Source organism: Emys orbicularis, chromosome 7 (assembly GCF_028017835.1).
Source record: "Emys orbicularis isolate rEmyOrb1 chromosome 7, rEmyOrb1.hap1, whole genome shotgun sequence".
Classification (NCBI taxonomy): Eukaryota; Metazoa; Chordata; order Testudines; family Emydidae; genus Emys; species Emys orbicularis.
Genome location: NC_088689.1, coordinates 68,527,942 through 68,590,789, shown reverse-complemented (window position 1 = coordinate 68,590,789; position 62,848 = coordinate 68,527,942). Strand labels below are relative to the sequence as shown.

The 62,848-nt window shown below is 52.7% G+C and overlaps 1 protein-coding gene across 1 annotated transcript; it reads left to right on the top strand.

Moving 5' to 3' along the window:
• The first annotated feature begins 7,821 nt into the window (after window positions 1–7,821).
• On the top strand, window positions 7,822–24,435 carry ECHS1 (enoyl-CoA hydratase, short chain 1). The gene is made up of 8 exons (XM_065407738.1): window positions 7,822–7,948; window positions 15,649–15,846; window positions 17,500–17,627; window positions 18,290–18,389; window positions 19,562–19,666; window positions 21,637–21,756; window positions 23,883–23,950; window positions 24,038–24,435. The coding sequence occupies exons 1-8, from the start codon at window positions 7,861–7,863 to the stop codon at window positions 24,101–24,103; spliced, it is 873 nt and encodes a 290-aa protein (XP_065263810.1). The 5' UTR covers window positions 7,822–7,860; the 3' UTR covers window positions 24,104–24,435.
• The last annotated feature ends 38,413 nt before the right edge of the window (window positions 24,436–62,848 follow it).

The window sequence follows — 62,848 nt, the reverse complement described above, 5'->3', positions numbered from 1 at the left end:
TGGATTATACTGCACTATGCGATGGCGGGACTCACTGTATTTTCAGGAGAATGTATGTGAAGCAGTTGGGATTAGAGGGGGCAGTGAGCTGGGGAGCCCTCTGCGGGGAGGAGTGGATGGGGAGAGGTGCGGGGGCGAGTGGGGATAGGGCCGGGGAGGGGACATGCGGGCAGGTTGGCAGGGGTTTGGAGGGGAGACAGGCCATGCTTCCTTGTCTTCCTCCTGCTACTGCTGGGAGCCCCCCTCTCACTATGGTGATGGAGGGCTGGAGGGGGGCTCAGGAATGGTTCAAAGGGGGTTGCAGCTGGGACCTGGCATGTCCTGTGTGCCCAGGCTGGGCTCTTGTGCCTGCTCTGAGATTGGGGCTTGCAGCAGCACAGCTATCTTAAAGGGACAGCCAGCACACCATACTGGGCACAGAGAGACCCAGAGCATGATCACTTGGGCCTACGGGGAGGAATTTGCTCTTTATTCTTGTGTGCATGGGTGCTTGTGTGTGCGGGTGCACGCATGTGTGTGCGCAAATGTGTGTGGGTGCTTGCATGCAGGTGTGGGTGGGTACACCTGTGTGTGTGTGCAGATTGGGTTGGGTACACATGTGTGTGTCTGCAGGTGTGGGAGGGTACATGTATGTAGGTGTGTGGGGGGTGCATGCATGCACATATATGTATGCTTGTGTTTGGGGTCGTGTGTGCTGGGCTGTGCATGTGTCTGCACGTAGGGGGTGGAGTCGTTATTTATAGAATCACAGAAGAGATGGAACATTCCTCCACCCTGCCGCAGGGGTTAGCACAGATTGTTCCAGTGACAGATGCATTCTCCAGTGCTTTGTCCACCCCCGAGCAATGGGCTTCCACCACTCCTGTTGTTTCTCATCAGCTCACTCCTAGGAATCGTCTCCGGCTGTTTGTGGAGGGCTTGGTTATGTGACTGCCTTGCCTTTGTTTTCTAGGTACCGCACGGTTACACCTGTAAAGACTCTGCTGCCTGTAAAGCTGCCGGCAGTGGCTCATGAGCGTGAGTACCAACCTCATGGCAGACGGTTAGGAAGCAGGGCACACTCCCAAACTGGTTGTGAGTTCTATACTTAGATTTCACCAACCAGCTATCAAATGTAAACTGCTCAGATGCTATAACAGCCTAACCATGGAGTCACAGACAGTCCCCTCACTGCTCCGATTTGTCTTGCATTCCAGGTGAATCTGCCTTTGATAGATGGTCCCTTACACCAAGAATCAGAGCAATATTCAGGTTCCTTCCAGAACCAAAGGACCAATCACTTACCCCAGGTCAATTGCACCTTAGATCTCACACCAAAGGCAATGCTTGTAGCCAATCCCATGATCACGCCTGTGCTAGGTTCCAGCCAATCCACAAGCCCGGAACTGGCCATGTGATTCCCGGAGCAGGTATATAAGCCCCACAGGCGAAACAGCAGCTCAGTCTGCTCAGTGTGACTTCAGGGCTTGGAACTCTCTCCTGCCTGATGGTGGCAAAACTCCCCAGGCCTTAGCCTATCCCAGCCTTGCTGCTGCCTTGCTCCCAGTCCCCCAGCCTCGCTTTGGCCACCCTGGACTCCTAATTCTGGCTCTGACCACTAGGCCTGGTGTGACGTTATTGATATAATCTGGGACCATATAGATCATTGTTGCAACCAAGGTCCTGTAGTGGCATCCAAATCTTGTATAAAGGGGGTCAAATGGGGTGTCTAAGACAAGGTTATGGTTTACTGGTTATGATTATGCTGTCTATATGTGTGTGTCAGTTTTGTAGTTGAAGTTATGAATATTGGCTCTATACTGTCTGTATTTCAAACTTATGCTATGCTGCTGGGTGTCATCCCAGACAAACTGGTGTTAGCTCTGCCTAGCCTGCTTGATGGCCCATTAAGGACCATCAGCTATACAATGGACCCATTGAGAGAAGGCAAATATGCCTTGAGACTCAGCAAAGTATGCAGGAACTTGCCCATGTGACTCCAGACTCCATTTTGCTGTAATTTTCCACAGTAAGAACAAAGAGGTGTTCTTACACCTGGAAAAGACTATAAAAGGCTGATGCCTCATCTCCATCTTGTCTTCAATCCTGCTTCATACCTCTGGAGGAACTTTACTACAAGCTGAAGCTTTGAACAAAGGACTGAGGACCCATCCCAGCGGGGGATGTATTCCAGAGACTTGATTTGAACCTGCAGTTTATTCTATCGCTGCTGCAAGCCTGAACCAAGAACTTTGCCATTACTGTATGTAATTGATTCCATTTAACCAATTCTAGCTCTCATCTCTATCTTTTTCCTTTTATGAATAAACCTTTAGATTTTAGATTCTAAAGGATTGGCAACAGCGAGATTTGTGGGTAAGATCTGATTTGTATATTGACCTGGGTCTGGGGCTTGGTCCTTTGGGATCAGGAGAACCTTTTTCTTTTACTGGGGTCTTGGTTTTCATAACCATTTGTCCCCATAACGAGTGGCACTGGTGGTAATACTGGGAAACTGGAATGTCTAAGGAGATTGCTTGTGAGACTTGCGGTTAGCCAGTGGGGTGAGACCGAAGTCCTCTTACCTGGCTGGTTTGGTTTGCTTTAGAGGTGGAAAAAAACCCAGCCTTGGGCTGTAACTGCCCTGTTTGAGCAATTTGTCCTGAGTTGGCACTCTCAGTTGGGTTCCGCCAGAACCGCATTGTCACACCTGGCCATCTCCATCCTAGTTTCCGACACACATCTCTGTACAAGGCAGGCTGCCGGCCCAACGTTTGCAGGCTCGTGGGTATCTGATCTTTGTGCATGAGCATTTGATTAGCTGAAGGATTGATTCAGAAGCGCATGGTATTTCACACACGTAACTCTAGTGCACTCGTGGCCAAAATGGAGTCTGCTCTGCCAGCAGTTCTGGACAAGAAAAGGCGCCCACGGGAATACAGCAGGGAAACTCCCTTCCACCCCGCCCGGGGCACCAGTTCCAAGCCCCCTGGAGTAAACACACACCCTGAAATAGTACAATGAATATAGGAAAGGGAAATATTTACAGAGGAATGAATGGATAAAAATGGGGGGAAAGATGGGGGAGCGGTAAAACAGGGTTACATCCAACATGAGGACCCTCTGATCCAGTGGTACCACAATATGGAGTGGCAGTCACTGAGCATCTACACTCAGAGTCCAGGAATCCTGGGCAGAGTTCCAGTTTGGCAGAGTCTTGGGTTCTCGTGGTTGTCTTTGGTGCCAGTAAACTTTCCCCAGCAAACCCCTCTAGTGCCCTCTTCTGCTGCTCTCTGCAAACCCACACACAGCGACAACCTCTATGTTTAACTAGCTGCAGCCTCCTTCCTTATTGCAACACAAAGTCACAAGCCCCAGTACTCACGTCCCCATGCATCTCTGGCAACAGTGATACTGGGTCCGGCTCTGGAGCTGTGCTGCTGTAGTGCTTCAGTGTAGACTCCACCTATGCCAATGGGAGGGGTTCTCCAATGTCTGTAGTTAATCCACCTCACCAAAAACCCGCAGCTAGGTTGACGGAAGAATTATTCCATGGACCTAACACTGTCTGCACCTGGATGTTAGGGAGATTCCCAAACCTGAGCTGGCTTTTGTAGGTGACAAATCTGAGGAACTGTCACGGATTGAAGTGTCACGAGAGGAGGTTTTGGAATTAATTGATAAACTTAACATTAACAAGTCACCGGGACCACATGGCATTCACCCAAGAGTTCTGAAAGAACTCAAATGTGAAGTTGCGGAACTGTTAACTAAGGTTTGTAACCTGTCCTTTAAATCAGCTTCTGTACCCAATGACTGGAAGTTAGCTAATGTAACGCCAATATTTAAAAAGGGCTCTAGAGGTGATCCTGGCAATTACAGACCGGTAAGTCTAATGTCAGTACCGGGCAAATTAGTCGAAACAATAGTTAAGAATAAAATTGTCCGACACATAGAAAAACATAAACTGTTGAGCAATAGTCAACATGGTTTCTGTAAAGGGAAATCGTGTCTTACTAATCTATTAGAATTCTTTGAAGGGGTCAACAAACATGTGGACAAGGGGGATCCAGTGGACATAGTGTACTTAGATTTCTAGAAAGCCTTTGACAAGGTCCCTCACCAAAGGCTCTTATGTAAATTAAGCTGCCATGGGATAAAAGGGAAGGTCCTTTCATGGACTGAGAACTGGTTAAAAGACAGGGAACAAAGGGTAGGAATTAATGGTAAATTCTCAGAATGGAGAGGGGTAACTAGTGGTGTTCCCCAAGGGTCAGTCCTTGGACTGATCCTATTCAACTTATTCATAAATGATCTGGAGAAAGGGGTAAACAGTGAGGTGGCAAAGTTTGCAGATGATACTAAACTGCTCAAGTTAGTTAAGACCAAAGCAGACTGTGAAGAACTTCCAAAAGATCTCACAAAACTAAGTGATTGGGCAACAAAATGGCAAATGAAATTTAATGTGGATAAATGTAAAGTAATGCACATTGGAAAAAATAACCCCAACTATACATACAATATGATGGAGGCTAATTTAGCTACAACGAGTCAGGAAAAAGATCTTGGAGTCATCGTGGATAGTTCTCTGAAAATGTCCACGCAGTGTGCAGAGGCGGTCAAAAAAGCAAACAGGATGTTAGGAATCATTAAAAAGGGGATAGAGAATAAGACTGAGAATATATTATTGCCCTTATATAAATCGATGGTACGCCCTCATCTCGAATACTGCGTACAGATGTGGTCTCCTCATCTCAAAAAAGATATACTGGCAGTAGAAAAGGTTCAGAAAAGGGCAACTAAAATGATTAAGGGTTTGGAACGGGTCCCATATGAGGAGAGATTAAAGAGGCTAGGACTCTTCAGCTTGGAAAAGAGGAGACTAAGGGGGGATATGATAGAGGTATATAAAATCATGAGTGATGTGGAGAAAGTGGATAAGGAAAAGTTATTTACTTATTCCCATAATACAAGAACTAGGGGTCATCAAATGAAATTAATAGGCAGCAGGTTTAAAACAAATAAAAGGAAGTTCTTCTTCACGCAGCGCACAGTCAACTTGTGGAACTCCTTACCTGAGGAGGTTGTGAAGGCTAGGACTATAACAGAGTTTAAAAGAGAACTGGATAAATTCATGGTGGTGAAGTCCATTAATGGCTATTAGCCAGGACGGGTAAGGAATGGTGTCCCTAGACTCTGTCTGTCAGGGGGTGGAGATGGATGGCAGGAGAGAGATCACTTGATCATTGCCTGTTAGGTTCACTCCCTCTGGGGCACCTGGCATTGGCCACTGTCGGTAGACAGGATACTGGGCTAGATGGACCTTTGGTCTGACCAGGTACGGCCTTTCTTATGTTCTTATGTTCTTATGGGTTAGGCAGACTTAATTACACCCCTCAGGGGGTGTAGCTGGGTTAACCTATCTTTGTAGTATCAGAGGGGTAGCCATGTTAGTCTGTATCCACAAAAACAATGAGGAGCCCGGTGGTACCTTAAAGACTAACAGATTTATGTGGACATAAGCTTTCGTGGGTAAAAAAACCTCACTTCTTCACTTTTACCCATGAAAGCTTATGCCCAAATAAATCTGTTAGTCTTTAAGGTGCCACCGGACTCCTCATTATCTTTTTAGTGTAGATCTAAGAAATGGCCAAACACCAGGAATAAGATATGGGATGTTCATCAAATTCTTCAGGTGCTTGTTCCACAGACAAGATCTGCATGTGGAAGAGCTTCCCCATGTTTCTGGTTGGCTCCAGGGAACCCCAGAGGTTGACAAACAAAGAGTAGCACCTTGCTTTCTGCTGTAGAGTGGACTATTGACCAATTGTGGTGAACTCTAAGTCAAATAAACCGGTTAAGGAATGGGAGGTAATGTTTAAGGAATAGCTTGCTGTGACACCCAGAAATCTTCCAGAGGTCACACTTCCTAATACCCCAGCAAATCCAAAACCAACTAGCTTTTACTCCAAATCCATATCTGTACATTGGTCCGCTGTAGGGATCAGCTAGATCCCCCTCTCTATATGTGATTAACCTGTCTTGTTCCTTCAGCAGAATGTCTCTTGTTCTGCTGCAAGCACTGAAAGATGGGCAATTAATGGTACTATATAATCAAAGAATGTACAGGCTTGTCCATTTAACTTAGAGGCAATATGAAGGAGGTCTCCTTTTCAAATGACTGTTGTATTATAGAAGTGATAAGAATTGCTATGGCACCAGAAGGAGAAAGAATATTGAAAGAGATAAGCACTTAATCAGTGTGTAACCCTGGAATATTAAAATAAACGAGTAAGTAGAGAGAAATTCCATTTAATAGTAGGGGTTAATAGAGAAATATAATCCTTAAAATGAAGAAAACAAAAAACCTTAAGAAAAGGTGAGAGATATGCTATCCAACAGTGCCATCTACTGGGTACTGATGGAAGCAGCAGAGAAACAGCTGAAATCTAAAAGAGCTCTGATGGCAAGGATCCAATAGAAATAAGAGGGTCACTACTCAACCCTGTAAACAGGGTATAAAAACTGAAGTCATGGGGTGGGAGCTCCTAGGTGACCCAACCCACAAATAAGCTGCAGAATCTAAAAGTGGAACTGGACACTTGGCTCAGTAGGGAGGGACCACCAGTGCTACAATTGGGTTAAGACAAGTGCATCTGATCCTTCTCTCCCTGGAAATATGAGAACCTTTTAAGATACTACATTCCTGGTGAGCTAATAAACAACCAAGTGTTGTGATGGGTGCATCAAGACTTCTCTGGCCCCTGCTGGAGTCGTAGAGAGCTGACACACCAACCCGAAGGAAGAGCATTGCCTGGGATAGAGGGGGAGGGAGCCTAGACCTCCCAGCACTGCCTAGGCCCAGGGACATCACATGGTCCTCCAGCAGTTAGAAGGGCCGGGAGGGGACAGTACCCAGATAAGAAGGCCTGCCTCCTCCTCTCAAAGGGAATGCTGGGTGGTGCTGTGCTGGGAGAGGAGCTGCCTGGTGCTTTCCCAGAGGGGCCAAGGCCTCACAGCCTGGCTGTCCCCACCCCAGAGGGTTCCGGGGGAGCAGCTGTTTATTGACTGGGCAGTTCTGGGACCAGACAGCTGAGCTTCAATGCTCTGTTCCCAGCCTGGGCTGAGAAATGCTGCCCAAGGGCACAACAGATCCGGGAAGGGCCCAGCGTCGCATCATGTAACTAGTGCTCCAGCTCAGCTAGTACAGGTGTGAGGGATCACACCCGGCCAGGCTAGCAGGAAGTCTGCAGCATCTACCGGCACCTCAGCAACACCATGAAATTGGTCACATTCATAGAATCATAGATTATTAGGGTTGGAAGGGACTTCAGCAGATCATCTAGTCCAACCCCCTGCTCAAAGCAGGGCCAATCCCCAACTAAATCCCTAAATGGCCCCCTCAAGGATTAAACTCACAACCCTAGGTTTAGCAGGCTAATACTCAAACCACTGAGCTATTGCCCCCAATTGACCATGGCTCTCCAATCTTCCCCTCCTCTGAACCCACCCACTGCCTCCCAATATTCCCCTGAACCAATCCACGGCCCCCCGATCCACCCCACTCCCCTGAACCTGCCCAATCCTCCCCTGAATCTACCCACGGACCCCCGAGCCTCCCCACTCTCCCCAACCCACCCACTGCCGCCCAATTCTCCCCCAAACCCACCCATGGCCCCCTGATTCTCCCCCTCTCCTGAGCCTACCTACACGCTCGATCCTCCCCTGAACGTACCCACAGCCCATCATCCCTGCTCCCCTGAACCCACCCACAGCCCCCTGACTCTCCCCCTCCCCTGAACCCACCCGCAAGCAGAGGGCGGGGCTATGCCGACGAAGATCTTGGGGGCGGGGCTCCGGGTCCCGTGGCTCAGCTCCGCCATGGCTGTTGCGCTCCGTGCGCTGCTCTGCCCGGCCCGGGCCCCAGTCCGCCTGCTGCTGCGAGCCCCGGCTCGGCTCAGCTCGGCGGGTGAGCGGCGGCTGCTGAGTATACTGGGGGGCGGGTGTGCAGGTGCTGGGGGACAGTGCGGGGGCTGGTTGTGGGACCGGGGTGGGGGCTGGGGGACAGTGGGGTGATTTAGTTCCCTGCAGGGTGCTCGGCACACTAGCTCCACGCTCTGGAGCCTGCTGCCCCTGCCCGGCTGGCTCATCGGGCGATCGCTCCCCTCTCTGGCTAGCATTGCCAGTTGTGTGCCGGGTGGTGTGGGGAGCCCCCCTGGGCCTTGGTGTGCTCTGCCTGTGTGTGCTCCCCCACCTCCCGGGAGAGGGTCCTGCCCCACAGAACTGGCTCCCTGCACTGCCCCATCCCTCTCTGACCCTGCGGCCTGGGGATTCCTGTAGGTCAGTGTGGGGGGCAGTGCTATGCTTTGAGATTGCTGTCTGGAAGTTCATGCAGGGGCCTCAGGCCCAGCTAGTGTGGCCGGCTCTGGAGGAGTTGTTGTCCAAAAGCAGAGGGTAAAGTTCTCCTGACTTGAGCTCTGCTCTATCCAAATGAATCTGGTTCCCCCAGCAGCTCCTGTCTCACTCCCTCACTGCTTGCTGCCCACCCCTGGAGGTGCTGCCCAGGAGCTCAGGGCTGCGTTGCACTGTGGGTGGAAGTAATGCCAGAGCTGTGCCCGCTGCCCTGTCTCCCCTCCGAGCTGGCGGGGGAGCTGTCAGTCCTGTTGACTTCTGAGGCACTGTTTGCACCCACCGTGCTTTGTGGGCATGGGGCCTTGTGCACTCATGACAGCACCTCACGGCTGTCAGTGCCTCAGTCTGGTTCCAGGGGCTTGCCTGAGGACTGGCCAGGGGCCACCTGGTCATACCCTCTTCCCTCGCCCTGTGCAGACAGCTCCTGCGGCTGATGTGGATGTGTCAAAGGGCATGCCAGCAGGGCTCAGGGTGACAGGAGCCCATATGCGAGGCCTCCACATTCACTTCTTTCTCAATTAATTCAGGGCTTGTGGAAGGGACCGGATGTGTTGCCCTGGAGAAGGAAAACCTGGATCTAAGGTCAGGTTTAGAATGGGCAGCAGGGCAAGCCTTCCCCATGATGCCCTACAGTGTGCCTCAGGCCAGCTGAGAGGCAAGGTCAGTCTCCAGGTGTGCTGGTAAGGGGACATTGTGATGCTGCTGGTGCTAGGAGCTGGGCTGCCACTCGTGTGGATAACTGAATGGCTGTTGGGAGCTACCCCCAGGTGGGTTCCTACTGGCCATTATTTTGTACCGGGTTCTTTTCTGACACCAGCCTCATAAAATTTACCAGTAGCCTAGGCCCAAATCTCCTCACCCACCATTGCTATGGTGAGGATGATGGAAAAATAAGGGTCTGTTTTAATTGCCGACCAAAAGACTGACCTCTTACAGGCTGGCTTCTGCCAGGCTGCTCTGGCGTAGTCGCGGGAATGTTAATTTCAGTTTTGCAGCACTAACTCTAGCTCAGTGTGTTCAGAGCCTTTTACAGATTCCTCCTGCTTCGTACTGTTGGTTCTCTGGGCATTTGTTGAATGCTCTGGAGAATAGTTTGTGTTGCTCTGTGAAGCGCAGACAACGTACCCGTCATAGTACAAGGTACACGTGACAACAGCCCCAAATAAAATACAGCGTAAACAAGACAGACACAGAGTAGGCTGAACATAACTTGGGCTATGTCTACACTACGCAGCTTTTAGCGACATGGCTGTGTTATGCCGCTAAAAGGCACGCAGTGTAGCCACTGTTTGTTGGCAGGCGAGAGCTCTCCTGCCGACAAAAAACTTCCACCCCAACGAGTGGCGTTAGCATTGTCGGCAGGAGAACGCTCCTGCCAACTAAGCGCTGTTCACACCCGCACTTGTCCTCGACAAAACTTTTGTCTTTCGGGGGTGTATGTTTTTGTTAACACCTCTGACCGACACAAGTTTTGTCTTTCACTTGCCAGTTGCCAGTGTAGACAAAGCCTTAGTGTCATGTGAAATTATTCACTCTTCAGGAGGAGAAGTGAGGCTTCAGGAGAGATTTACGCGCAGCGCAGATAGTGGTTTGGCAGATTGAAATAAGGGGAGGGGATGAGAAATGGAACTAAAATAGTCGTGGGAGGAACAGACTGTGCATCCAAGTTGGCATTACTGACCGGGGGAGAGGGCTGATGCAATAGGAGCTGATACGCAGGGCCTTGCATAAAAATATTGCTCACATCTTCTCAACAAACTTTTTTTTTTTTTTAATGTTGAGAAAAGAAATTACAGCCAAATTCATTTGATTGCAGGTCTGCTGAGGAGTGTTAGTGAGTGGGTTAGAGTGAAGAGACTTGCTATATTTAGTTTGTGTATATGTATCTGGCAATTCTAGATATTGTAGCTGCTGGATAATTTATTTACACAGCCTATGTAATATGCCTGGATTGCTTTTCCTCACGTGTGTGTGGAAAGTCCTATGGATTGGTTGTTACAAGGAGGAGGGAGAAAAATTGTTGTTCTTAACCTCTGAAGATAGGACAAGAAGCAATGGGCTTAAATTGCAGCAAAGGAGGTTTAGGCTGGACATTAGGAAAAGCTTCCTAATTGTCAGGGTGGTTAAGCACTGGAATAAATTGCCTAGAGAGGTTGTGGAATCTCCATCATTGAGGATTTTTAAGAGCAGGTTGGACAAACACCTGTCAGGAATGGTCTAGATAATACTTAGCCCTGCCATGAGTGCAGGTGACTGGACTGGAAGACCTCTCAAGGTCCCTTCCAGTTCTATGATTCTATGGATGGGTGTCTGAAGTGTGGGGGCATGTATGATTGGCTCCCATACCTTTCGTACAGGAAATTATTAACGTGATTTTTTTTTTTAGGGCAACATTCTTTCAAATCCGACTAATGAAGCAGGATTCAGGCATTGTGCTCTCTCAGTGGAAGGTTCATGCTGAGCAGCATATTGGAGTTGATGCTCCTGGCGTATTTGAGGGGAGCTGTAGTCTGAGCTGGGTTGGAAACTGGATCTGGTTATGCTTTCTTTTAAACCTGGGGATGCAACCCTTGTGATTTCTCCATGTATTCTTCTCCCCTTTTTTGGTTACTCAAGGTAGATGCTAGCCATCATAATGCTTATTAGGCTAAATAAGTTTTATTGCCCAATAAACATTCTGCAGGACCTGGTGTGTAAACAGGATGTTTGTTCCTTTAAGTGTCTTCCTGCAAATGTCCTCACTTAAGGTCCTACTGGCTGCTGTGGAGGTGACTGTGACCTCACCGGTAGAGGATTATGATGTCAGTTGTGGAGTAAGCGACCAGAACAATTGCAGCCCCTGTGCAGGATAGCACATGGGCAATCATTTCCCCTCCTGTTTGCCATCTGTAAAGTGGCGTGATGATCCTGACCTTCCTTTGAAAAATGCTTTGAGAGCTATGAAAGCTGTGTATGAATTACACTTCGCACCGGTTAGGTGCAGTACAGAAATATTGAGAGACGTGTATGTGAAATGCTTTGATTCTGTTTACACAAGACGAGATCTGCTGCTCTTTTATGAGACTTTCATACTAATGGTGCATATATAGATCAGTTTACTCGATCAGTCCACTTCCATGCAGTTAATTCAGGAATTTGACTTCAAAGGGCACCAACTTCAAGGTCAACTTGAAAATCCACCTTGCTGTTGTGCCATCTGTTGTTAAAGTTGTACGTAAGGCCCCTGTCCTCCAATATGATGTAGGACTCCTGAACAGAGCCCCTTGTGCGGCGCAACATTCCCATAACTGAAGGATTGATCGGGAAAAAATATTTTCCTCTCTTTTCAGTTGTGCATTATGCATTTGAGAGCACCTTGCAGAGTCAGTTTCACTGGTCTCCTGGCTAGTCAGAGAGGGGAGACAGCTAATTGGAAAAAGATCCTTATAAAACTCAGCGGAGGAGCGGGAAATCTTTTAGACACTTTTAAATTGGAATTTAAGAATAAAATCCGGATTTATGGTGCCCCTGCACAGAGCATCAGAAAATGATTTTGTTTTTTTTAATTCCAATCGACAGTGCCCCTTTAATCAGTGCCTGCAGCCAGGCTCACTGGTGGGTCTGTCATTGGTGGTGCTGCCAAAGGGGTCACAGCTGCTGATGTGATGTAAAGCAGGGTCTGGATAGAAAAATGGGTCCTGTCAAGGCCAGCTACAGTGAGGACAGAGCTTGAACCCCATCATTGTCCAGGTTCTCACAAGCCTGGGGAGGCAACTTTCATGAGTTAAAAACCTATGATATGGGCCTTGATTTTCATGCCTGGCTTCCTGACGGCAGGCACCGGCATCTGTATTTAGGCTCCTATGTAAAGGCAGCCTGACTTGCAACATTACTGAGCACTTGTAGCTCGCACTGACTCCAGTGGGACTTGTAAGTGCTCAGTAGTTCTGAGATCCAAGCCACTTCATTAGGAGCCTACGTATGGATTTTCAGGTACCTCAATTTGAAAATTTTGCTCTTGATGGTTCTGTGACGGGTTGGATCACAGAAACCCCCTTGGGAGCTGCCACCCGATGTGCAAAGACTACCCCTGCTTCTGTTTTCCCTGCCAGCTCAGGACTCCAGCACCCTGTCTTGCTGAGTTAGACACTCCCGTCTGCTCCAACACAGACCCAAGGTCTGAATCACTTGTCCCAAAGCTGCAAGTTTACCCGAAAATCAGCTTACAGGAGTGTGCTTGTCTTTAGCACTCAGATGCCCAACTCCCAATGGGGTCTAAACCCAGATAAATCCGTTTTACCCTGCATAAAGTTTATGCAGGGCAAACTCATAAATTGTTCGCCCCCTATAACACTGATAGAGAGAGATGCACAGTTGTTTGCTCCCCCAGGTATTAATACATACTCTGAGTAAATTATTAAATAAAAAGTGATTTTATTAAATACAGACAGTAGGATTTAAGTGGTTCCAAGTAGTAACAGACAGAACAAAGTAAGTCACAAGCAAAATAAAATAAAATGCGCACATCTATGTCTAATCAAACTGAATACAGATAATCTCACCCTCAGAGATGCTTCAGTAAGTTTTTCTCAGACTGGACACCTTCCAGGCCTGGGCACAATTCTTTCCCCTGGTACAGCTCTTGTTGCAGCTCAGGTGATAGCTAGGGGATTCTTCATGATGGCTTCTCTCCTCTCTCTTCTGTTCCACGCCTTTATATATCTTTTGCATAAGGCGGGAACCCTTTGTCCCTCTGGGTTTCCACCCCCCCTCACTGGAAAAGCACCAGGTTAAAGATGGATTCCAGTTCAGGTGACATGATCACATGTCACTGCAAGACTTCATTACTCACTTGCCAGCACACACATATACAGGGAGACTCACAGGTAAACAGCCATCTGCAGACAATGGGAGTCATCAAGATTCCAAACCATCATTAATGGCCCACACTTTACATAATTACAATAGGCCCTCAGAGTTACATTTTATAGTTCTAGTTTTAGATACAAGAGTGGTACATTTATACAAATCAGATGATCATACTCAGTAGATTATAAGCTTTGTAATGATACCTTACAAGAGACTTTTTGCATGAAGCATATCCCAGTTACGTTACATTCACTTATTACCGTATTTTCTCTAAAACTATCCCAGTTACATTATATTGACTTATTATCAAGTTTTTATAAAACCATATAGACTGCACAACGTCACAGGTTCCCCCCAATAATCCAAGGAGGCCAAAGAATTGGGCAGCATTTCCCAGGCGGATCTGTCTCCTGCTAGATTCTGCATCAAAGCCCTAAACCAGTGCTTGGGACAGGGTTGCTATGGCAAAAAGCGTCACAAAATCCCCATTCTGAGGACGTGGCAGGTTCAGGTTAAGAGGAGCAGATAGTCTGGGAGATGCCAATCGTACCTGCACACGCACACAGGAATAAATGTAACCAGAACAATTGAAGGGATTTTTATTCAAGTGCAATGCATTTTATTGGAGGTTCCTGGTTGTGGAGGCTGCACCTTTTAACCCAGAAGTGTCTTGGATTATTGCTGCTTTTCTGCAGGTTGTCCTCTGTAGTGTACTTCTACCTTTGAGGTACATGGTGGAGGGCTCGGTTATGCCCCCCACCAATGGCATGGGAAGGGGACTGAGTTTACACCATCAGCAATTAACTCATCTTTGACTACTAGTGGTAAATATGCCCAATGGCTTTTGATGGGATGTTAGATGGGGTGGGATCTGAGTTACTACAGAGAATTCTTTCCTGGGTGTCTGGCTGGTGAGTCTTGCCCACATGCTCAGGGTTTAGCTGAGCGCCATATTTGGGGTTGGGAAGGAATTTTCCTCCAGGGCAGATTGGCAGAAGCCCTGGGGGGGTTTCGCCTTCCTCTGCAGCGTGGGGCACGAGTCACTTGCTGGAAGATGCTCTGCACCTTGAAATCTTTAAACCATGATTTGAGGACTTCAATGGCTCAGACACAGGTTTGATACAGGAGTGGGTGGGTGAGATTCTGTGGCCTGCATTGTGCAGGAGATCAGACTAGATGATCATAATGGTCCCTTCTGACCTTAAAGTCTATGATTCTGCAGAATTTACAATTTCATTTGTCACTTTTTGCTGGACTAGGATCCAGGATTCCTGGGTTCAGTGCCAAGTTCTGCCATTGACTTTTGGTGTGATCTTAGGCTAGTCCTTACCCAGCAAGGCCCATCTATAAAATGGGATAATGGTACAACCTACCTTTGCAAAGTGCCTCTATCCTCTGCTGACAATTGCTAAATAAGAGCTAGGTGTGAATTATTTTAAAGTAGGTTGCTGGCCTTAATGATTATGAACAAAACCTTCCAAATGGGATATCAGATGCAGCCCTATCTGCCTGAGACTGCAGACTCCCCAGTGCCTCTGCTGCTGCCCAGAGCTTTCCAGAGCAGCAGTATAGTGAAATTATCAAGGCTCTGGTTGTTTTGAACCAGCCCCAGCTGTGAAATAGACAAGACTTTGTCAGTGTCACTGCTCCCTGGGGAAACTCTGAACCAAGCACTAGATAATCCGTGGGGAGGGGGCCAACGCTGAAGGCTGAGAGAAGGGACAGAATAATAGAGGTCATCTCTCCCAACCCTCCCCACAACACATGGCTAAGAGGCTTTAGGAGAGGGTACAGTAAGGGAGAGAGTCCTGCAGCAGTCTGGTGGAGAGACACAGAATGCTTCTCCATTCTAGCAGGTAGGAAGGGTTTTAAAGAGCTGTCAGCTAGAGGCTGAAATGAAATGTGGAGCCACCTAAGGTACAGGGTAGGAGTTTTAGCAGTCTGGGTGTGGGATAGTTGAGCTGCGCACCGGCCATTGCCCTGGAGGGCAGGCCCCTACAGCCTGCCCAGCTCCCACAGCCTCTGGCTAGGCTGTGCAGTCCCCAGCTAGCAGGGGCAAGCCCTGTGCATTGTAGAAATGCCAGGGAAAGTAGCAGGTGGGTGCTGACTGTGCTCGTAACCACAGGAAGCCAGCCCTATCCTGAGTCGCTCTCAGTGCAGGACACTAGCCAGCAGAGCAGACTTGTGAAGCCCAGAGTCAGCAAGCAACAGAACTGCTCCACACTGATGCAGGGGCGTGGTCACCGGGGGCCCTAGCAGAAGAGCATTGTGGGGTGGCTTTGGCAGAGGAGGAGCAGGTGCTTGCCCTTGCAGGATAGGAGGGGGATCCCAGCCCGCCGGAAAGCAGGTCCATCCCATGCAGTGCCGCTAACTGCTGTAACAATGTGCTGGTGTCCCTTCCCCCGGCAGGCACTCAGTTCCAGTATCTCGTGGTGGAGAAGAAGGGGGCGAAGCAGAATGTAGGAGTGATCCAGCTGAACCGCCCCAAGGCCTTGAATGCCCTCTGCGATGGCCTGATGAACGAGATGAATCAGGCCTTGGACTTCTTTGAGAAGGACCCACATGTGGGAGCCATCGTCATCACTGGCAGCGAGAAAGCCTTCGCAGGTAGGCAGAGAGGGCACCCCGGGGCTCTCTGAGGAGGCTCGCTCAGCACGTCCCATAGCGAGGTGGGTGGGCTGGAAGTTGCTTTGCCTTAGTCACCCACTTGCCATTGGTAGGTGGTGGGCTTGCAGGGGCTGCAAAGGCCTCGGGGTGACTGCTGCTGCTTTTAAATGCTATGTCTCCTGGTGAAGAGGATGTGTGAGAACTACGGGAAAACTCTGTGCCCAACTGGCAGCTGCCCTCTGGATGCCCTCCCTTGTGGATGGCAGTGCTAGGGAGCTCTGCTGTTCCTAGCGGGAGCACTTGCAGAGGAAAACGGGGCTTGAGTTTGGGAAGGGGAATCAGTGACTTCTGTCGTGGGTCCAGTTTTGGATGGAGGAGCCTCATCCCCACTCCTCTTGGAAAGGGGAGAACCCAGCTGTGTGTGAGAGATGCAAGACATGAAGCCGCTGATAATTCTGGGGATCCCAAGTGGTTGGCTGCTCCCCCAGAATGTTCAGAGACTTGTGAGCTTTAGAGATGGGAAAGGCCCCTCTTGTACCAGGGACTAGTGAAGGATGCTTCTCAGGGCTGGCCTGGAATACAGAGCTAGGTGGGCTTAACTACGTTACTCAGGGCTGTGAAAAATATCATGTCCTGTGCGATGTAATGAAGCTGACCTTCATCCCAGTGTTGACACTGCCAGGTCGATGGGAGTATTCTTTAGTTGACCCAGCTGCTGCTTCACAGAGGTGGATTTACTACAGCGATGGAAGAACCCCTTCAGTCACTGCAGGCAGTGTCTACACCTCAGCGCTGCAGAGGTGCAGTCACAGCGTTTCTAGTGTAGACGTACCCTCCGTGTGTGACCACTTGGATTTTAAATGTCCAAACACTAGAGCTTCCAGCCCTTCCCCTGGGCAAAAAAACAAATCATACCTGAATCATGGCTAGGGTCTGGCTTTGCCACTGAGAACCCAGTGTGAAGCTCCAAGGATGGGGGATTATTTTTAAGGCCAGATGCTATAACCATGTCTTTCAGGCATGCAATGTGACAGGTGCTCTTGTTAAAGAGAAGCTCAACTTAAGCATCACACCTTTGTCTGAGCATATGTTACCTACTGCTCTTCCTACAAGTTACCCCTAAGATCACTGTGTGGAAAGAGTAGAGAAAATATTTCTCTTTTTCAGTTAGGGAGCTCTGAGTGTAGAGTCAGTTTCCTGGGTTCCCCAGTACAGTCTAAGAGTCCTTTCCCCCATCTATCAGTTTTTCACATAGTAACAGGAGGAAAGAAAACTTTTACAAAATAGGACAATTTCTGTGTGGTTTTTTTTTTTTTTTTTTTTTGCAAATCACAAATCTTATGAGGGCAACTTGGAGGCAGGGGTTGGACCTGAAACTATTTCAAGAGGCCCCTGTAAGTTTTAGACAAACCAATCTAGTGCGGACCACTTACTGATCAAAGGATGTTAGCGAGACAAGGTGGGGGAGGTAATATCGTGTATTGGATCAGCCTCTGTTGGTGGGAGAGACAAGCTTTCGAGCTTACACAGAGCTCTTTTTCCTTTCTGCTGAATAACATCTAATATCCTGGGACCAACAGGGCTACAACAATACGTGGCCCAAGGATGGTCATTTCCCAGTTCATCTTGTCTACACAATATTCTCTCTTTCAGCTGGAGCAGATATAAAGGAGATGCAGAACAGAACCTTCCAGGAATGTTACGGGGGCAATTTCCTTGCACACTGGAACAAAGTCGCTCTGGTCCGGAAGCCGGTCATAGCAGCTGTGAATGGATATGCTGTGAGTTTGGGTTTTCCCTTCCTTAATCTACCCCTGCAGCCTAGAATGTGTCTTGGTAAATATTGTACTGTGGTTAACTTCGATGTCATTGTTTCAGCCAGCTCCGGGCAGATCCAAATGTCAGTCTTAACTGGGAATTGTGATAGTCTTAATATACTTTTTATGTAGAGGGCTAATGGAAATTTTTTCTGAGTCAAAGCAGCAGGATAAGCAGCATCCAAACTCCTGCTCCTTACTTGCAGCTCTGGCTGTGGAGTTTTTTACTCCTGCTTAGCCCAGGAAGCAGCTCTGCCTTCCTCCCTTGACCACTTGGGGAATGTCCCATCCCTCACCCCCTAGTCCCTCCTGGAAGAGAGGAATGGGCCTTGGAATGCTTTGTACTAAGCTGTTTCTCTTTGGGCTCCTTGAGTGAGTTCTATAGCTCTGTGCTGGTTAGCGCATCAGATGGGAACTTGGAAGAAGGGGGTTCAAGTCCTGGCTCAGCCATATGCTCCTTGGATGATTGTGGGCAAGTGACTTTAGTTCCCCCTCCCCTGCTGTGGATGAATACAGCACAGACTGTGAGGCCTCTGATCCCATGAGAGCTAGCTCGACTGCAAGAAACCCTTGTGTGCCGGGTGGCGCTGTGCCAGTTCTAACCCATGCCCCTCTCTCCCCTGAAGCTGGGCGGTGGCTGTGAGCTGGCCATGATGTGCGATATCATCTATGCTGGCGAGAAGGCGCAGTTTGGGCAACCCGAAATCTTGCTGGGAACCATTCCAGGTAACCCCTGTTGAGTACACTCCTGCCTGTGAGTGTCTAGGGTGGCCAAGCTCCTTCCCAGCCTTGGCACTGGCTAGTGGCGTTAGGGATATGAACGCTTTTAAAAAGACACATTGAAAGTTACTGTGAGAGGCCCAGTGACACGTGGTAGACGGAGCATGGAAACTGACCCATTCTGGTCACTCAGATAAAGACATGAGTGCGATCAGTTCAGACCAAGGCATCCCTTATGGGCTTGGTTAGTTCGGAATCCTACCAGGCTTTCAAATGTTGACAGCCCTCTTGAGGTGTGCAGAGACAAATATCACTGTCTGACAACTTCCTGCTTCACAGTGAAAGCCCGCTCCGATCTCTGGCGTGCGTCTTCCTCCCTTCTTTAAAATGACCACACCAATCTCTGGTCCCATTCCTCCTTCGCTGTTCCTGCTGCTTTTCAATGCTCTGGGCTTGGCAGGTGATCGGTTTTTTTCATGTATGTATCTAACACCAGGAATCTGTAGGTCTTGCACCTGCTAGATGTGTTGTCAGGTTACTTTCTTGTCCATTAGACACCCCTCCCATCTCCTCCAAGGTCAGGTGGTGCTATTGTTGGGTCATCTGGAGCCTTGCGTTCAGTAATTAGCCTGATTTACCCTCTGATTTTTGACTGGTAGCTATTGATAGACCTGCATGCCTGTGGCCGAGCACAGGGCAGCTGTCAATCACGTGGTCACTTTAAAGACCCATAAAAAGAAAGGGATTCCTGAGCTTTCCCCGATCTCAGATCCCAGATGCTGAAGAAATGTACTTGTAGCAGGGTCCCGTTGCCTACATCTGTGCGGAGAATAGTTCAAGTGGTTACATACAGAGAGAATGGCAGGCAAGTGTGCCCCATAATTCCATGGGGTGGGGGTATGGGGTATGGTGACATCCTTAAGCCCCAGGGCAAAGCTAGAGCCCTGTGATAAAATAGCAGCAGCAGGTAGAAATGCGCCTGTATCTTACATTGTGTTACATAAGGATCCAACAGCTTGTCTCCCTGCCCACCCCTTCCTCTTCTCCTTGCCGTGCTGCCTCCCCTGTGTGCACAGACCTGACCTGTTGCACATGTGTGTGATCAGGGTGTGTTTATTTAGGAAATTCCTCCTGACTGACCCTTGCAAGCTAATTGCGGCCTTCCTAATTAACCACAGGAGCTGGCGGGACTCAGAGACTCACAAGAGCAGTCGGCAAGTCCCTGGCAATGGAAATGGTCCTAACCGGAGACAGGATCTCTGCTCAGGAAGCTAAAGAAGCAGGTATGGGCACAAGTGTGTACGCCTTCCTGCCAGGCTCCTCCTGTGGCACTGGGTGGGAAGGGAGGGGAGGTTTCCTGTACCCGTGCTGTGGGTGAGAGGGCAATCCATGAGAGCTGCTCAGGCATCATTTCTGGTCTGGATGAGGGTGGGTCTTGGGACTTGCCAGCTGACTGAAGTTGTCACTTCATGCCCTTCTCCGGAACGCATGGCTCCTGGGGAGGGCTCCCCATCTGTAGATGACTGAGACCCTCCTGGCTCTGTGCCTTGGGCATGTGTCAGTTAACTAAACAAGTCAGGGGAGAGAGTGCATCCTCTGCTGCCAGGCACAACGGGGCCTCTCAGCCCTGCGGCGTGCAAATCCATCACTGTTCCTTAAAGCCGGCTGTTCCCTGCTGCATGTGTGGCCCAGCCATCCCTGTAACGCGGAGCAGGAGGTGGCTTCCCCAGGCTGCAGACTGGCCAGCACACGAAGGTGTCCCCTAGGAACATACCTGGATGGAGGCTGCTAGGGGCACATGGCTCTTCCCTCTTACAACTGACTCTTCCACGCTGATCCCGTCTCTGTTGAGCGTTTGCCCAGCCGCTCTCCCTGCGCTCCTAGTGCAGAGGGTCCACTGCCTGGCGTCGTTTCTCTTTGCCGTGTCCTGGGATAAACCATTCAGAGAGAAGGGGACATTACTGGGAAGGATTTCCTTCCCCAGGCATTCTCCCTTCACTATTACTCCCCAGATCCTGTGGGGAAGCTGATAGTGATAAATCAGCTCAGGAGCTCTTCAGCCCAACCCAGCAGGCAAGGGGTCCAGACAGGAAGGCAGCTCTTTGCACACCATGGTCCTATGAGGGGTGGCCAGATCCCCATCGGGAAGGGATGCAGTCAGCAGCTGATGCTGGGTGGAGGGGACCGCATTGCTCTCGACTGGAACATGGCATTGCGTAGACAGCAGCCCTCTGCCCCGTACCTAGACTAGAAACGGTAACGACCCTCCCCCCATTCCATCTCCTGGGTGGAGTTTGGCCTTTGTCCACGTAGCTGGGCACATGCTTATTGTCCGCTCCGGATCCGGTGGTTTCATTTGGACTCACTACCGGGAGGTAAAGGGGGGATTGGGAGCAAGGTGCCTGCTGCTGCTCAGTCTGAAGCACAGAGGGAGCTCAGCATGGGGTGGCCTTTGGATGGTGGTATCCCATGGCCTCCGCAGGCTTCACTTGGGCATTTCTCTGCTGCAGGGGGAAGCTCCAAAGTGGGGTGACAGTGGGAGCTTTCTGTGGGCGCTGCAATGGCATCCCGCAGCTCCATGCCAGTGTCTCCCTCAGCTGTGCTCGGTTTAGAAGGAAGAGGAGTTTGCTAACAGGAAACGTAGCCTGGGCTCCGACTCCAGCTGGACCCTTTCTGGCTCAGGCCCCGTCAGCAATAAAGATCCCACAGCTGGAGCTGACTTGGGGCCAAGACTCCAGCTGCCTTTTGCACAGCCCTGCAAAGCCCACACCTGAGGGCGAGAGGGCTGCGTGGCCAGGCCGAAGCTGCTGGGTTCGAATGCTGCTCCCTGCTCTGCTTCCAGCCCCTTCGCACTGTGGTGCTGGGCACTAGGAAGTGTCCAGCTCAAGTGATGGCAGCCGTGGCTCTGAATACACGTGGGAGTGAGTTGCGGGGATGGAAGGGGGGGCTCATGCACAGTCATGTCTTAGGCCATGCCCATGCTTTACTCCAGTGAGGCTTTGCGCCATGTACAGAGCCTGCTAACTGACCCGAGGTTCATGCGCTGAGTCTGCTGGATGGCAGCTGCTCTGCGTTACCGGTGTCGGACATTGGACCTTGGGCAAGGCTGTCCGATGAGCACCGCTGCTCTGCTCTGTGGCTGGTCAGAGGCTGGGAGTTGTGAACGTGTTCTCGGATGGTGGTGTCTGGGGAGGACACAGGAATGCTGAGTGCCAAGTGCTGACGGTCCAGTAACTTGCCCCCTCCTCTCTAGGCCTGGTCAGCAAAATCTACCCTGTGGAGAAGCTGCTGGAAGAAGCCATCAGCTGTGGGGAGAAGATTGCAGGGAATTCTAAGCTTGTAACAGTAATGGCCAAGGAAGCTGTCAATGCAGGTACAGGCAGTGCTGAGTGATGGCTGAATGTGGGGGTGGGTGCACTGGGCTGATGTGGCCCCACCAGGGCTCAGTGGGAGGCTGAGGTACTTTGGGTCCGTGGCCGTAGAGGGCAGCCTTGCTGAGGAATGGTGTCCCGGAATAGGCACTTGCATGAAAAAAGTAGTACAGTAACTCCTCGCTTAACGTTGTAGTTATGTTCCTGAAAAATGCTACTTTAAGTGAAATGATGTTAAGCGAATCCAATTTCCCCATAAGAATTAATGTAAATGGGGGGGTTAGGTTCCAGGGAATCTTTTTTCACCAGACAAAAGACTATATTTTATATATATAATATATATATACACACACATATACACAGTATACGTTTTAAACAAACAATTTAATACTGTACACAGCGGTGATGATTGTGAAGTTTGGTTGAGGTAGTGAAGTCAGAGGGTGGGATATTTCCCGGGGAATGCCTTAGTGCTGAATGATGAACTAGCACTCGGCTGAGCGCTCAAGGGTTAACATAGTGTTGTTAATGTAGCCTCACACTCTACAAGGCAGCACAAATGGAGGGAGGGGAGACAGCATGGCAGACAGAGACACACACTGTGTGTGAGAGACAGAGAAAGATACGCATTGCCCCTTTAAGTATGCTGACCCCACTCATTGTACATTGCCTTTTTAAATAGATCAGCAAGTTGAGATAGCAGCTGCTGCCAGCAAGCTCCCTCTGTCCTGAGCCCTGTCACGTGTCACCCCATCTCCATAGAGCAGGGGGGAAGTAGGGGGGAGGGGGACACCCTGACATTAGCCCCCCTCTTGCCCCCTCCCCTGCACAGCAAGCAGGAGGCTCCTTGGAGCAGCTCCAATGCAGAGGGCAGGAGCAGCACAGGACAGTGCGGGGAGGGACAGCTGAACTGCCGGCAATTGATAGCCTGCTGGGCAGCTGCCGCACAGGGAACTTAGGGGCGTAGGGAGCTGATAGGGGGGCTGCTGGTCCACCCTGGTTCCAAGCCCCCATCACCAGCTCCCAAGGGCTGCTCTTTCTGCAAGCAGTGGACAAAGCAGGCGACTGCCAAACAACGTTATAAGGGAGCATTGCACAACTTTAAACGAGCATGTTCCCTAATTGATCAGCAACGAAACAACGTTAACCGGGACGACATTAAGTGAGGAGTTGCTGTATCACGGTTTCAAGGGCACCTGCACCTTTAACCCCCCTGCATGGCCCACTCTAGGAACGCCCCTCAGGTCGGAGGTCTCTAGCTGTCACCTGTCCCTCATCTCTCCTATTCCTTGCCTGTGGCACATGGCTGTCTAGCCTCCTGCGGGCTGTAATAGTTTGGTCTTGTTTTGGTTGCTGGGTTAGTGTGCGGGGGCTGGGTGGGGTTGGTGGCCTGTGATAGACAGGAGGCCAGACTAGGTGATCTGGGGGGCCCTTCTGGCCTTCAGCTCTGGAGGCTCACATCTGGCCAATCGCAGTATAATGGTCTGTGAAGATAAGCCTGGGTTCATCAGATCTGCTGGTTGTTCCTAAAACCTTGCAAACGTGGCCCAAGTGCACTGCTGCAGTGACGTGTGCGCAGGCAGCCTGGCGTGCTAGCCCAGATGGGGTGACGTCCTGGGGTTAACGGGGACTATGGGCAGGCCAACATTTACCCCTTCACTGCCAATGCTTTTCACGCAAACATCCAGCTGGCATGCTCATCCGGCCGTCCCAGGTGGCCTGCCCACCTGCCAAAGCCCCAGCCTGCCCCCAGAGATCTCAGACAGTGCAGTCCTGGGTTCATACAAACAGGTGGGGATGGCGGGGAATCTAATGTGCTGTGGCTCCACAAGAGCGAGGGGTTCTTTGAAACCTCCCTGGTTTAATGTCAGCCGGCTTTGGGTGCAGACTGGGGAGACCCCCTGCCCTGCCACCCAGGAGCTGGTAAAGAAATGTGGAAGGAGGGGAGCAGAGGTCTGGAACGTGCATGATTCTGGCCTTCCCCCAGTGAGGCTGCGGTGGGGCAGTACAAACCCTTTAGGTCTCCTTGGGGGACTCTCCTCTCAGGGAGCGGGCTAGATGTGATCGTTAAACACCCAGCCATCCCCTCCGCTTTCACCCGCGTCTGCCACTGGCTCCTCTTTTTCAGCCTTCGAGATGACGCTGACTGAGGGAAATAAAATGGAGAAGAGGCTCTTCCATGCCACCTTTGCTACGGTGAGTATAGGTGCTGCCCCGCGGGCTGCTTGTCTGGAGAGCGACTGTTGTACGGACCATGCCCCTGAGCCCCTCTCTCTCTCTCAGGATGACCGGAAGGAAGGGATGGCAGCCTTTGTGGAGAAGAGAAAGGCAAACTTCACAGACCACTGAATGCCAGCGTGCCTTGTCCTCTCGGAGCTGCTGAGCTGGAGCCTCTGCCTTGATCCCCTTGCAGTGTGGGACTGACAAATAACCATCACAGCAGGTTGCGCCCAGCAGTAACCAGTACGGGTGCCCAATCCTGTGCCACTGCCCTGGGAGAAAAGGCCCTTTGATTCACAAACGCTATATTACACGGGGTGTTGGGGAAAGGAGCTGCCGTAGGCTACCCTAACGGTTTGGGCCCTTCCACATAATCAGGTGATGGGGGTGTAGGGAACACGTCTGATCTGAATCTCAAATGACCTGACACTTTTGTTCATGATAAGAAAATCGGAAATGGAGATTGTCGTGTGATCGTTATTAAAGGGCTCCCCCGGCTGAGTTGGCGGCACTGCCCTCGCCAGGGAAGGGCTGGTTCGGACTGCGTGCGACAAACGCTTTGGTGTGCCGGCTCCAAGAGCTGGAGACAAAGGAGGGCTCTGGGCTTTGGGTTGGTCACTAAGCAAAACCCCACTGCCCTGGCTGTGCTGCTGTCCTCTCCCCATCGTGGGGACTCGGGGCTCCAGCCTTGGAGGTGCCCTTGGTAAAATGAGTGTAACAGACAATAGGAAACCTCCAACTCAAGGGACATTCTCCATCCTCAGACTCCTTTCTGCTCTGACGTGGCCCAGCTGAGCAGGAAACTGGCTCCCTCCTCTCCCCTGACTGGGCATGCGGGTCTCTGACAGGGGGCTCTGGAGCCAGATCAGCCCCTCTGCCTGTGAGCTTCTTGTTGCAGTGCTCTCCTACGGGCTGGGGAGCAGTGGCCCGTGTGCTGATGTGGGTCTGATTCCTAGAGCTGAGTGACCACGAGCTGGTGCCTGGCTTCCAGCTGCTGGCCCCCAGCTCACAGATGGGATGGAAGGGCCGGTGACCTGGCTCACAGAGACGTGCTGAGGCGTTCTTATACAGGACGTAGGAGTAGCCAGGTTGGATCAGAGCAGGGGACCGTCTCATCCCAGGGTCTGTCACCGACAGGAGGAGGTGTTAAGCAAAAAGACCCACTAGTGGGAATAACCCTAGGGGTGTGGCTTCCTGACCCTTCTGTTACTGGTTGGCTCATGTCCTGAAGCACGGGGCTAACCACCAGGATGGCTGCACTGGACGTGCTAACGATATGAGGGGCAGAGTTAAGGATATTTGAGTGAGCTTAATGTAAAATTCTTTGGCTCTTTGAGTTTCTAAAGCTCCAGTGCTATTTTATTACATAGCCCTTTCAGTTACTGTCTCTGCCTGAACAGTTTAACCAAGTTTTTTCTCAGTGGGAATTTCCTTAGTTTTTGTTATACAGTGGAGGACAAATCCTGGTGCTGTTGCTGCAGGGAAGTATTGATCCTCTGCCAGGTGGGTACATAGCAGCTTATTGGTGTATCTCTGTCTCCAGTTCACTCTAACTGCCCCATCAGCTACCTTATGGGCGTTCAGCCCACCCCTTTGATAGTGGCCTGTTAGGAGTCTGTCACCCAGCAAGTTCTGCTAGGGACTCCACCACATCCCTGGGGATTGTGGGGTGATGATGCTCCATCCATATCCTGACCCCAACAAGTGCAATGCCTTCTAAGCCCCACCAGATTCCTGCTGTGGCTATCCGATCATGGCTGCCCTAGCAGGTCTCCTGCCCTTGTTACCAGTGGGTAGCGCTGCACTGTGCTAGCTAGGACAGGTGTGAGTGTTTTACCACTGTGCGCGCTAACACAGTGGTGCGCAAACTGGAGGGTGTGCTCTCCTGGGGGACAGGAGGGGGAGAGGGTGAAAAGAAACTGGGATCTCGCAGGACCCACTGCCATAATAGCAGGAGCGGGATAAAAATAGAGTGGGCATTGCAGAGCGGGATTAAAAAAATAGTCCTCCCACACCACAACCAACATGAATGCCCTGGCCAGCAGCCGTCACTCTCCAGCCACCCAGCTCTGAAGGCAGTGCCGCCGTCAGCAGCAGTACAGAAGTAAGGGATTACTTCAGATTACAAATAATGGTGGAGGTCATGACAAATTCCATGAGCGGTAAGGGGGATGCCACTGGAAAAGTTTTTGCACCACTGCTCTAACACCAGGGTTAGATGTCCTCGTGGGAAGAATAGTGGAGCCCCGTGCACACTACAGCTTTTGGCAGTAGTGCTACAGTGGTGGTGATCACAGCTGTAAGTGTGCTAGTGTAGAGACAGTCAGTGGTGCCAGATCAGCTGTGATTATTTGACAAGGGTTTTCTGACTGCCAGCCCAGGAGGACCAACCTGGGATCTGAGAGGAACTGTTGCCTTCCATCTTCTGTGATTTTGTGCTGCTTTATCCCCTGTCTGAAGGAGGCCTGGGAGGGCTTGTAAAGGGATTTTCTGGTTGAGTTTTGCTGTAGACATTCATGTCTTGTTGACCATTGAAGACTGTGGATAATTGCAGACCTGGTAGGTTTATGACATCAGAGACACCTGTGCAATATTTTAGTGGGAGTTAATATGCTATTCCAGGTCTAATACCACCCTCGTTACCATAGTGCCTTCCAGAAGTGCATTAAGCAACACAACTATTGGCATTTGTTACCTGTGATTTTCTCCCTATGGGGAAAATTACATGAGATTTTAAGGACTCTGTGGTTGTTTTTTTTTTAATTGAAGCTGGGTCAAAAAAAACATGCTGAGGCAGTTCTGTGGGCTGCCACTAGGTGGGGCACAGAACTCTCTATTGGGATTCCATTGGTCCTGGCCCCTTATAACTGGGTAAGAAACAACTGAGGCTTCTAGCTTTGTGTTAACTAAAGTAAATGAGGAAAATCATAAAATTGAAGACATGCAAACAAATCAGATTAACGAAGCAGGTGAGTCTCAAGTAATCCATCTAATCTAATTATCAAATTGGTGAAACCGTATACAATAAACCACCAATCCTTTATAAGCGCTATGTAATGGGCTGTCTCCCTCCACTACTAAAACTGGGGAAAAGAGAACAAACCCCAAAGACTTCGGCAGGGAGGCTGTTGTAACTCTTGCATGTTGTGGGACTCCAGTGGCGAGGCGGCAGGGTGCAGGGAGCAAGGCCTCTTTATCAGGCTGGAGACCAGTGTAGCCAGAAGCAAGCGACGGCTGGAGGCTAACAGCCAGAAAGCCGTGGCTGTTGCTTTCCCTTTGGTTTGTGGGGATGGCGGCCTGGCCCTCGGAACTCCTCAGGAACGGTTTGTTGCCTTAGAGTGGCCTGGCCTAACGCGGGCTGATTAGGTCACCTTAATGCAAACAATGAATCTCCCCCTTGAAGTAATTTTGGGCTCAGAAAATCCGCCCATTTGCAGCTGATCCCCACGGGGTTTGAGGCATTTGAGATCCAGGGTCAGTTCGCAGACATGCTCACAACCACCCTCCGACAGTCCCGTCTCAAAGTGCAAAGCTAACAAAGAGTTGAAATCACAGAAAAATACCTGGCCCCTGCTCAGCACTGCACATATCATTGGGACAGACAACAGCGGGGAGAACACTAGCTCTCCAGGCCCCGGCAGAGCTGGCCAGTGAGCAGTACAAAACAAATCTGTTTGGGGGAACAGACCTCCGCAGGCAGCTGGGAACCAGCTGAGCACAGTGTGAGGGAAAGTGCTTTGTTTCCTCCCAACGCCTGCAGGCTGGGGTCTGAGCCGTAGTCTCCCCACACCTGGGCACTTCTAGTATCCCAGGAGCACCAGCTGGGACCAGGGCCCCCTGTGTGAGGCACTGTTCAGGCAGCCGTGAAACAGCGTCCTGGTCCCAAAGAGCTTGCAGACTCCTAGGCAAGGCAGATGCAGGGACTGCTGCTGTCCCCCATGCACAGCTGGGAACTGAGGCCCAGGGCGAGACAGTGACTTGGCCAAGGTTGCCTGGAGAGGTGGTGGCAGAGTGGGGGACTAGAGCTCAGCTCTCTCATGGGCCGGGCCACCGCTCTGCTCCCCAACCCACCCTCTCCTATGTGTGCTGGCTTCCCCCCCATGCTTCAGCATCTGACGCCTGCACTGGAGCCATCAGAGCAGCTTCAAAGCCGTCTTCCGGTGCACTGCCACCGGTCCTGTCTATTCCACAGGGCAGAGATTCTTGGCAGCTCAGGATACTCCAGTGGAACACGGGTGAAATCCTGCCCTGCTGCTGTCCTCAAAGGTCCCCTTAGGCAGGAGCTGGCACCTCGTGTGTCCAGGCGGTGCTCGCAGGCTCACGGTACGCTGAGGCTACACTCAGCCTGCTCCTGCCTGGCCTGCGTCTGCTGGTTCTTTCCCCTTTGTGCACAGCTCTCCTATCGGAGCACCCGCGCCCCCTTCCAGCAGCGCGGATTGCCTCTGCTGCCTTGCAAGTCACCTCCTGCAGTTACTGGAGTGTGAATTGGATCTAGGAAGGGCCAAACTCAACTCCACTGACTCGGTGGGGTTTTGCGGGAGAGGAATTGGGCCACTTGGGTCGATGTGACGTTCTCCGCAGCGTTGCCAGCTCTTGTGATTTCATGTCGAGTCTCGTGCTCGTTGGTGTTTTTTCTCAAGCTCCCGGATGCTTGTGATGAGCTGGGACTCTCGGTGGGCGTTGAAAACACAGTGCTGCTAGTGGCAGAGAAAAGCTTGAAACTGATTTGAGTGCGTGAGCTGCAGGCCTCTGAGCCGGCAGCCAAATACAACTAACCCCACCTGTATTTTCACAGAACCTCCTGCTTTTCGAGCCAGCCTCCTGAGTGTTTGAGGCCTGGCTGATGAATTTTGAGCACCAGCATTTGATGCTGGCTTCAGTGTAGGAAGCAAGCTGGCTGGGGACACAGACTTCCCCCCTCCCCTCTTGCTAATTAGCATTACGTCTAATTAGCTAAAACCACTTGGGCATTAACACCACTCCTGTCCCAGCCGCCTGTCCTGCCTTCCCTGCTAACAGATGCCTCTGTGCAGGGCGTGTTGGGTTTCACTGCCGGGTGGGTGCCTTTCAGCGGCTGCAATCCGCAGCTCGCGTTACCCTCTGCCAAGGGGTTTGACATGCTAACCCAGGGGGGCCCATTGTTCCCCGTCAATGGCCGACAGGAGGCGAGCCCGCTTCTCCGTTGCTTTTCATTAGCTGAAATTGCTGCCCGGGAGTGCTGGCAGGCGCTATGCTCAGGCAGAGCAGTATCTCCTTTCAGGCTGGGGGATGGGGGGCACACAGGCTCAGCGGGGGGAGACAGTGACCTTTGGGGACAGCGGTGCTGCTTAACCTCCATAGAGCGTGGAGCCCAGTGCTGTGACTAGAGGGGCCTGAGGGCTCCAGTGCACCCTGGTTGATCCATCCCTGGGCAATTCCCCCTTATGGGCAGGGACCTCATTTCAGCAGAATTGGTGGCTGGGAGGCAGTTGTCCCAATGGCTGCAGTGGCCCCATGGGGGCAGAGGTAGCCAGGTGCTGGTGAGGACAACCCTCAGGCTGCTCTGACCCCTGCCAGGTCTTGAAACAGCCCTAGCCAGCCCAGGTGCAGGAGGCACGAGGGTGGCATGAAGCCCTGGCACAGGATGAAATGGGCCCAAGGGAGCAGCTGTTCTAGCCACCCTGCCCTGAGACCCGTGAAAGGGGTAGCTGCAGCAATACCTGAGAGCTGGGTATGGAAATGCTGGGGCGGGCGGGGGGAGCCCAGGGCTGGGACTAGGGACACCTGGATTCTGCTCCTGTCTCTGGCCTGCTGGGTGACTGTGGGCAAGTCATGGTTCCACTCAGTGCCTCAGTTTCCCCTGGGTGTAAAGCAGGGAGAACAGCCCTTCCCTCCTCCACAGGGCTGGGCCTGAGCCTCAGGGAATGGTTTCATCCTAATGTTCTCTGTCATGGCTGTGGGGAAGGTAAGCTGGTTCCCGTCCCTCCCCAGGGTGGGCAGCCTCTCCTTGCCAGCTGGGCCCTGACAGCCCTTCCAAGCCCACTGAGCTTCACCATGCTTTCACTCGCCTGCAGGAGCCCCGCAGTGCTGCAGGGAATGCCGCTGGTGTTCGCCATGCGGGTCTGGCTGAGCCCAGCCTCCCGGCAGCAGTTAGTGTGACATACTGGGGGGGGCAGACTAGGAGCCAGGGACCAGGCCCCACTGAGTTAGGTGCTGCCCAATCTCTGGGCAAGGAGGCAGTCCCTGCAGGACTCCCAGGTCCTGGGCTGGCTGCACTAGGCAAAGCGGGGATGGATGCCTGTCCAAGGCCCTGAGTCCACTCCCAGCCGGGCCCTGGGCATTCACCAGTGCTAGCTGGAAGTGGGGCTCGCACTGCCTGCTTGGGGTGCCAGCTGAGGCCTGGCTGAACTGCTGCCCTTTGCAATGCTTTGGGTCTGGTTAATAGAATTGGGAAAGCAAATGTGTCACAGTGGCACTGGGCACTAGGCCAGCCCTGCTGCCTCCAGCCCTGAGAGCTCACTCCCCACTATGGGGCTGCCCCATGCCCCAGTGGGCTCAGTCTGTTTCTTGCTGGTGCACTGCTAGGTAGCCAGGTTCCCTGGTTTGTGTCCTGGGCATGGTTTGGGGGACAGTAGGAAGGGGGGCTCAGTGCATTTAACAATGCACTAGGACAGGCCCTTGCCAGCAGCCCTCCTGAGCCCCAGCAGGTGGGGATGCCGGCTGTTTGGTGGTCCTGGTGGAGCTTGCGCTGCCATGCGGTGTTTCTGTGTGGTGCAGCGGGAGCCTGGCATGAGGTGTCCCCTCAGCGGCAGCAGCTGCCCCAGCAGGAAGGCCACAGTAGCACTGGTGGCATGAAGTCCAGCTGCAGCAGCCGGTGCTGGAGCAGCTGCAGCTCCCATGCTCAGGTCTGCACAGCGGACAGCCGCTGGGGCTTCCCCTCTAAGCCGGCCCAGGTAGAGCACAGCCCCCCAGTGCCTGCCACTCCAGGTGGGGAGGGAGAGGCGGGGAGAGAGAGAGGGAGTGTGTCCCCCCAACCGTGGCCCTGTTGGCCTAGCTGGAGCTGCCCCCCCAAATCTCGCAGTCAAACCAAGCCCTGTTCTTTTGCCCAGGCCGCTATGGGCTCAGCGTCTCACGTGGAACGTCCCTGCACCTTTGATTGTACAGCCAGCCCGTGGCATCTCAGCTGCATCCTCGGGGCTTTTACCCTGATTGTTTCTGTGGAGAATGATCCAGCTGCTCAAAGTGAACTCTGGCCCACCTGCCTGGCTGTGTTCTTTGCAAACCCAGCCCCAGAGCCATGGCTGGAGCCCCCTCCGGGATGCCCGTCTGGACTTGGGGATCCCACTGGCACCAGGAGGGCTAGATGTGCAGGGGCAGCAGGATCCTGGAGCCAGGTCCCTCTGGGGCATTTACTGGAAAGCTTTGCCCTGCCTGAGTGGTGCCTGTAGAATGTTCTAAAGCCCAAAGGCCAGCCCCTGTAGCGCAGGGCAGGACCATCGCTGCCTTTTAATGGTGGGGAAACTAAGGCACAGGGCAGGGGCTGAGGAGGCTGGTGATACAGCCAGGAACAGAACCCAGCTCTTCTGGACCTCAGGCCTGTGCTGCCCCCTAAACTGTTCCCCTCCTGCCTCCAGAATGCCCTGCATCTGTGCGTGGAGCTGGGCGTTGGTGGGACACAGCAGGGGCCGGAGGTCAGCTCAGTGGCTTCGGTACTCTGTAAGTGGAGCCAGCCGCTCCCAATGCTGGAGCTGCTGCCTGGGGTGTATCAATCACCCAGAACCCAGCCCCAGACTGGCCCCTGGGGCTAACAAAGCTTGGAAAGGCTCCTGGTGCCTCCCTGTGTTTCTGAGCAGTCTCTGAGTGACCCAATCTCCCCTGCACATGCCACGCCTGGGGTCACACACGTGCAGCTGCTCTGGCTTGGCACTGTGAAGGTTGGTTTGGAGGCAGCTCCAGCCCAGTGCAGGATTCATTGGGACCCAGCCTTCCTCAGCATGAGCACCCAAGCCAGACCTCTGCCCCCAAGCCAGCACAGGGGGGCAGAGAATCACTGGCCACAGCTTGTGGGGTGGCCCTGATGCATTTCTGGACAGGGATTGGGCGAGGCAGACAGCCCAGGAACCCCTGGGCACTCAGTGGATCTGAAATTGCCCCACGGCTCGTTAAACGTGGGCCCTGTAAGGAGCCGCTGCCAAGTGAGGGTGCCACCAAGTGGCATGAGCTGCAGGAAGGGCAGAAGCCAGGCACATAGCTCACGTGCTGCCTGGTTCTGGCAGGAGCACACCATGACCCAGCCGCAGCATGGTGGGAGAGAGTCATTCCCACTGGGGGCCACGGCACAGGCCAACTGCCTCCGAGCAGAACATTCAGTGGCTGTGGAGCTGCCAGTGCTGGGCTCCTGTACACAGGGCATCATGTCAGGCTAGCATGCGAGGGTGGGAGTTCAGAGAGGCCAGCAAGACCTGAGCCTGAATTGTCCTGATGACCAGGAGACCGATGTGGGGTCTGCAGGTAAAGAGCTCCTGGTGATTCCTGAGCACCCCTTCAGGCCAGGCACTGAATGGGCCCAGGAGGGCCTGACAGAGAGAAGGGTCATTGCCTGCATTTTATAGATGGGGCAGCAAGGCCAAGGCCAAGGCCAAGGCCTGGATGGGAATTGAACCCATCTTAACTGAAGTCCCAACTCAGCACCTTAGCCCCAGAGCCACCCTCCTCATGTTTGTGAGGGCAGGGCAGAGCAGCCCCTGCAAGCCACAGGAAGTGGTCCTGCCCCAGGCCAGGGGATTTGCCTTCCCAGGCTGACCCAGGGAAGATGGTTCATTTAGTTGCTCCTGCCCTGTGCGCTAGGCCCCCTTCTAGTAGTGCTCTCCTGCACCAGGGCCCCTAGGCCCTGGAGCCACTGGCAGGGGGGTGCACCCCGGGGATCCCTGTGCCCAGCCCCCAAGCCCCAGACTGTAGGGTTCTCCCTCAACTTGCATCTGTCCAAGCTGGGTCCTGATCCCTCTGTACGTGCACAGGGCTGTCACTAGGTGGTGCCCAAGGCTCAGACGTGGGGTTTGGGCTGGGCAGCCTGAGTCCATACAGGCTGCTGCCCCATGCTGGGCTAGTGCCCCCTGCCCCAGTCACCAGCCCCAACAACCTGCCCTCTGCCCACAGCCCTCTCTGCCCCCATTACCAGCCCTTTGCTCCCAGCCATGGCCCCCAGCTACCTGCCCCAGTGACCAGCCCCTGCCCCCAACTACCTGCCCTGACCCCTGTGACCAGCCCTCTACCCACAGCTACCAGCCCCAGTGACCAGCCCTAGCAACCAGCCCCTGCCCTGTCCCCAGCAACCTGCCTCAGTGACCACTCCCTGTATGATGGGTTGCTCACCCCACGGTAGTCTAGAAGGAGTTAAGGGACTGAGACAGGACCAATTAACCAGTTAGGCGACAGCTGAGGGGAATTAGGTGGTGATAGGTAATGGAGCCCACCTGAGAAGGAGCAGGCTGGACTAATACAAAGCCAGGAACTTTGAAGTGAGGGATCTGTGATCATGCTCAGGATGCTGGACCAGACCAGACTGCCTGGTTGACTGTGTGGGTCTCAGCCCTGTGGGCAGGGTTTATCCAGGCAGGTGGTGGAGCTAAAGCCTGAGAGACAGAGTAGGAAAAGGCTCAGGGGGACACTGCAGACCATGGCTGCTGATTGAAGGGTCCCTGAGCTGGGACCTGGAGTAGAGGGTGGCCCTGGGTTCCCCTGCCAGCTGCTGGGGAAGTGGCACCACCAGGGCAGTGAGGGAGAAGACTGCCATTTTGGCTAGAGGGACTTTGATAACCCCTGGCAGGGGAAAACACATGGTGACCTGGCTGGAGAGACAAGCCATGAAGGGTGAGTACTGAGTTGCAGAGTGAGTGGCAGGAGGGGTGTTACACCTGGAAGGAGCTAAGAGCTAGGAGGAGGCACCCTAGCGGTGGGTGTATCCCATGACTCCCGGAGACTAGCCCTGGCTGTTTTCCTCCCAGCTGCTTCTCCAGTGCCTAGCCTGTTTCCCAGCTATAACGTTACACTCTCTGCATGGGTTTCTATGACATTCTGGGGTGCAATCCAGACCAGTAGGGGGCTGTGTCACCCCTGTCTTGCAAACTTAGGTGCCTCACAATCCTTTTCTGCTGTAGCTCCCATGTAGGCTGCTCACAGACAGCATGTAGGTCACACCCTGAGTGTCTGTGTAACTGCAGCTTCAGCCACACTCTGTCTTCCACCAACCTCAGTTACCACTTGCAGGGTGACCCCAGCACACTCCTGGACTTCACCAAAATGTGTGTTGTGTATGGTCCAGCCCCTTCTGGGCTGGCCAGATATATTGGGTCTGTTGTCCCGCTGAGGGGATCAATATACAGCAGTTTGCTACCCTAAATTGAGTTACCCATGCAGTTCATGACAGCAGATTAGTTTTGATTAAACTTGTTTGCTTCTTTATTTAACTACAAGGAGACAGGTTTTAAGTGAGTACAAGCGTAAGGTATGAAAGTCAGAAATGGTTACAAGAGAAACAAAGATAAAACGCTTCTTAGGACTAACACTTAACTAACTAGAGTTGGTTCAAAGGGAAGTGGTTCCAAGCTAAGATGCAGATTGGTTTGTTCCTGCCCTCCTTCCTTAATAGGTGATGGCCCATCAACTTTGATGACACCTGGCTAGAAACATCATCCTGTCCTTTGTCTTTGAGAAACAGGTTTATCTCCTCCCCAGACTTGTCTGGTAAACACACTTCAGTCGTGATTTCAGCTTGTGTTTGTAACTTTACATGTAAGGTTGCTACACACATTTCCCCATGAGGTCATTGATCAGCAAGTTGTTAGTTTTCAAATGATACCTCACAAGGCACATTTTGTAGCGAGGGGGTTACAGGGGCGTCAGCTGTGAACACAGGTGTGCATTCGGTCACAGCTTCTGGCTTAGCGTCCTGCGAAGGGCACTCTGGCTGGTGAGACTCCCCTTCAGAGCAACAGACAACCAAATAAACCCAGCCCCCTCCACCGGCCTCCCTTGTGTGCTACACTGGGCCTTCCACAGGGTGGCGCCCTTCACACACCACTGGGTTCCCAGAATGGATTAGGATGGCCTTGGGGGGAGATGGCACTGGCCCCATCAAAGCTGCCTGTGGTCCTATGGCTGCTCCCATCCCGCTATCCGCATCTGGAAAGCAATGGGGCTGAAGATGGGGGTGGGGCAGGGGGATTTACTCTGGGTCCCCAGGGGTTAAACACTGGGAATAGTGGGCTCGGGAGGTAGATTGGGAAGGACTGCGCTCCCCAGCTTTGCCCAGGGCTTGGGGCCTTTTCTTGCCTGCCCAGGAGGTGAGGTAAGGCTGGAGCCTGAGGGCGGGTGCATGGAATGTGCCCAGACTGTGGCTGGGAGGGGGCAGCGGGGCTATAACAGCAATAACCAATGCCCAGCTCCTCTCCAGCCATTTCCATCCCAGCTCTCCCCATGCTTCAGCCAGGAGGGCCGGGGTGTTGTTCCTTGGCACAGGCAGGAAAGGGACTTGCCCTGGGTCCCCCAGCTGGGCAAGGGATAGAAGGGGAGTGGCAGAGCAGTGTTCCCCCTGTGTGCTGGGGAGCTCTGGGGCCCTTCGCCATCCCCAACGGGGGCATGTGTCTGGCACTGCTTGGGCATTCTCTGTGCTTCCCCCTTGCAGATTCCCCTCCCTCCTCAGCACAGGCTGAGGGTATAGCTACACTGAGCACGTGCAGTCCATGGGACCATAGGTTAGCCTCCGTGCAAACACCCTTTGGCACACGTCTCGGCTGAGTGGCAGAGTCCAGGTTACCGCCCTGAGCCCTGATCTGCATGGTGATCACTGGGCTAGTGCTGTAGGTGGTGGGTATGTCACTATAGCAGGAAAGACATAGCCCCAGGGCCCTAACCAATGCACCCCACAAAGCACTGCGTACACTGTGAACCAGGGTCTGTCTTCCCAGTCCCTCTCCCCTGTCAGGGATACCCCAGGTCATAGGCTCCCTCTCCCCACCCTCCAGAGCGAGCCCGGAGGATGGCAGGGACGCAGCCTCGGGGGCACTTGTGCAGATAAGTGCAGGGAAATGGAGCCCACTGGGGCCGTGTTTGCTCAGTGTTCCCCAGCTCCAGCCCCTGCATTGCTGACTGCAAATCTCACCACCGTAAAAGTGACACGCGGACTGGGGTGGGGCCCCCTAGTGACGGGGGAGGGGGCTCTGCTCCCAGCTCCTCTGCAGGGGGTGCCTAGCCAGAGCCCAGGGTTCCTATTCCCAGTCCCTTCAGTGTGAATAAGGGCTGGGCATAAATATATGTGCAGAGGGCTCAGCCCCAGCTCCCCCTTATCCTCCATGGCAGAGCCATTAGGGGGCACTGGCTGGCATGGGCCTGGCACTTCCCCTGTGGTGCAGGGATGGAATGGCTGCCAGGGGGTGCCACAAGCTGCTGTGCAGTGAGTTTGGCGGGCCTCAGTCCAGTACCTGGGGGGAAGCTGCCCACAGCTCAGCAGAACCCCCCCTCTGTCCAGACTGCCTTGCTGGAGAACTGGGCAGAGTCCTGGGGGGGTGGAGGGATGGGTAGGGCAGGGCTGATGCATGCACTGGTGATGGGCATGCTTGGTAGCAGGCTGGCCTGCCCTATGGGTAAACCCTCCCAAGGGGTCTGTCTGGGCCCTCTGCTGCCCCCATGGCCTTGTGCTAGGTGCCATGGGAGCAGAGGTGCTCAGTGCTGGCATGGGGATGGGACCTTTGCCTGTTCATGTAGCCCTGGGCATGGGAAGCCAGTGTGCCCATCAAGCAAGAGCTGGGGGACGGGGGGGAGTGCAGCCCTGCTCCACTCCATCTCTCCTGGCGCTGCCTGCAACAGCTCTTCCTTTGAACCCCCCGCCACCCCGGCACAGTTGGCCCCATGTGGTGCCCATTAACCCCCCCGGGCTGTGAGCCAGTGCTCTTCTAATCGCCTTTGTCCTCTCTGTATTCACAGCCTAATAGATCATGTGAGGCTGAATTCACGTCCTGGTGCAGCTATTGAAATACGTGTCAGATGGGGCCGGCTGCCTGGGCTAGCCGGACCAACCTCCATCCAGCCGGAGCCTGTGGTTACATCCCCCCCACCCTGGGCTGGGGCTGGCATTCCTCTCTGCTGCCCCCAACTGCTGCCAAGTCAGGTTTGTACCATGGCATCCCAGCCTGCTCCCTGCCAGCACAGCCACGGGGCCAAACCTGGGGTAAGGGTCCTGGTTTAGAGGGGTGTAAGGGAGAGCCCCAGAGGGGCAGCCTGGCTGCCTGTGCCCAGCAGCATGGGCATCGCTTACTCCAATGAGAGCCAGATGTGCCCAGAGCAGAGTACTCCACTCTACACCTGCTTTGCAGCTGCGGGCATGGCGACCCTTGGGGATTACCCCCTACTGCAGCCCTTGGGAGCTGGTGGCATGGGGAGCTGCCCCACTGCTAACCCCACAGGCAATTGGTGGAGCCAAGCCTTGCAGCTTCCCTTGTCTGCAGTGGGGCAGCTGCTTCCACTCCAGAAACCAGGAGCCGTGCCCAGTGCGTGGAGATGGGGCACCGCGATAGGCCAGGCGTCATCTCCAGACCGAACGGAACTGGAGCCTCTAGCCCTCTCTGGGCCGGCACAGCTTTGTCTGCAGGGTCAGGCTCCAAATGATTAAAGGCAGAGACAGGGATTTGAAAATGACCCGCCTGTTCTGACTTTCCTGATTAACACCCACCGGCTCAGAGAGAAACCGGCCAGCTTTTCCAACCACAGAGGAGGGGGGTGCGGGGAGGAAGCTTGCACAAAAATTGGCCTGATGTAATGACACTAGTGTAATCATACTGGTACAGTCCCTGGTGTGGGCATGGTTATACTGGTATGAAAATGCTTATGCCAGGCTCTCTACTCCCATACGGGAAGGGGAATAAGCTCTGTTGTATAAGGCACCTTTCTATCGGGGTCACTGTGCCCATGCTAGGGGTACTGGTGGAATTCTAGCTGTACCCTCCCAGCCCCCCTAGTTACGCCGTACAAACGCAGCCGGTAGGCCAGGGATTGTCTCAGCCTGGAGAGTGCGGCGGGTGGCTGGGTTTTGCTTTGTGCACAGTGGCGATGCCAGTCGCCTTGGAGTGAAGTGGGCAAAGGGCCGGGAACAGGCTGGTGCCCAGCAGTCCACGGGGCAGAATTACACATTTTTCTGCCTCTCCAGGGGCAGCAGATGAAAATCCATTGCGAGGGGAGGCTGCCAGCCATTAAGTGAGTAGGGTCTGGCAGACAGTGACCTGGACTGGCACGCAGGAGCCCAGGGTTCTGTTCCCGCCTCTACCTTGGGCATGTCACTGCCCCTCTGTGCCTCAGTTTCCCCATCTGTAAAATGGGGTTGATGCTGCTGATCTGCTGGGAGAGGCCTGAATGAAAAGCCGGGGATGACAGTGAGGGTGCAAATCATGCTGCTGTGTGTCACGCACGAGGGCCTCAATCCTGAAAACACACGAGCCTGACTTTAGTTCTGCCATCCTCCCCCACATGTTGTGCCCATCAGGGTCACAGCTCTCCTGGCCTGAGAGCCCGGGCATGGGGAGCGCTCAGGGTAACGGCTCGGGGGCTGCCCTTTGAAATCTGCCTGTGCCATGTGTTTCCAACATCCACCCAGCACCGGCTGCAGAGTGGAGAGCCTCCAGCTTGTTCAGCAAGGGGAAGGGGAGATGTTTTCAAAGGCACATCAGCCAAAAAAAGAGAAAGGGGCTTCTCAGGCAGCGGCTGCTGTGTGCCCTCGTGGGGGGCGGGGGGGGGGGAAGGGAAGATGGGGGGAGGACTTCCTAAAATAGAATGCTGACAAGAGAGCGGAGGGGCGTTGGTGTCTGGCACTTGGGCTGAATATTAACCGGCTGGGAAGTGGCAGGGAAAGGGGATGCATTGTCCTTGCAAAATCCAAGGCAAAAATATCCAGGGCTGGAGGCAGCCTTCTGGGCAATGCAGACCCAGTTATCCCTGGCCACCCCAAACCTGCCTCCAGGACCCTCCTCAGCCCTGAGGGGCCAGCTCAGCCCCCAGCACATGCGCTTTCTCTTCGTAAAAGCGCTTGGTTGCAATATTTAGTGCCTGTGATCAGAGATGGCAGCAGCCGGTGCAGGGAAATCAGCTGCCAATGTCTGAAATTCAGCTAGAGAGAAAATCAGGAGCCATGGCAAGGAACGTGGGCACAGAAGGAAGCTGGCGGGGGAGAGACCAGGACAGGTTTTGGCAGCAAGAAACTGCCAAGCCCTGGCTCACCCTCTTCCCCAGGCCATGACTTGCTAGAGGCAGAGGAATGAGGTCTGTCTGCTGGCTCCCTGTGAGGACCCAGCAGAGGCCATGCCAGTGAGGGAGGCAGTGGGGTTACGATCGTTACTGCTTATGGTTCATTACTAATAATTATTAACCGCTACTGATTCCTGGGTATTAACCCTTTTTTGTGTTGTTAATCACTAATATCCTCTGCCCCCCGTGTCCTGCTCCTGGATGCTCTGTGGGTGGGGGCTCTCTGCCTGTTGTTCTCCCTGCCTGCAGGGTTGTTTTCCCTGCCTGCACTGAGGTGGCAGGTGTCTGGGTTCACCTCGCAGCTCAGGCCGGGTGGGTGAAGCTGCTGCCACGGGCGTGAGGCTCCCAAAGCAGCCCAATCCAAGCTCCATTAGCAGGAACTCAGGTAGAGGTAATAAAGGAGTGAGATGGGGGCAGCCTCGAGCCCCTGTGCCAGGCTGGCTTGCAGCCCAGGATCACAGCTGGGGTAGTGGGACCCACGGAGACCAGAGCCTGGGGCCCAAGCCCCGGGCACTGCAGGGAACCCAGCTGGGATAGGGCTTGGACTAGCAGGTGCCCTGTGCATTTGGTAGGCTGGGCCAGCTGGCAGGGCCAATGCCCCCTGGTTCCCTGACTTACTGTCCCTCCCCCATCTACACGATCCCCCCACTGGGGGTGACAGTCACCCCAGCCCCATTGACGTCAGAGCCCGGGGACCACACTCCTCCCCCCAGTGAGTCCTGGCTGAGCTGCCCTGTCTGCCTCACAGCGAGCAGCTGGCATGGCAGGATTGTCAGGGCAGCCCCTGGCTGGGTCTCCCTGAAACACCCTAGGGGAAAGGGCACCCGGTGCCCTGCTGCCACCTGGCGGGCCAGGCAAGCTGCGTCCATCGCCAGCTCTGCCCATGCCAGGCCCGCCCGCCCTGCTCTGCACAGCGCCGGCACCATGGCGGATCTGATTAGCGCGCAGCCCTGTTCTCACCCCCCTCCCCGCCTCCGCTGGCCCGGAGACGAATCGATTTGTATTGGCATTCAGGGCCGCCCCCGAGGGAGCTCTCTTCTCAGCGCCTGGGACAAAAGGCCCACGAAGGGGGGCGGGGCGCTCCCGGCACAAAGCCCCTCACAAGAGAGCCAGAGCCCTGGCGGCTCCGCTTTGATGGCTCCCCTCCCCAGCTAAAGGTCAAACTAATAAATGTAGGGCCCTTGGCAGCGCTCAGGGCGCACAAAGGAGGGGGAGCGTTGCAGCGGGGCCGGGCGGCCCCTCGGAGCGTGATAAACGCCTCTGGCAAAGGGCAAGCAGCATGGGGCCTGCGCCAAGAAAGGGCCTTTGAGCAGCGCAGTGCAGACAGCCCCTCCGCTCCCTGGCCTCTCCCAGCCCGGCAGCTGCTTCCCAGGCAGGGAACACGAGCGGGAGCCCTTCCCTTCCAGCCCTGGGGCTGCCAACCAAGGTGCCCGCTGCATGGGCAGCAGCTGCACGCTGGGCCTGGCTGGCTGGCACATTGGCATGAGAGCCTTTGGCCTCACATTGGACTGGCACACCCGCTGCCCTCTCAGTGCCACCAGGAAACCTGCTGCTCTCCCAGCACTGCCAGTGCCCCCCTCCCCGCCCAGTGTGCCCTGTACACCCTCCTCCCCCCGGGCTAGGGTTCCTGGGTTTGGCGCCCAGGTGGCCATCCTGCCCCACTGCAGTCAGAGCCCACCTCCCCTTGGCTCCACAGAGCCAGGACTTCACTGCAGTCACAGGGCTGCCGCTACTGTGAAGCAGTTATAGCAGGTGATGCTACCTACCCCATTGCCCTCAGTCCCTCTGCCCCCCAGCCCAACTATTACACACTGCCCCCAGCCTGACCCACAGCCCCTCACCACTTTTACACACTGCCCCACCCCACCTCTATTCACAATCACTGCCCCCTGCCCACCCCCATTCAAATACACAGCCTCACAGCTTCACCCCACTTTTACACACTGCCCCCCACTGTTACACAGCCCCCAACCCCACCCCACTTCCCCAGCTTCACCCCACTGCCTCCCCAGCCCCACTGTTACACACTGCTCTCAGCCTGGCCCCCAGCCCCTCATCACCTTTCCACACAACCCTAGCCCACCCCTATTCATAGACTCTTCCCCCCTACCCCACCCCCATTCAAATACACAGTCTCACAGCCCCACCCCGCTGGTACACAGTGCCCCCAGCCTCACCCCTATTCGTAGACACTGTTGCTGCCCCAGGGCACAGGTCCCTTCTCCACCCCAGAGCAGGGTTCCGTGGGGTTGTGCTATGGGAAAGGCCCCTCTTTGCAGTGGCTTGGTGGGGCAGTTTGGGCAGCTGGAGCAGGGACAGTGCCAACCCTGCCCCCTTGATTAATGGCCAAACATGGACGTGTTGATCTGGCCCATCCCCCGTGGTGCAGCACAGGGGCCTTTCACACAACAAATGAGGCGAGTAATTGCTGAGCTGTTCCCAGCAGAGATATGAGGGGCATGTCCCCTTGGAGAGCCGGCCTGGACTCAGGCCCCGGCAGCTGCAGGCCAGCCACTGGCTCACATGCTACTGGGATCCCCAGCGGGACTCAGAGTTTGGTCCCAGGACCAGGGGACAGGGCTGGCAGGATCTCACCCTAACCCATCCCCCTTCTGCAGGGTGATTGTCCCGGGATGGGAGAGGCAGGAGGTCCTGAGGAGCAGGGCTGAGATTGTTGCTTCACGGTGGGGATGAATGCTGAGTCTCTGGGCTTGTCTACACTAATAGTGCTGCAGCAGGGTCTATGCTGATGGGAGAGCTTCTCCCGCCAGCGTAGATACACCCCCTCCCCGAGAGGCGGTGGCTATGTCGACGGGAGAAGCACTGTCTGCCCTGGGGGTTAGGTCGGTATAACTGCGTGGCTCGTGGGGTTGTGTGTGTGTGGATTGTCTACACCCCTGAGCAGGAGCGCCACCAGCTTTTCTGCCGCCCTAGGTCCCGCCCTGAAATGCCACCCCCCACAGAGGCGGCGGAAGGTCCCGCCGCCGAAATACCACCGCGGTCGCCACCCCCCAAATTGTAGTGCCCTAGGCGACCGCCTAGGTCGCCTAATGGGTTGTGCCAGCCCTGCCCCTGAGTGGTGTAGCCGTACCGCCGTAAGTTCCTAGTGCAGACCAAGCCTAAGTGAAAGGGAAGAGAGGGCTTTAGCTAGAAACTCCCAAGCCAGGCCAAGACCGCAGCCAGCCTCCCCGCAGAGCACAGCACAGCACAGCAGCCTGGCAGGGCCCACAAGGACTGGCTTTGGGGAAAAGGGGGATGAGCAAAGCAAAGCAAATCTGCAGCTGCGATGGTGCATTTGGAGTGTAGACTGAGGAGATGGGAGCAGTGACATCAGGGCAGACACAGGGCTAGGGTCAGGCACTCCTGGATCTGTGGCAAGCATCCTGCAGGCTGGCCAGGCTCTGAAGCAGCAGCAGCGCTACCTGGCGAGGCAGCAAGGGGGCACTGTTGTCTTTTGAGAACTTCAGAAAGCAGCCCGGTGCTTGTTTCAACCCCAGCCCTGAGCAAGCCCTCACAAGGCCGCTTCCCTTGATCTAGTCTGGCCTGCCTGACAGCAGGTTATCTATGCAGGAGAGATTTAGATAACCCACTGCCTGAGCAGCAGAGGGCTTTCCTCAGCCCCGCATCTGCATCTGAGTCCTGGAACAATTCTTGCTTGCTTTCTCCCTCCAGACGCTCTGTCCTCCTAGGCTGTGAAGCTGCAAGAGAACAATTCAAGTTCTTCTGCACACGGGCTGCAGCAGTGGGCCATACTGGGATGTCACAAATCGATTGGTTTCATTTGGGTGAGGGGGAAAGTGTCCTTTGCTCTTGTTTCCTCTAGCCTGGCTTGAACTTACTTCTAGATTGGCCAGGCCAGATGCTCTTGAATGTAAAGCAGCCCAGGTGAAAGCAGCCTTGACTATCCTTATCTGGGACAGAAAGTCACTCAACTAAAAAAGGTGGAACTAGACTAATTTGTTGTTCCAAGATGTGTACGAAAGAGGAGCCGATATTTCTATGCTGTAAGGATGTCTGCTTGCCTGTCTGTCTATCTCTCTAGCTAAGGTTTTTTCCACTGCCGCCATGTGTCAAAATAAATTCATGCTGTAGTGAAAACTCAACTCTGGCAGCCCTAACGCGCTGAGCCCCAAGGGGCTGCAATCTGAGCTTCGCTGGCCAGGGGAGGTGGCAGGGCTCTGATCCTCGGATCTCCTTGGGGCAGCCCTGAGGGGTGGCTCTGTGCCACCTGTATGCTTTCCCGGGGCAACGTGGAGCAAGCTCAGGATTGATCTAACTTAACCCGCCGCATTGGCCCCGGTATGCATGCCCCATCCGTTAGGCAGGCCTGTGACCTGCCCCCTGCTCAGGGACAGGGGGACAGACCTTAGAGCTGTCCCAGCTGGGGCTTTTCTCCTAGTGCTGCTCTGGTGGTGCCATGGGGCCAGAGCGTGGGCCAGCATCTGGCACCCAGTCTGTGGAGACAGAGAGACAGCAGGGGGAAGGTCACTTGGCAGCATTGGAGGGAGGGGAGCTGGCACCTGCTTCTCCCTGCCAGCAGTGTGGTCTCCTCATCTGCAGTCTAATCTGCTCAAGTTTGTCTGGGCTCTCCTGAAGCCACCTCAGGCCTTGGCTAGCCAAAGACTCCAGCCTTACCTCCCAGGCTGGCTTCCTTTCCCAGCTCCTGTTCTGTGCAGAGAGCCTACGCATGTGGGCTGGGCTTGCACGTGTGAGGGCTGTGTGTGCTCGACGCTGGTGTCTCTGCATGTGAGTCTGTGGGCCTGGCCAGCTATCTCCGCAAAGCCTTCGGGGGCGGAGGTGCAGCTGGCTCTGGGGAGCTGTGGCCGTTCGACAGGTGAGGAGCTGCCCAGGTGGTTCAGGGCAGGGGCCATGTCTAGGGTGGAGTCCGTGAAGCGCAGCGAGGAGAGAGGAGCCTGCCTGGAGCAGGATGCTCTAGGAGACAATGCTCAAGGCCAGCTCAGGCGATGGCTCTGAACATCAGGCAGCGACTGGCCCGTTGAGAGGCCCGTTGCAGGTCAGAGCCTCCGGCACTGGCAGAGCATGTCCTGGGTCACCGTGGAGCCTAGGAAACCAAGAGAAGCTAGGATCTAAGGTTCAGCTGAAACAATGTTCATAGTGTGAGACAAGGCAGCGCGTGAATGGGAGATGGAAAGCTCCTATGTCAACTCAGCAGAGACCAGAGCCCTGCAGCACCCCCGCCCCCATCCCGCTGCCCCCCAGCCAGGTTGCAGAGGCCACATAGCACCACAACGGCACTTTTCAATACCATGTTTCCCTCTGGAAACCCCTCCTGTCACCTCCTAGGGCTCCACCACCCCCCTCAGCCTGTAGCATTGCTGGGCCCCTTCGGGATGTCCCTAGCACACCAGGAGGTGCCAGGGGAGCACCCAGGCAAGGGGAGAATTTTAGAGAGGGAAGTTACAACTGATTTCTGGGCAGAAAACTACCCCCAGCACAGAGAGCAGGGCATTCGGCAGCCAGGAGGTCTGAGATCAACTGTGTGTGAGACCTTTGGATACATCACTTCCACTCCCAGTGCCTCCAGTCCCCACCTGTGTGAGGTGAGAATAGCCCCTTTCTCATCCTCCCTGTCTAGTTCATCTGGGAGCTCCCTGGGGCAGGGACTGGCTCCAACTACTTGCAGGGACAGCACCTGGCGCGCTGGAGTCCACATCCCCTTGGGGTTCTGGCATAGACCAGACACTGAACAAAACGGTGGTCCCTGCCCCAAAGAGCTGACAATATTTAATTATTATTATAGAATTGGCTGGGGCATGTTGTGGCAGCTGCTCATTTACAATTGCCATTCTATAGGCCCCTTCCCTAGCTCCAGAATTTGTAGACGGGGAATTCTCCCAACCTGGTGTAAAATTGTCAGATGTGCGAAAGGGCCAGATTTTCAAAGGCCCCTAAAAATGCAGCAAGGCGGCTGGTGGGATTTTCAAATGGGAGTTAGACACCTAGACACATTTGAGAACCCCACCAGGCACCTATAAGCATCTTTAGGCACCTACTTTTAAAATTCTGGAACACTGGAGCCCAAGTCTCATTGAAGGTCAATTGAACTGAGACTTCTAAGTGCCTAATTCACATCGAAAGATGGCCCCTAGGCCCTTTTGAAAGTGGTACTCCAGGAAGGGTGAATTTTTCTGCCAAGTTTTTGCAAAAATAATGCAAAAGGTGACCAAGGGAAATAAAACATACGCCTTTGCCCTTCAGAAATAACAACTGGCTTTGTGCATCCATCCGTCTCCCATGGCGGCTCCTGATCACTGCCCTGACAAACCCAGCACACAGGGCTGGAAGTCCAGTCCTCTGCTGTCTCAGTCAGCCCCTCATCTCATCCTGTTCACAAACTTATCTGGCTCCATCTTCAAATGAGTTTGGTTTCTTGCCCCCACTGCTCCTGTTGGGAGGCCGTTCCAGAACTTCACCCTCTGACGGTTAGAAACCTTCTTCTCATTTCCAGCCGCAATTTGTTCATGGCCAGTATATCCCTATTTGTTCCTGTGCCCACATTGTCCTTTAGCTTCAGTAGCTCATCCCCCTCCCTGGTGTTTACCCTGGATGGATTTGTAGAGAGCAGTCAGAGCCCTTCTCAGCCTGCATTTTGCTAGGCTCAACAAACCAAGCTCTTGTAATCTCCTCTCATAAGACAGGCCCTTTGTTCCCCTGATCATCCTAGTAGCTCTTCTTTGCACCTAATAATAATATAATATATGGAGATATACCTATCTCATAGAACTGGAAGGGACCCCAAAAGGTCATTGAGTCCAGCCCCCTGCCTTCACTAGCAGGACCAAGTACTGATTTTGCCCTAGATTCCTAAGTGGCCCCCTTAAGGATTGAGCTCACAACCCTGGGTTTAGCAGGCCAATGCTCAAACCACTGAGCTATCCCTCCCCACCTGTTCCAGTGTGGATTCGTCTGTCTTGAACATGGCTGACCCAAACTGTACACAGGATTCCAGATGAGAGCTCACTAGTGCCTTGTACAGTGGCATTAATACTTCCCTCTTTCTGCTAGACGTGCCTTGCCTGATACATCCTGGGATTGCATTTGCCTTTTTCACAGATCCTTATAGTCATCCTATGATCGACCCCCATACCCAGGTCTATCTCCTCCTCTGTCTACCCCAAACCCCTCATCCCTGGCCCCACCCCAGAGCCCACACCCTCACAACCCAATCCTCTGCCCCAGTCCTGAGCCCCCTCTTTCACTCCAAACCCCTCATCCCCAGCCCTACCCCAGAGTCCACCCCCCCAGCCGGAGCCCACAGCCCCTTCCATACTCTGAAACCCTCGGCCCCAGCCCGGAGCCCCCTCCTGCACTCCAAACCCCTCATCCCTGAGGTGGTGCATGAAACCTGCTCCCCAGAGAAGGGCCTGGGTCAAGCCTCCTCCTTGGCTGTCAGGGGAGCCCTCGCCACTGTGGGATGAGGTGCTGGACTCTGCTCTCCCTGCTGTTAGCTATGGGGAGGGTCCCTGAAGGGCTTTCCTTGCAGCAGGTGTGTAGCAGAATGGGATCCCTGCACCCTCCTCCTGAGCGTCTCTGCAGTGCCATCCAGATGGGCGCTGCGCGGAGCCTTATGCAGGACTCCATGGCAGAGCTTTTCCCCATGCACACCCCGCACACCTGATCTGGAGCTCTCCCCACACGGGGAATGATTTCCTCCCAGCAGACTGGGCGGAGCCGCGTTTAATGGGCTCAGATCCGGCACCCATTGCAGCTGGGGCATCTACTCACTGCTGGAGAAGGCTGGGTGTCTCCTGCCTAATGGACCATTCCCGCCTCTCGCCCTCGTCCAGCCTCAGCTCCTGCAGCTGCCTCCTCTGATTCAGGGAGCAGCCAAGTCGGGATCCCTTCTTCTTGCTTCTACCTCAGACAAGCCGTATGGAAATTTGGGCTTTTGTCCTGGAACCCAACTGTGTAGGCCAGTCCCCAAAGTCATCCCCCTTGGGGCCCTGCCCTTCCTGGCTCTGAGATTCGAGACCCAAGCTACATTATCCGTTTCCCCAGGTGACCTGAGGCCGTGACGTCTTTTCCATTGAGCAGAGGCTGGTTTCAGATTCTCCTTGCACATGTCTGGGTGGGTCAGTTTCGGGCTTTAGAGGTTCCACAAGGGCCAGCTGATTCCAAGCTCGCTGGTTCTTCCTTGGGAGCTCAGACAAGAGGGTGGCAGGAGCATCAGGACAATGTGGCTGAAGGAACTGTGCGCCAATGGTGTCTCAGGGGGGCCCACGGAGGAGAATATTGTGACTGCAAGAGGGGGGAACATCAACAGGCAGGAGGATGGGAGAGAAACAACTATGTCCGGTGGCTTGGAAGAGTGTATGTGTGCAATGTTTTTGTGTGTGTGTGTGTGTTTATATGTGAGTGTGTCTGTATTAGGATAACAAGGTGGGGGAGGCAATATTTTTTATTGGCTCAACTTCTGTTGGTGAGAGAGACGAGCTTTCGAGTGTTCTGTTAGTGTGTTTATCTTCTGTCTGTGTTTGTGTTTGTCTATGCGTGGGTGTGTTTAAGGGCATGGGATGTGAGTGTCTATGTGTGCATGTGCCTGTATGAGTGTGTGTGTTTAGCTGTGTGTGTCTGTGTGCAGAGTTTTTGAACGTGCGTGTGTGTCTGGGTGTGTTGGTCTGGGTGTGTACTGCAAGCGTGCGGTGTGTTTGTCTATGTGTGTGTTTAGCTGTGTGTGCTGAGTGTGCAGTGTGTTTGTCAGTGTGTGGAGTTTTTGAATGTGCTTGTGTGCGGTGTGTTGTCTATGTGCAGACAGACAGATCTATTTATTACATCCGGTTACAAACTACAGCCGGCTCAAAGGCCCCCAAGCTGGGCTCTCAGGCAGGTTCCTTGCTGTCCCTGCACTGCTGACGCTGGCTGGCTGTTTCATAGGATACAATTCATCTGCAAATCTCTTCAGTAGCGCCCCATATGCTGATTCCATGCTGCTCATTCCTGCCCTCACCACAGCCCCCGGTAATTAGCCTTGTTACTAAGGCATCATTCCCTGTAATCCCCACATGCGGCAGGGCTGTCTCCGGTCCATGGCGCCAGGCTGAGGCCCTGAACTCACACAGAAGCTGCTTGGTTTGACTGCAGTGGTTTCCCCATGCAGCGGGGCCTGGCCTAGCCCTTCCTGCTGACACACCCTGTTACGGCCAGCACACCAGCATCTCTGGGGAGTTCCCTGATGTGCCCAGGGCAGACTGTGCCCCTGGGAATGGGAGGCAAGGAGGCAGGTCAGAAATGGACACGGACAGAGGGGCAGGAGGGCTGGGGTTTGACGTCCCTTTCAAGAAGGGGATATGCTGGCTATTGCTGGTGAGAGGCACTTGCACTCCAACCATGCAGACACAGGCTGGGCACCACGACTCAGCAGCAGCAGGAGGCATGTCAGCAGCAGGAGGCATTGTTTGCTCTCTTGTGAGGAGAGAGGGTGTTTACGTCTGGCCCCCTGGAATGAGGATCTGTCATACAGGGCATTGGCAAGGAACAGCACTGGATCACCTGACTCCAGTCTCATGAACTGGGTTGGGCCTGTACTTCTTCCCCATGGCAGGGCAGTGTCCCCTGGCTGCAGGACTGCCAGCAGGAGAGCCGCCCACCAAGGCCCTGCTCTGATGTTCTGCAGTTTATTTTGGAGGACTTCATCTTTGGTGGTCTCCCCCGGGACCTTGAGTGTGTCTCCAACTGAGCACCCACTCATGGAAGTGCCCCAATTAGCAGCCACTTTTGATAGTGCAGAAAAGTGAGCCTCCTGCTCCCCATCTGTGCCATGGAGAGCCGAGGGTTTGTCCTTTGCTGTGTGCTCAGTGTCAGGGCTGGGTTTCAAGCTGTCTGGAATGGCTTACGATCATGAGTGCCAGCCTCAGGGCAGACTGTTAGGAAGCAGGGCACACCCCCAAACTGGCTGTGAGTTCTGTACGTAGAGTTCACCAACCAAGAATCAAATGTGAACTCCTGAGGCACTATACCAGCCTTAACATGCAGTCACAGATGGTCCCCTTGGGTACTCTGGTCTGTCTCACCACCCAGGTGAGCCTACCTTTGTGATAGATGGTCCCTTACACCAAGGATCACAGCAATATTCAGGTTACTCCTAGTCCCAAAGGGCCACCCACTTACCCCAGGTCAAGTGCACCCTACATCTTTCACCAAAGACAACGCTTGTAGCCAATCTTATAAGAAACTAGCTAAAGGTTTATTAACTAGGAAAAATAAATTCGAGTTATGTGCAAGGTGAAAGCAGGTAAACATACACACACAAATGAGTTACAGTCTCAGGTTTCAAAAAGTAATGGAAGCTGCTGTAATGTGCAAACTCTATGTCTCCTTTAGGGCTAACCCAAGCTGAACAGCTGGGGATCTCTTGCTTATGCTTAGACGTCATGCCCTCTCCCTGAAGTCCAAGTAGCGTAAGGATAACAATTTCTTCTTCTCAGGGATTTTTATGCCCTTCCCCCAGTATTCAAGCTGTGATGGGATGAGTGTTTGTGCACATCCCCTCTTTAGGGGTGTGAGGAAAACAATCAACAAAGTCTTTTGTCCTCTGATGTTCCCCAATGGTTTGTCTGGTGTCTATGGGCAGGAGATGACCCCTCTTATGGTAATCTAGTATTTCACACTTGGTACTGCTTCTCTCTTGGCTGTGTACAGTTTTAGAGCAAACACGTTTATATTACCTTATAACATGGGTTACAGCAACCCACTAGCATTTCATAAAGCCCAAACACTAAACGTAGCTCTGTAAATCTAATACCTATTTTAACACTACTAACACTGGGGAGTCAGACTGGTTTCCAGCTCTGCATTTGTCAGCAGTCAGTGAGGCCTAGGGGCCTTGGCATGAGCTGGCACATGGTCTGCCAGCGTCACACTGGGCAAACATTTTCTGTCTAAACCATTTTTCGATGGAAAATTGGGTGGTTCAACTCAGTGACCTGATTCCTGACAGGTGCTCACTTTCTGGGCAAAATTTTGTTTTTCATCAAAATCCCAAATGCCTGAAAATGAAAAAAACATCAGTTTGGCTATCCTGTGTGCCTCTGTCCCCACAACCCAGCCTCCACGAAGGAGCCACCATCTTTCCTGAGGGCAGCCTGGCTTCAGGACTACTGGGAAACAACGAAAGCTGGTGGCCATCTTTACTGGGGGCAGTGTCACCTTCCCCTGCAAAGGCTGTCGGGTAAGGGCAGCCATGTTGGCAGAGGGCAGCCTGTGGTTCCAGTCCCATTGACGGTGGTGGGTGACGGCAGCCGTTCTGGCCTGGGGGGCAAACTTTTGAGTTTGAAGACAGAAATCGGGAGAGAATGAAGAGGCTGAAATAAGCACCTGCCATGAAGGGACTCGTGTTGAACCTGGGAGAGGTGACCCGGCAACAGCAGCGTAACTAGCAGGAGAAGAAGCTGGCTCCATCCACCAAGTATTGCCTGGTCAAACTCTGCCCCCATCCCAGTGATAGCTGAGCACTCCCGCTCTGTGAGGCGTTTGCCCGCTGGGAGCCAGGGATGGGGGATGAGGCAATGAGAGACTAAGGCCCAGGGCCTGAAAGGAATGCAGGCGCCTAACTCCACAGCAACCCAGGAGCTCAGTGGGAGTGAAGCACCTAAATACCTTTGAGGATCCAGGGCTAAGGGACTTGCCCCAGGGGGGCCTATGGGAGAGCAGGGACTTGAACCCAGGCTCCCCAGACCCAGGCCAGCACCCAAATCATCCTTCCTCCCTAATCTACCCAAATCCCACTGTCTGTCTTAATGGATCAGCTGTGGCTGGCAAAAGCCAAGCCCTGTCTGCATAAGGGATTCAAGTAGCGGGCCGGGACTGCATGCTCCGCCTCCTGCCCCTCTCAGCTCAGGGTAACCTCCACTGCCTGGTCTTGCAGGTCGGCTGGGCACTACAGAGAGAAAGGCAAAATGCTCATATCCTGCTCTCCCCAAAGCATCTGGCCCTCCCCCTGCAACGTGATGGCTCGCTCGTGACGCATCATGTTTTATAAAGATGCGTTTGAGCAGCCTATTAGTAACCAAACTCTCTGTGGCGGCGCAGAGCCCCGGTGCAGGGGGGCCACAAACCGCAAAGCCAGACTGAAGACTTGTCAATTGAAGAGGAGTCGGCATCAAAGGCCGGGAGTCGTCTCTGGGAAAATGTGCCAAAACATGGTTTGAATCACTCCGAACTAGCCACGGTAGCTCTGCTCCCAGCCGGCCCACGGGAAGCAGCAGCATTTATTTCATATTCAGCTTATCTCTTTGCACTGGAGATTAAGATGACTTTAATGGACTGGCGTTTCAGAATGGATTTATTGAGCACATGTTGACAGAAACCAGAGGTCTGTGTCCTCGGGCCGGAGTTACTCGGGAATGGCCTGGGGCTGCTGGAGGACTGGGTGATGGGAAAGGTTTTGTCAGTCTCTATCTTTCCACAGGCTTTGCAGGCAGTACAATTACCAAAGACTGCCCATGCCGCGTGTTGGCTGTGATTCAGGCCATGTGCCTTGGGAAGGCGTGTCACGTGTCCAGCTCAGCCAGGCCTCACTCTGACGGCACACCACGTCCCACGCCCGGAGACCAGGGTGAGTGTCAAGGCTGTATCCCCACTTTGAACTTTAGGGTACAAATGTAGGGGCCTGCATGAAAACTTCTAAGCTTATCTACCAGCTTAGCTCTGGTCCGCTGCCACCATCTTAAGAATTCCCTCCCTGGGAAGCCTTGAGAAACCTTTCACCAATTCCCTGGTGAATACAGATCCAAACTCCTTGGATCTTAAACAAGGAGAAATTGACCCTTCCCCCCTCCTTCCTTTCACCAACTCCTGGTGAATACAGATCCAAACCCCCTTTGGATCTTAAAACAAGGAGAAATCAATCAGGTTCTTAAAAAGAAGGCTTTTAATTAAAGCAAAAGGTAAAAATCATCTCTGCAAAATCAGTATGGAAAATAACTTTACAGGGTAATCAAACTTAAAGAGCTCAGAGGAATCCCCTCTGTCTTAGGTTCAAAGTATAGCAAACAAGATAAGCACTCTGGTAAAAGGTACATTTACAAGTTGAGAAAACAAAGTAAATCTAAGATGCCTTGCCTGGCTTTTACTTACAATTTTGAAATAAGAGAGACTTGTTTAGAAAGATGGGGAGAACCTGGATTGATGTCTGGTCCCTCTCAGTCCCAAGAGCGAACAACCCCTCAAACAAAGGACACACACAAAAGCCTTCCCCCCCCCCAAGATTTGAAAGTATCCTGTCCCCTTATTGGTCCCTGGGGTCAGGTGTCAGCCAGGTTACCCGAGTTTCTTAACCCTTTACAGGTAAAAGGATTTGGAGTCTCTGGCCAGGAGGGATCTCAGCACTGTACACAGGAGAGCTGTCACCCTTCCCTTTATAGTTATGACAGTGAGAGGGGAGCAGCTGGCGAGTCGGCTCTCTGAGGGAAGTGCTGGCAGTGGATTCTGCCTGGGCTAGAGCTGGGGGAATGTTCAATGCAGGTGCTCGGACCTGCAGCTGGCAGACTGGGGGAGCCTGGATGCCAGCTAGAATTGAGATCCCTTTTCTGCCCTCAGTTACCCACAAGCCACCTCTCCAAAGTCTGTGGGCCCAGCCCTCACCAGGTCAAACCCCAGGGATGCCAGAACAGGGGGAGCCAGGGGGCCATGGCCCCCGCACCTTTTACTGGCCGTAAGGGTGAGTGACGGGGGAGGAGGCAGAGCGGAGCGAGTGGGGGGCAAGGTCTTGGGGAGAAGAGGCGATGTGGGAGGCGGTCTTGGGGGAAGAGGCAGCGTGGAGGTGGGGCCTTGGGGGGGCAGCATGGCATAGGGGGCAGAGCCACAATTTGGGTTCCTCTGGCTCCCCCCACATTTAGGGCACTTCCGCCGCTCCTGCCAGTGACTCCTGGCAGATCATTTCACCCTGGGGGGGGGGGGGGGGGGGGGATGTAAATTGGTGTAGAATCAGCTCGGTGCTGAGTGCGAGGACAGGGTGGGAGGAGCTTGTTTGGGTTCAAGGAAGGGCTGGTTTGGGAGGGGAAGGGGGCTAAGGGGTCTGGTGGGTTATGGAGTCACCATGGCTGTAGGAGCAGGATTTTATAACTGTACTATGAGAATTAATGTATGATTTGATTTCATCCTGCCAGCTACCCTTTTTGAATAGCAGAAAGGAATGACAGACCAGAACAATCCTTATGACTGATTATGGTCACCCTTTTGTTTTAGGATAAGTTACAATGTCTACTATGGTTTCCTATATGTATTACAAAATAGGCACTCTAGTTAAATCTACATTTCTTCATTTTAAGGTTTAGAAAGTAAGAGACAGGATCTTGTATTGTGTCTACGTTAAAGAGATTAGAGGAATGTTGAAGGCCTGGGCCCCAATGTGAATTGTTTTGATTATAAGATTTAGAAAGGCTTAATTTACAATGCCTTTTCTTGCTCAACATAAAAACTGCTGTATACCTTTGAAGATCTCTGTAAAAGACTGTTTGTGTGAGTGAGGAATGCATGCATCAGGAAAAGATAAGGTTTGAAGGCCATTGTTACAGCCAGATGGTCAAAGAAGAAGGAGTGAAGAGACTTAACGACATCAGAGAACCACCAATGTGCATCCATAATGAAGGAAGGGCAGACCCTGAGGCAAGGCTGGCACCCCTAAGGAGAACACAAATTAATAGAATTGAAACCAGGACAGGATGACCCTCTCGGAGGTGTATTGGAATGTTTACATCAAAAGATAACAGAGATTGACACAGCAAAATCCATAGACTTCAACAGAGAAAAAAGACTATAAGAACAGGGTGCTTTGCCATGGGACTTTGGGTTCGTCTTGCCACACTCCAGGAGCATCGGATCGTGACCGACAGAGCCGGGCTCCCCTCTGTGACCAATCTGGCTGGCCATTAGATTGATCCAGACTCTGGACTGGTAACTATAAACATCAACTGGCAGGACTCTGTGTGTGTATGTGTATGTGTATGACTGAAAAGCATATGCTAACTGCTGTATTCTCAATAAATGCGGTGTTTTTGCCTTCTCCTCTATAAAAGATCCCGTGTGCTTTGTATAGCATAACATGGCAACAAGCCACAAGGGAGGCAGACCCTAATGGACTATTGGGATTGGTTCTGACTGGGTGGCTTGGAGACACCAGGTAGACCCCAGCCCCCTCTGGGACACTGCTGTTCTGAGCAGCACTCCCCATGCCAGCCATCAGCAGTGCCACTGGGGCACTGCCCCAGGGGGATCCCTGAGCAACTGCTGGGCATCGCTGTCCCCTGGTTGTGTCCTGGCCAGCTCCTCTGGAGGGAGCTGGGGGGTTGCATCAACCAGGTGTGCAGCAACTTCTTTATTATCTTTACATTCCAGCAACACACACGTATCTTGGCAATAGCTCCACAGACCCACACGTTCATAGCTCCAACAACGCACACCACATCCCTGGACCAGCCACCCATTTCCTTGTTTAACTAGCTGCCTACTCCTCCTAGTGGCTGGTGCATTAGATACATGATAAAAGAGGGTCAATTTTAACGATTTACTACACAACTTACAAAACCAACCATAATAATAAGTAATGCACTTCAAATTGAAATAATAATAATGATAAATAAACAGGCATTCCATCACTGTTACGCTGTATCATCTTTTAAACAGGTAAATGAACGTTTCTCCAGTGCAGAATGCCTCAGGTCAACCTCGGCGAAAGAGAATTCCCACCCTCAATGCTGCATTTTCAGGAACAACGTTAGGTTCAAACCTGTTTGTCTGCAAGGAGGTCACGTGACCAGTCCGTCCAGGAGGTCTATCTGTAACAGCTGATATTGTGTCCAGCGGATGCTGCTCTAGACTTCCTGAAACCAGTGCTGAACCCAACTGGGCACCCTCCGACAGCCATTCCATTGCAGCAGCACTAGCATCTCCACAGTTTACCACACCCTTTTACTCAGTGTCGGCACCCAGCCCTGCCATCCCCCAGCATGACTGTGCAAGACACTGGTCCTGTGCTAGCTTGAATGATAGCTGGCATCCATTACTACCCGGGCCAAAGTTTTTAGTATAAACAGCTTCTCCAACAGTAAAAAATATGTTCTTTAGCATATTTGTCATGTTGCTGCTTTTGGCTTCTGTTATTTTTCCTGTATTTTCCCATTAAGTATGGATGGATAAGGGCTAACTTTGACCTTTGTTTCCTTCCATTAACATCTCTGCTGGGGACAGACCCGTGGTTGACTGCAGTGTTATCTGACAATTAAACAGGTAATGAGACACTTTCATATCTATAGTACCTCCAGCTATTCTTTTAATACCTTCTTTAAGTGACTGAATTGCTTATTCAGCTAACCCATTTGATGATGGATGGTAAGGTGCCATTGTAATGTGTTGAATGCTGTTTTGCTTCATACATTTTTGGAATTTCCATACTAGTAAATGAACTTCCATTATCTGATACAAGCTTTTTGTGTAAACTACGGATACCAAAAGTGGTCCTTAGTTTTTCTGTGGTGGCTTCACTAGTGGATGTATTTATGGGTTAAATGTCTACCCATTTGGAATGTGCATCCACTAGTACGAAAAATATTTTTCCCAGAAATGGTCCAGCATAATCCCTATGTACTCTCCTCCGCGGTTTCTCTGGCCACTGCCAAAGATGATATGGAGCCACAGTAGAAGCCTTGTGACTCTCTTGACAGATAGAACAGGATGTACCTCACTCTCAATATCAATATCCCTCTTTGGTCAGCACATGTAACTCTGGGCTAATCCTTTCATTTTAGCAATACCTGGGTGTATCTGATTTAGTACATCCTTTATTATGACACGTCCTTGCTTTGGAACGATGACCTGTGCTCCTCATAATACACACCCGTCTTGCACATTAAGTTCACTGTGTCACTTATAATCAGGTGTGAGCTCCTGAAGCACTTTGGTCTGGGACCATCCCCTTAGCACCACTTTTGTGAATACTGGATCTACACCAGTCCATGATTTTACCTGTAACACTGTCACTGAAAGTGTATTGAGACAGTCCATTAGTAACACTGTCTCTTCACTTTTGTCTTTTTCGTATGTCTCCGCTAAAGGCAAATGGCTTAAAGCAGCTGCATTTCCCAGCCTCTTCTCAGCTTTGTATGCAATGGCATATTCATAGGCTCTTAATGTCACTGCCCATCTTTGGATTCTGGGTGATGTCATTTGTGGCATAGCCTTCATCTCAGGAATCAATGAGATCAGGGGTTTGGGGTCCATGCAAATTGTTAACCTATGCCCATACATATATTTGTGAAACTTTTGCACCCCAAAATAACAGCTGATCCTTCTCTCTCTAACTGTGAATAAGTATGTTCAGCAGAAGACCGAGTCTGGGATACAAAGCCACCTGGTTTCTCTGGCCCATCCTCCATCCGGTGAGCTAAAATCACTCCAGGAGATGCATCACAAGTCAAAATCAGTTCTTTGTCAGACTGATAATGGATCAGGACTTCTGAGGACTGCAGCAATAGTTAGAATCCTGAAATACTTGTTCCTGAGCTGATTTCCAATACCATTTAACCCCATTTTTAAGTAACATATACAGAGATGTGATGGGATGGACTAGGCCCAGAGGCCCCCTGCTGGAGGCCTGAGGGTCCCGCCACACCTGTCCCAGGAAAGGAGCAGCGGAAGAGTCCTCCAAGCAGCCTAGAGTAGCTCCAGGGAGCAGCCAATCAGGGCCCAGGAGGGCCATATAAAAAGGAGCTGCAGTGCCAGAGACAGTCAGTTCTTTGCTGGAGCCAGAGGAGTGCAGATGGTGCTCCTGGCTGGCCAAAAGGAACTGTAACACCATGGACAGCTCAGTGTGGGCAGGGACTTGGGGAACGAGGAAGAGCTCCTGGCTGACTACTGGGCCTGAACATAGAAGAGCCCTGAGGTCAGAGTGAAGCTTTGGTGAAGATTGGGGCTGCGGGGAAGTGGCCCAGAGAACTGAAAGCAGTTTAGTTAAAGAGATACAGCAGCATGTGACTGCTATTCTTAGGGTCACTGGGATGGGATCTGGAGTAGTGGGTGGGCCTGGGTTTCCCCCCATAATTGCTGGGGAAGTGGCCTACAATTGGCCAGCAATAAGCCTCCAGAAGGGGTTCAGAATTACTTAGTGGCTGAGCTGGGGCCAGAAATGACCAGAGAGGGTGAAACCATTGCCTCCCAGGAGGAAGCCCTTGGTATGGCTCGATACCAGGGCCGGGACTGGTTTAAAGACTGCAGACACACATGACCAGAAGGCTCGCCTGTGAGAGGTGGGTGCCAGGCTGTTACAGAAGGCATTAGAAGTTTTGATAAGTTTGGCAAAAACTTCCTGTAGTAGTTCAATAAGCCTTCAGCTCTGAAATATTCATAGGTGCTGGGGCATCTCAAATTGCTTTGACTTTATCTCTGACTGGGTGTAGCCCCTGGGCATCCACTTTATAACACACAAATATCACTTCATATGCCATGAGGGAACACTTACCCCCTTTTTAGGTGCACACCTGCTTCCTTTAGCCTGTTGAGCACATCTGCTAAACATTGTAAGTGTTCTGTGTCTGTGGTAGCTGTGATTAGTGTATCATCCAGATATACTGCCACACGTGGAACTCCCTGGTCAATCTATCCATGGTTCTTTGGAAAACAGCAGGGGCCGAGGACACATCAAAAGGTAACCAATTATATTTCAACAGTCCTTTGTGAGGATTTACACAGATGTACTGCTTGGACTCTTCTTCCAGGATGATCTGTTGGTAGGCATGGCTCATATATAATTTTGTGAACAATTGCCCTCCTGCTCAAACTGCAAACAGATCCTCCATTTTTGGAATTGGTTATTGTTCTAACTGTGAGACTCTACGTACAGTTAACTTATAGTCACTACATAGGCATATGGAGCCATCTGGCTTCAACACTGATACTAGTGGCACAGCCTGTTCAAAGAACTGCACAAGTTCAATAATACCAGTTGCCTGTAATCTTTTTAACTCAACTTCAACTTTTTGTTTCATGGCAAAGGGTACAGACCTGGGCTTGAAATTATGAGGCGGGACATTTTGGTTTATGTAGATTTTAGAAGTAGTGCTTTTCAAGTGCCCATTCATCTTTAAATACTTCCTATGGGTATTTAAAACAGTTTCCAGAACTAGATCATTTTCTGATTTCGAGTGATGCACTTTTTCTTTCCAGTTCAGTCAGCCAACCACCCTTTACTAAGCAAGTTAGGGCTAATGCCTGAACCACTGGCAAAGGTAGATACCTCTCTTAGCTCTGGTGGCTAACCTTCACCTTGATGGCTCTCAGCATCTTTACTACTTCTCTAGTGTAGATATTTAATTTTATCCTACATGTCTGCAATGATGGTGGTTCACTGTCTTTCCACAATGTCTCATATGCTTCTTGGTTCATAATAGTCAGACTGCATCCTGTGTCGAGCTCCAATTGTACATTTTTTTTCATTTACAGTCAATCCAATATGAATGCTCTAGGAATATTTGCTTCCATTATTCTATAGGTAGTATAAGCTACTTCCTCCTCTTCTTTTTCACTACTTTCCTCCTTCAGTATATGGAAGGTACTATGGCTATGAGGCTGTTTTTTATTGTGGTTTTGGGATTCCGCTTTCTTGGGTTTGTTTCGACACACTCTTCGAATGTGCTCAGTCAATCTGCAAAAGTGACATGTTTCATGTTTAAATCTGCAAACCATTAGGGTGTGTTTGCCTCCACAAAGATAACACTCTGCTAGCTGTTTCCCAGGTTGCCTTGCAATTCTGTACATAGCACCATGTGTTTCCTGCATGCTATTTCCATCTCCCCCAGCTCTTGTAGCTTGGGCTTGTAAATCCTGTACATTTTTATTTGCAGTCTCCATAGACTGGGCCAATTTCAGAGCTGTTTCAAATGCTAACTAGGGTTCAGACTGCAATCTCCTTTGCATTTCATCATTAATGCTGCAAATTAATTTGTCTCTTGCCATTTGTGTCAGAGTCGCACCATAATTACAACCTTGAGTGCTTCCTTGGTTCTGTCACAAATTCTCCTACTGCCTCCCTGGATTTCCTCCACCGATATTTAAACTAAAATTGTTCTACTAAATCGCCGGAGGTTGGGCTGAAGCAGATTTACGAGCTCATCAAAAGTTTTAGCTCCAGGCTTTTCAGGGGCTAACAGATTTCTCATTAAACTGTAAGTCTTGGCCCCTACGCTGCCAGATATAATAGCTCTCGTCTTACCTGTAATATCATTAGCAGTGAAAAAACAAAATAATATGTTGCAGTTTTCGTCCAAGTTTGGTGTTGCGAATTAAATGGTGAAATAGGGAAAACAGCCACAACTTTTGGGACTGTGTTTGTAAGGGCGTGTAGGCCTTCCTTACAGATAACTTCCCAGGCCTACTTCTTTCCCTTTTTTTGCTCTTGTGTGGTTGATTCCACTTCGTTGCCCTATGCTGTAGCGTAAAGCAGCAGTACTCCGTCTTGGAGCACGAACAGTCTTTTTATTCAGGCAACATGCATGTATCTTGGCAATAGCTCCACACTTTCACGGTTCCAACAACGCACAACACAGCCCTGAAACAGCCCCATATTTCCTTGTCTAAATATCTGCCTCCTCCCCCTAGTGGCTGGTTTAATAGACACATTGAAACATCCAGCCTGTTAGTTCTATCCTGGCTTTGGATCAATTGCCACCCGTCCCCCACTCCACTGCTCTCATCCCTGTCTTGCTCTCCTTTGGCCTGGACAGCCCTAAGCACCCAGCACCCTGCTGTGAGCAGCCTGGCAAGATGGACGCAGCTCCTACATGCCCCACAGACTGGCCAGAGCAACCCGTGGAGAGCAACCCAGCTGAGCAATTCCAGGCCCAGGGAGCATAGCCAAGGGCCAGCAAACACTAAGTGGGATGGGGGCCCGTCGTCTTCTCCCCTGCCCCATGGGCACGCTTGCCTTCCGCAGGGAGAGTTGGGGGCAGCCAACTCCAAGGGTGCACTTGGAGAGACCTCTGTGCAAAGGCTTCCCCATGAAAACAGCAGAGAGAGAGCAAGAGAGGTTTGGGGAGGTGGGCTGGTCAAACCTGAGTTGGCTTGGGGAGTGCACCGTGTCTCACTAAATATCTCTCTCTCTCTCTCACTCACACACACACACACACACACACACACACACACACACACACACACACACACACACACACACACACACACACACACACTGTCTTCACTATATCCCCCCCAACACACACTGTCTTCACTATATCCCCCCACATACACACTCACGCTGTCTTCACTACATCCCCCCCCCCACACGCTGTCTTCATTACATCCCCCCCACTGTCTTCACTACATCACACACACACACAGTCCTCACTACATTTCTCTCTCTCTCTCTCTCTCTCTCTCTCTCTCACACACACACACACACACACACACACACACACACACACACACACACAGAGTCTTTACTGTAATAAATCATTGCCAGAATTTCTTGTCAAGCAAGTGACTGGTTCGGGCAGCTGACTTTGGGACCCTGATCCTTTGTATAGCCATGGCAGTCAGAACAGCTGTGAATAGGTTAATGCAAAGCCCTGTCCCAACTCTCCCCTGCATTGCATGGGGCATTTGGGTGAGAAATGGCTCTGTCCAGCCCTGACTCGTTAAGGGTTGTCTGTCGCCAATATTTACCCAGCCCTGGATCTGTTGCTCAGCCACGGTCTCAGAGGCTCTTGCAAGGTATTTGCTCAGCTGGAGCTAGGCAGAGCAATTGCAAACCCAGATGGATCAAACCCGATGTGTGTATGTGTATGTGTTTGTTCTTTCTCTCCATTAACACCTGCAGTGGGTTTAGAAGCACAGGGTCCCAGGGAGCCAAAGGCCACGGCCTAGAAGAGACCCAAAGGTGCTAACCCAACCCTCATGCCCCTGCACAAGGACTTGTAGAAAAGCTCAGGGGCCCCAACCTGCTATCAGCCCAGCGGCAGCCCATTATGGGGCCTGGCCCCCTCACTCTGGGGTGAGTGAGCAGGAGAGCAGGCCCAGAGGGCAAAGGAAGAGACTTTCCCTCAAAGTGTCAGTTGGACCGGGACCATTCTGCTCGGACTCAGCCCTGAGGAGCCCTGGGGCGAATGGGATCTGCTCATCCCATCCCCACCCTGCCAAGCCCTTTGGTGCCAGCAGGACCCACAGGCCGTAACCCTGCAGGACAGGCTATTGGGCCAGTAGGAGCCAGCACTGAAAAGTGCCCCATTGGTTCTTGACGGCCCTTTGGCTCACGGGGTGTCATGTGACTTGACTAGAGGCCCCGGTGCCCTGAGGAGAGGGCTAGAGGGTGTGGGAGAGTTAGAATCATAGAATATTAGTGATGGAAGAGACCTCAGGAGGTCATCTAGTCCAATCCCCTGCTCAAAGCAGGACCAACCCCAACTAAATCATCCCAGCCAGGGCTTTGTCAAGCTGGGCCTTAAAAACCTCTAAGGATGGAGATTCTACCACCTCCCTAGGTAACCCACAGCAAGGGGGGACGGTGAATGTGAGGGGTGCACTGTGTGAAGGGGCACACAGTGTGGGGGAAGAGGGTGGGTGTAGGGCACACAGAGTGGAGGGAAGGAGTTTGTGTGGGGTGCACAGTGGGGAGGAGGAGTGCGTGTGGGATGGAGCGGGGCTCTGGGGTGCACAGTGTGTGGGGGAGGGGTGGGTGGGAAGCGTGGGGGTGGGGTGGAATGTGTGGGGGAAGGTCCCTGTGGTTTGCAGGGCAATGATTCTTTCAGGGACACATGGGGTATGTCCACACTGCAGCAGGGGGAGCCTCCCAGCCTGGGCAGACAGACTCTTGCTGGCTGGGCCTGAGCCAGTGCACCAAAAATAGCCATGTGGCTCTGGTGCAGACCTGGGCTAGCTACCTGAGCTCAGACCCAGGGCACAGGGTGGGCTTCAGAGCCCAAGCAGCCGCCTGAGCCACAAAATCCAAGCTGCTATTTTTAGCTGCTAGCTTGAGCCGAGCTAGCACAAGCCTCTGTAACTGGGCTCATTCCCCCTGCAGTGTAGACATGGCCACGGTGCCCTGTGCCTGCCTCCCGTCCTGGATTCCCCTCTGGCTGAAGCGTGTGAAGCTGGGAGCAGGCCTGGCTCTAGCAGCTGTCCCTGCATTCTCACGAATGCCCTTCCTTTTCCCACCACTGCCTGCCCTGTGAGTGGGTGCACCTGCGGGTGATGAGGTCCCACCCTGGGGAGACAGTGGCCCCCTTTGCCCCACCCCCCACTGGAGGAGGCTTATTTATTAAGCCTTCCAGCTGAGGCTGGTGTCACTAAGGGTATGTCTATGCTGCAATTAGACCTGCGCAGCTGGTGCATGCCAGCTGACTCAGGCTGGGGGCTGTTTCATTGCAGTGTAGCCGTTTGGGCTCAGGCTGCAGCCCGGGTTCTGGGACCCTCCCACCTCACAGGATCCCGGCAGCCCATGAGCCTGAGTCAGCTGGTATGGGTCAGCTCCGGGTGTCTAGTTGCAGTGTAGACATGTCCCAGAATCCCCAAGTTGGGGGGGGGGCATTCTGTACACAGGGGCTGCCAGCTCGCTGTGGGTGCAAACTGATTCCAGAACTGCTGCAGTTCCAAGCTTTCAGCTGC

Coding starts and splice junctions, on each gene's coding strand:
- ECHS1 (XM_065407738.1), top strand. CDS start 7,861: ATGGCTGTTGCGCTCCGTGCGCTGCTCTGCCCGGCCCGGGCCCCAGTC. Junction 7,949..15,648: donor GGCTCGGCTCAGCTCGGCGG/GTGAGCGGCGGC, acceptor TTCCCCCGGCAG/GCACTCAGTTCCAGTATCTC. Junction 17,628..18,289: donor CAGCTGTGAATGGATATGCT/GTGAGTTTGGGT, acceptor TCTCCCCTGAAG/CTGGGCGGTGGCTGTGAGCT.